At 34.3% G+C, this 72089-nt stretch overlaps 2 protein-coding genes and 2 non-coding genes across 6 annotated transcripts; 2 read left to right on the top strand and 2 right to left on the bottom strand.

Annotated features, from left to right (window-relative positions):
* Nucleotides 1-7087: 7087 nt before the first annotated feature.
* Nucleotides 7088-7194, top strand: LOC127251179 (small nucleolar RNA R71). Its single transcript, XR_007838852.1, has one exon. It is a non-coding gene; the product is annotated as a small nucleolar RNA R71 (small nucleolar RNA).
* An 8702-nt stretch (nucleotides 7195-15896) lies between these two features.
* On the top strand, nucleotides 15897-16004 carry LOC127251172 (small nucleolar RNA R71). The gene has a single exon (XR_007838845.1). It is a non-coding gene; the product is annotated as a small nucleolar RNA R71 (small nucleolar RNA).
* Nucleotides 16005-41170: 25166 nt separating this feature from the next.
* LOC127251108 (uncharacterized protein At5g01610-like) lies at nucleotides 41171-48741 on the bottom strand. 3 transcript variants are annotated; one of them, XM_051274691.1, is made up of 5 exons: nucleotides 48553-48741; nucleotides 48112-48219; nucleotides 47898-47997; nucleotides 42529-47522; nucleotides 41171-42218 (listed from the first exon to the last, which is right to left on the bottom strand). In XM_051274691.1, the coding sequence occupies exon 5, from the start codon at nucleotides 42070-42072 to the stop codon at nucleotides 41587-41589; it is 486 nt and encodes a 161-aa protein (XP_051130648.1). In that variant the 5' UTR covers nucleotides 42073-42218; nucleotides 42529-47522; nucleotides 47898-47997; nucleotides 48112-48219; nucleotides 48553-48741; the 3' UTR covers nucleotides 41171-41586. The 3 variants fall into 3 exon arrangements, with proteins under 3 accessions (XP_051130648.1, XP_051130646.1, XP_051130649.1); XM_051274689.1 differs by lacking the exon at nucleotides 48553-48741 and having other exon boundaries at nucleotides 48112-48437; XM_051274692.1 differs by lacking the exons at nucleotides 42529-47522; nucleotides 48553-48741 and having other exon boundaries at nucleotides 48112-48437.
* On the bottom strand, nucleotides 44548-52200 carry LOC127250922 (uncharacterized). Its single transcript, XM_051274400.1, has 5 exons — nucleotides 51919-52200; nucleotides 51783-51870; nucleotides 45178-45245; nucleotides 44905-45129; nucleotides 44548-44823 (listed from the first exon to the last, which is right to left on the bottom strand). The coding sequence occupies exons 1-5, from the start codon at nucleotides 52198-52200 to the stop codon at nucleotides 44548-44550; spliced, it is 939 nt and encodes a 312-aa protein (XP_051130357.1).
* Nucleotides 52201-72089: the final 19889 nt, after the last annotated feature.

The raw sequence follows: 72089 nt of genomic DNA, 5'->3' as shown, positions 1-72089 counted from the left end.
GCCGGATGAAACTTACTTTAAGAAGTTTCTGAATCTTTGATCTGAGGCATTAAGTCAGGACTCATACGCCTTGGAGGCTGCTTGTAGGGCTTAAAACCCTTTTTAATAGGCAACCGATGCTCTATCAAACTTCGCTCTAAACCAAGGATTTCTGAATAATCCCAAGCTAAACAATCAATATTGTTTCTTATAACATCGAGCATCAATTTTTGTTGCTCTTTAGACAAGTAACGACTTATCTTGATTATTTTTGGAACCAGGTCGGTTCCTAAGTTAAATTCCAGCAAAGGATCTTGTGTTGAAAAATCTGGCTCTATTTTCTCTAATAAATCAGGCCAACGAAAATGCTCATCTTCTTGGAAATGAACATTATGAGTCTTTTTGATTTTTTCTACTTTTTTTAAAAGCTGGTCTAAATAAACTGATTAATAAGTACACTACAATCTTGTAAATTTGAACCTTCCATAAAAGATATATTACAAAAAGTAGGTTTGGCTTCCTCAAGAGCCATACAGTAAAACTGTTCTTTTAAAAGAACATTGAGTTCTGGCTGATGAATTTAAAACCCTTCTTTGGGTATTCATTAGCCATAAAAAACTGGGACATTGAAAGTACATGACTGGACTAAAAAACTGATTCTTCAACTTGTCCTGATGCTCCAAACGGGTTGTCATTTGCTTTCATTTTGAAGACCTGATTGCCTTCCCAAAACATTAATTGTTGATGCAGTGTTGATGGCACACATTTAGATGCATGAATCCAGTCTCGTCCAAGTAGGATTGAGTATGTAGTATCCGCATCCACCACAAAGAAAACAGAAGAAATCTTTTTAGGACCGACCTCAATTGAGGCGACCATCATGCCTTCTGGTCTGGTCGGCTGCCCTGTAAAGCTGGTCATCTCAAAATCCACAGGAGATAAATCGTGAATTCCCTTCCCTAACTTCTTGAGAGTCTTTAATGGCATCACATTGAAGACGGCCCCGTTGTCTATAAAAGCCTTTGTGATTGGTTTCCCACAAATATGAGCATTAACGTATAAAGGCTTTAAATGAGACGCCGTGCCTTCTAGAATCGGAGGGAAGACTATTGGAGGAACCTCTGACTGAAAATTAGGATCTGAAATCTTTGCCCATTCCGGCTCTTCTATAAAATCATCCACCAGACTTGCCCACAAGGGTTCTTCTTCAATTCGGTTGATTTCTGTCATTCGGCAGGGAACTCGTGGCCCTAATCGATATTTGACTGATCTTGAATCAGTTCCCTAAACTTCATCCCTGGTATCAACTTCGGGTTGAACTGTCAGAGATTGCAAACGAAACTCCTCCAGAGATGGATTGATGTTAATCCTATCGCAATACTGACATCTGAAACCTTTTACCCTTTCATATGATACGCCTTTACCCATTTTTTGTATAAACCGACCTCCCTCGTTGCACTCAAAGACGCCTTGCACATACTTAGGTTGCCTTGAGGAGGAGACTTTTATGGACCGATCTCCCTCATTGCAATTAGCAGCACCTCGTATGCTGGTCGGTTGCTTTGACGAGGCGACCGCTATGGGCCGACCTCCACCCAAAGAATCTGTAGCGCCTTGTGCATCGTTCGGCTGCTCAAATGAGACGACCCTGATAGGCCGACCTACTTCAGTATATTTAGAAGCGTCTCGGATGTCGTTCAACTGCTTCGATGAAGAGAACTTATCCATGTATCTTGCAGCATACCTGCGCTTGGCATTTCGAGTCTGAGTATGATTCATACCTGGAAAACGAGGATCCACATCAATTGGTAAAGGTTTTTTATTTCGAGTCCATTTGCTTCCAACCGAACCTGTCCTTCTAGTCGGGTGGTCCCGAACCAAAGCTTGCTCCTTTAATTCCACATTAAAAGAACCATCTTGGTTATCCTATTTTTCAGCCACAGTTTTTTCATAGACCTTGAGTTTTTATTCTGGTCGGCCACTGTTTGATGAGCTCCCTTTCTCCGATCTAGAACTTGCTTGAATATTAACATTGCTGTGGTTACTTTTGGAAAAGGTTGTTGCTCTACACCCAAAGTGATATATTTAAGCCGACCTGCCTTAATAGCCTTCTGGATCTCATTTCGAAAATGAATGCATTGACTTGTATTATGTGTGAAAGAGTTATGCCACTTACAGTATGGCCTTCCTTTGATCTCTTCCTTAGTAGCCAACCTTTGCCCCTTTGGAATTCGAATCTGGCCGTCATTTAGCAAATTATCAAAAATTTCATCGGCCTTTGAATTGTCAAATGTCGGTTGCTCTTTTCCTTCAATTCCTGGCACTGGCTTTAACTTAGAGCACACATAAGGCTTTCCTGAAATGATTTCGGCCGCCATTTCTTCTGTTTGATCATAATCAAAGTTGTATGCTTCTGTTTCCATACTTGCCATATGCTGAACTTTATTACGCTTGAAATTCTGACCCCTTTCTCCAAAAAGAGACTCTAAACGTCCAGCCTTGGAAGCAAGACTTGCCAGATCTTCCACATCATGAGCAGTGAGCGTCTCTCTTAGGCGGCCATGCATATTTCTGACCACTAAATTGGTCATTTCTTTTTCATTGATTATAGTAGGACAACGTCTTTCATCAAGCACACCCTTTCAATAAACTGTGAGGCTGACTCTTCTGGATATTGCTTCAATTCCAATAAATCGGAAAGAGAAACAGTTGGTAACGGATTGAAGAATCTAGCATGGAACGCCATTTCCAACCCTTCTCAAGTTTGTATTTGCCCAGGTGGTAGGTTTACAAACCATGAGAAAGCTGTTCTGGTCAGAGATAATCCAAATAATTGTAGTTTATATAAAAGATTATTTCCAACTTCCCCTAACTATGCTGTAAAGCGACCCACATGCTCTATGGTGGATGATCCATCTTCCCTTGAAAATGCATGGAAATCAGGTGGTCGATAATTCCTTGGAAGTGGATAATCATTAATAATCCTTTTGGGGAACGACCTTTGATAAGCAGGGTGGTTGGCCATCTGAGGATTCAGGCCGAAATGCACTCTCAATACTTGAGCAATCTCTTCAGGATCCATACGAGGGTGTTGATGATCAGGGATGAAGATGGGATCTTGTATATGTGCTCCTTGCTTCTCCTCTCTGGCAATGTTTGGTTGCAGATTGTCAACTCTTGGTCCCAAAGGAACATTATTAGGGAAAGTTAGAGGAGTTTTCCCCCTATCTGTTCGGTTGAACGTTGTGGCGCTTGGAAGTGTGTTGTCTACGTATGATGGCCCTGTGAAATTCGCTTGCATTCTTGAGGGTGATACTCTTGGTGGCGTCTGAGTGGGTTGAAGAGTAACCCTTGATAAAGCTTGATCTAACATGTTCTTCATGAGATTTTGTTGCTTGCGCAACATGATGTTCTGTTGCTCGCGCAACATATTTTGCATCGCCGAAGTTTGCTGATTATTCAATTGTTGAATGTAAGACAACCAATCGGTAGGTGGTTGGGGGATCTCCCCTGGATTTGGCATAACGGGTGGTGAAACATTTTCTCTCACCGGTGCTGATGATGATTGAGGTTGTGAGCCTTCCATACTGATTTTTCTAATGATTTGGCCAGACCTCAGTCGTATGAAATTCTTTGTTGATGTAGGATCAGCAATCTTGCCTTTCTCCCACTTTGGTCGCCAATTTCTTGATGTATTTTTTCAACAATAAAAAAGTAAAATCCGAAAATAGGAAATTATCTTCGAATTTGATATATTTAGCGTCTGAGATTAGGAATCTCTAAACACTGTACGGTACAGAAAATAAACTGGAAAGTAAAATACTGGAAATTTAAATGATGATCCCCGAATCACTGACTTTGCTGTCGTTTGAAGATGATTGAAGATCCCTTGTCAGTTGCAAATCCCAATCCTTAAATACTCCTCAGAAACAGTGCTGGAAACCGTCGCCCGAACGGTTACAACGCCTCTTTTTTCAACCGTCTGCTAACTCTTCTTCTGCTGACACGTGCCCTCAGCCGACCAAACTATTACTCTCACTCACTCTCAACAGTATCCGACCTCCGCACCAACCGATTTGCCTATCCAACCGCGAATCTTCCGAGTTTTTGGACCGACCGCAGACCTTCTGCCTTGTTGGTCCGACCGCAAACCTTCCGACTTATTGGTCCAGCTGCAAACCTCCCGACTTGCAAACCACCCGACTTGTTGGTCCAGCCGCAAACCTCCCGACTTACAGACCACCCGACTTGTTGGCCTGACCACAGACCTTCCGACTTGCACATCGTCCGTCCCCCTGACCAACCGACTTGTAGACTGTCCGACTCGCAGACTTTCCGCCTTATGGACCATCCGACCTGCAGACCTTCTGACTGGCGGACCTTCCGACCTGCGGACTTTCCGACCCGCGGACCTTCCGACCTGTAACTGTCCGACCTGCGGATATTCTGACCTGCGGACCTTCCGACCTGCGGACCTTCCGACCTGCGGACTTTCCGACCCGCGGACCTTCCGACCTGTAAACTGTCCGACCCGCGGACCTTCCGATCTGTGGACTTTCTGACCTACGGACCTTTCCCTTAGAAATACGTCCAGTTCAACCAATTGTCTTAAAATACCCCTTAATTAGCCTAACAAACCCAATTGTTGGCCCACGTCTTCATCTAACTTGGGCTTTTTAACCTAATTATAAATTTCATACGTAACAATTTTATTTTGGGGATTTAGGGTGAAAATTGGGTAGAGGGAAGGAAGTGGCAGTGTGATAGGTAGTGTTTAGTAATGGTCATGACTAAATACTATCTCTTATTCTGGAAATTGGTTGGGTAAGAAAGGTTGGGTGAAAAAAAACAGCATGTGAGCTGCCAATTAGTCATGACAATGACTAAAAGTCAGCTCTTGGCCTGAACTTTTTTTCTTTTTTGGGTTTAAGAAAATTGACGCGCCTTCGCCAAGAGCCAATAATTATTTTCCAAAGGACCTGCACCATACCAAACAAAACCCTCAAAAGTGTTATTAGCAATTAAACAATAAAAATAAATAAAACTAAAGAAAGCAATTAAATGATTTGGGTTGTCTCCCAAAAAACGCTTTTCTTTATAGTCTTTAAGCTAGACTTCGTCTCGCATCAATTCTGAACATCAAAATCGGAAAAGGGTGCCAACTTTATAGGATCAAGTGAGGGTCCCTCGTGGTATAATTTGAAGCGATGTCTGTTGGCCACACTTTTTTTTCGGCTTAAAATTTTAATTCTCCTTATGACACTTTTTCGCTGCCAGCAATGGTGATCTCTTGGGAATCCATCTCAACTTTTCGACGATCATTTTTTTTTCTCTTACTTTCTCCAGTTGGTCTTTTCTTGAACTATTTTGTCAACACAGTTCTTCGTTTATTCTCATTACCAACTTCATATGTTTCCTGCACCACAGAATTAATAACATTAATTGCATATAACGATTCAAATTCAACAAGACATTTGATGGGATTAAAAATATTGAAATGAAATTCTTCTCCATCAAACTCCAAGCTGAGTGTGCCCTTTTTAATATCTATCTTTGTTCCTATAGTGCACATAAAAGGTCTTCCTAACAAAAGAGGCGGTGGATTAAAGCAATGTGCATCGTGCATATCCAAAATATAAAAATCAATATGAAAAATTAAGTCATTCACTTGAACTAGTACATCTTCTAGCATATCATCAAGATAAGCATTGGTTCGATCAGAAAGTTGAATAATAATTCTTGTTTCTTTTAGAGGCTCTAGACTTAAAGAGTCGTATATTGATCGGGCATGACATTAATAGCAGCTCCTAGATCTAGCATAGTCTTAGTTATCTCAGTTTTTCCAATCTTACAAGGGATAGAAAACATACCTGGATCACCTGTTTTAGGTGGTACCTTTCTTTTGAGAACAACATAAACGTTCTCACCCGCTATAATGTACTCATCCCCTCGCAATTTTCTCTTGTTGGTGCACAGTTCTTTCAAAAATTTTGCATACTTGGGGATTTGGTTGATAGCTTCAAGACCGGGATATTAAGTTCCACCTTCTTGAATATCTTCATCATCTCTTTGCGTTTGTTTGCTTTTTTTGGTTTCTTCAACCTGTCAGGAAAAGAAGCTCTTCAGTAAGAGGAACAGAGTTAGGAGGTACCTTTTCGTGAAGTTTAACTTCTTTTTCAATCTCTCTCTCAATCTAATCCTCATTTTGTTCATTTGAGATAGGAAGTGGACCTTCCAATTCCTTTCCGTTACGAAGGGTTATAGCACTCGTATTCTTTGGATTAGGCCGAGAAGGACATTCAACCATCGTATAACTGCAGATAGTGATGGCACTAACATTTGTTGGATTTGGCTCAGGCTGAGCGGGCCACTTTCCTCTTTCATGTAGTTGTCTTACCTCCTCTAACACTTGATTGATCTGACCTTGTAATTTGTCAACAATCGATCTCATCTTTTGTTGGAACTTTTTCGTCTTTTGTTGAAACTGCAGGGTAGCGGTAGCCATAGACTTCACCAAGTCTTCCAAAGACGGAGTAGAGTTGCTTGTGGGTGCTTCGGGCGGCTGTTTCTCATAGAAACGAGGTTGTTGTATCTGATGCGTAGCTCCAAATGGGTGATGAGCATTACTCTGCTGTGCGTTTCCATAGCGTAGGTTCGAATGATCTCTCCAGCCTGGATTATAGATGTTGGAGTACGGGTTGTACACTGGAGGTTCATTCACACCATAGTTTGCAGCGTTTACATCCATTGCATAGCCTTCTTGGAGGGCCGGGCATGCATCCGTAGGGTGGCCTGCACTTGTGCATATTCCACACGCTTTGACCTGGACACTCACGTTAGATTTTTCCACAACCATTTTCGAACAAAGCTCGTCAACTCAGAAAGTTGTTGCTGCATCGATTGGATAGAATGGTCGTTACTGTTTCCACTCGTGTAGCCAACATCCCTCAAACCAAGTTGCTGCGTGTTTTCAGCCATCCTTGCAATAAGATCCTAAGCTTGTGCTGGCGTTTTATTTACTAGAGCTCCACCACTTGCAGCATCGATGATGTTCCTGTCCAATAATGACAAACCATCATAAAAATATTGAATCAACAATTGATGGGGAATTTGATGTTGTGGACATTTAATGACAAGCTTATTAAATCGCTCCCAATATTCATGGAGCGTTTCACCTGATTGTTGTTTGATGCCACATATTTCCTTCCTCAGAATCGCAGCTCTGGAAGATAGTACTTCTCCAAAAATTTCTTCTTCATGTCATTCCATGTATCGATGCTTCCAGGTGGGAGATAGTAGAGCCAATTCTTTGCAGCATCTTTGAGCGAGGATGGGAAGGCTCTGAGTTTGATCAGTTCATTAGTAACACCTGGCGGTTTCATGCTAGAGCACATGTGCCACGTCGAACTCTTGCAAGTGTTTGTGAGGTTCTTTGCCTGCAAGTCCATGAAAAGAAGGTAGTAAATGAATTAAGCCAGATTTCAGTTCAAAAGCAATAGTGTTATTCAGAGTTGGAAAGTTAATGCATAAAGACTGCTGCGTCAAGTTGGGAGCGGCCAACTCCCTTAGAGTGCGGGTATCCTTAGCCATGATAGTATCTTGATCACTTTCAGAGTCGCTAGAGCTAGAGATTTTGAGGTGGTTTAAAGATTCTACCAGCTTCGTAACCTGAGCAGCTTTTCGTTGCTTGGCTTCCTTTCGTAGCTTTCGCTCAACCTTCTCGATCTCAAGATTAAATATCAGTTCACCTATACAAGAAGAACGGGGCATAAACAGAAGGATAAATGAAAATAACACAAAAGAGTAAAACAAAGTGCCAATCCTTGGCAACGGCGCCAAAAATTGACTTGTCGTGCGGTCAATCAAATATTTCACCTATTCCGTGATCACAATTTAATGTAATACAGGGAAAGGGATCGTCTCCACAGGGATTGTGTGATTCACTCTTTCGTATTCTAATGCAGTAAATAATTTAGGGGAATTTTCTTTTATTATCTAATGAAAATAAAACAAGAAAGCAATAAAATTAAGGGAGAACTAGCTATTAAGGGGATGTCTGGCTCAAGGGATGATGCAGTTATGGCACTTGTATTTTTATCATTAATTCAATGAAGTTAATTCTTATTAATGTATCAATAAATTGGTTATAGTTATCAACAAGCATTACCAAAAAAATGGCCATTTGTAGCGGCACCGCTACAAATGGCCATTTTTTTGGTACAAAAAGCTATTTGTAATGATTTTGTACCGAATTTTGGCCGGTGCATATACTCGAGTTACAAAAAGTCTCTGTACCGACTTTTTCCGCAACAAAAAATGGGTGGTCAACGCATTTATTGTAATAGTGTTTGTGACGCTATCATTGTACTTTCGATTTATTTGTAGCGGCTATTTACCGTTATAAAAGAATCGTTACAATAAACGCTTATCCACTTGTAACGGCTTTTGTTACGGTAGTAATTAGTTACAATAGTTGGTTTTCAGAAACCTAGTTAATATTTTTTATACCAGTAGTTGTAACGACCAATTTATTGTATCAAAAAAGGTTTCCTTATTTTTTCAATAATAACCTAAAAAAAATGGTTTCCGGACCGAAAAACCTGTACGATGTGAGAAAATACTGCCAAATGACATTACAAAATATAGAAATATTACGGCAATTCTGTATTACCATAAGTTGTAGCGAGTACGCACTGTGTAGAAACATAAATATTTCGCAATATAGCCTAACATATATGGCAAAGCGTAGCAACAAATACACAAAATGTAGCAGAGACAGCAAGTTCAACCAACATAAAGGACTCAATTAACATCAATCTACAAACAAACGTCAATCATCATAGAATCACGTGCCATGCTGCAACGCCCCATGCACCGTCAAAGTGGCCGTACACCGTAGTTACGGGCGACGAACAAGCTGCCAACATTGTGCAAAATTATATGAGAATTTATTTGTGAGATGGTTAAGTTGTAATCTAATAGAAAATCTTTTAAATGTGGTTGTGTACATCTTTAAATGTCCAGTCGATTGGCTCGGCGCGGACAACCTCACCGAGTGTTTGCAGCTCCTAATTACGATCAATGTATCAACACATTATAAAAGTTCACAATATAATTAACATTTTTGTTATTACTAATCAATATCAACTGTATTTACATCACAAGACTGCACTTCTTTAAAATCATAATTAAATTCATGAATTACAAGAGTCTTAGCACAACATAAAACATCATTTTTGTCCTCAAAATCAGTCTTTTTATTTTAAAAGCATATTGAAATTTAGTAGCAGAACAGACACAAGAATCACTTTCAGAATCCATATCAACAATTTCAGAATTATCAAATTGTATACTTTCATATTCAATACTAATAAGCTGCTTGTCAGAACAAAAATCAAAATTAAAGTGTTCATTTTCTCCCTTTTTTATCTCAACTTTATCATGCTCCACCTTATTTTGAGTATTATAACAATCAGTGTTTGTTTCACTAAAATCAGAAACAGCAGATTCAGATTTTTCAACTTCCAAACATGCCATTTCACATTCATTGAATGTCACATTATTACTAAAAATAGTTTTAAATCCGGGTCCAGAACAAAGCTGCAATCTATACCCCATAACACCATAACCTAAAAAAACACAATTTTCAGTTTTCAAATCAAAACCATCAGTGCAAACATGTATTAAAGCAGAACACCCAAATACACGAACATTAGAAATGTCGACTCTTCTACCCAACCATTTACTTTCGGGACATACACCTTTAAAATGGATAGAGGGTGATCTATTTATCAAATATGTTGCTGTAACTACAGCTTCACCCCAAAATATTTCGGGTAAGCCGGATGAAGTCAAAAGACTTCTAACCCTTTCCAAAAGAGTCCGGCTCATCCTCTCGGCTACCCCACTAAATTGGGGTGCCATGGGGATTGTTTTGATCATTTTAATACTATTTTGCACACAAAAGTTATCAAACAAGGTGTTACAAAAATTTAAACCATTTTCAGTTTGAAGACATTTAATTTTTCTGCCCATTTCAGTTTCAATTTGAATTTTCCAATCCTTAAAAAATCCAAAAACTTTAGATTTATTTTTCATTAAGAAAACCCAAGTTTTTCTTGAAAAATCATGAACAATGGTTAAAAAATATCTAGAACCACCAAAAGTAGACTCACAAGAGGGACCTCACAAATCACAATGTATATATTCCAAGATATATTTAGAGCATTCACGTTTTTCAACATGGGTAAGGGAAAATGGACTTTAGTTTGTTTATTATCAACACAATTTTCACAATATTGCACAACTGAAAACATATCATTGCCAAAATATCCAGATTTTTGCAATATTTCTAAACCCCTATTGCTTACATGACCTAACCTTTTATGCCACAAAAATATTTTATTTTCAGAAATAGAATTAATGGAACAAGCAGGCATAATCATAGGATCAGCTTGGGTCATATAGAAATTATTTTTCATTTCAGCTTTAAAAACAACTAAAGATCCTTTTATAATTTTCATAATACCAGCCCCCCATTTACCCTCAAGTCCTAATTCGGCTAAGGATGCACAAGACAACATATTACTTGACAATTCCGGAACATGTCTCACATTATTCAATTTCAATACAAAACCAGAACTAAATTTCAAATTTATGCTACCAATTCCAAGCACATTGCACACACGATTATCAGCCATAACAACAGTGCAATTTTCTAACATTTTGTATTCACAGAAAATTGATCTTAATAGAGTCATGTGATAAGAACAAGCCGAATCAATCAACCATTCATTTTCTAACATAGGTAAACAATTAAACCTAACAGCAAATATATCCCCTAACTTTCCCTCAAGAACTTTCATATTGGCTAACACAATCACTTGCTAAAACAACTTCGAAAAACAGTTTGTTTTGAAAGATTTTTGGAAAAACAGTTTGTTAAAAAACAAACACAATCAAACCAAAAACAAACAAACACAGAAAGCTGCACACAATAGGCAGGGGATTTAGAATTTACCCTCGAAGCACAGCAACAATTTTTCCTACAAAAAACAACAAGGAAGAATACAGAAAACCTCTTTCTCTTTCGAGATGAGGGGTTAGCCAATGAAAAATGGACCACTTAATGTATTCACGGGATATAAAGCACAAGAAAGAATGGTACAATTACAATGAGAAAATACAACAACTCAACTTAACTGATTTTAAGAAAAACAGTTTTGATTTTAGCAATTCTCAATCAAACTAGCTATGATTTTCTCAAATATAACCAAAACAGTGGCGGTTCCAAACAATTTCAAAACCAAGAACAATGGTTGTTTTACAATTCTTAAAAGATTTTAACAAACTTTCAAAATAATTGAAAAATCTTTTAAATCTAAAACCAACCAAACACAATACAATCAGAAATAAGGCAAAACAACAGCTATTCTCCAATCTATTTTCACAACCAAGACTTGACCAAAATAGATTTGACACTTAGGCAAGTAACACACAAATCAGTTACTACACAACCCAAAAAGATAGCAAACAACACAAGTAGAACTAAAAATAGTTACTACTTCAAAAATAGAGGGATAAGCTATTCATTACCCATTCCTAGCTCCGCAACAGTTATTTGACTGTCTTTAGGATCCTTTTTTGTTGCCAACCTGTTACATCTCTTAAACTGCACACTCAATACACGAATTAGTATGATTTGGATGGCACAATAAATGACTATACTAACCAACAACTTATTCAACCAAGAATGTCACATGTAAGACAGACTTATACCAGAAACACAACTTTCAGTTTCACTTTTAGGCCAATGTGATCAAGATTATAGTATTCAAGTTCTGAACCCTCAAAGTAACAATCACTCAACTTTCAGATTGTATTTCAAAACTACAGGATTGAATAAATCACAACATCAATCCCACTATAATCAAACAAAAATGAAACATATCACATTCAAACAAGTTTCGCAAGTAACAATCTTGTTTCAAAAAACATATTTTAGCAAAACTTTGTAACCGATGGCAGTTTAACATCAAACAGTTCAAGGTTTCGCACAAACAAAGAACAATCAACCTAGATTAAGAATTAGGGGAAAAAGAGTTTCAGTCCTTTTAACAAAACAGAGAACAACTCACGATTTTCAAGATTTGGGAAAAAACAGAGGACAAATCACGATTTCATTTCTTTAACAAACAGAAAACAAAACGAGATTTATCAATTTCGAAAAACAGTGACTTAGCCACCTAAATGCTCTGATACCACTTGTTATTACTAATCCAAGATCCAATAGGCTATATTCTCTCGAAATCAAATCAACATCGAAGAAAACTTAAAGAAAACTTCGATTTATTACGGAAGCAACAGTTCGGACTCAGTTTACCCTAATATCAAACCAACCGACACCGAACACACATCCAAGACCCAACCACAAATGACACGCCACGGAAACGCAACAAACACGCTAAACCGAAAGCCAATCTAAGGAAACATTGCCGAAATTAAAGCCTAAAGAACATCGCAGACAAGTTACACCGCGAACCAACAATAAGGCACAAATCGAGCAATCAAACCGTAGAAAACACCAAGGGGAAGGCGCGCATCGAAGGAGAAGAAGAACTCCCAACTCGCCGGACAGATTCACCGGAGAAGGCAGGCGCGACGACGAAGGAATCGCCTAGGGCACGAGAGAAGAATCGAGAGAAAGGTTTTGTTCTGTATTGTTCTCTGAATGAATGAATTAAGGGCTGGATCGGTTTAAGGGCTGCTTTATATATATATATATATGAAGCAGACCCGGTTCAGACTGGTTCAGCCCGGTTCAAAGCCATAAACCGACGGGTCTCTCAGAGATTGGGTCGGGTAGTGGGTTGCCGGGTCCGAGCTTCAATTTTGGGCGGGTCGGTTGTGTGCATTCTAGGCCTCAATAATCACATTATATATTAATTTGTATAAGTAAATAATTATTTTAATTTTAATTTGTATATATTAATATATAAGTATTATATATGTATTATTTATGACATACATATATATGTAGATGATATATTATTTTAGATTATTTAGATTTATTTTGAAATTTTATTATTTTTAAATAAATAATTATTTTAATTTTAGTTTGTATATATTAATATATAAGTATTATGTCTGTATTATATATGACATATATATATGTAAATATGATATATTATTTTAGATTATTTTAGATTTATTTTGAAATTTTATTATTTTTAAATAAATAATTATTTTTATTTTAATTTGTATATATTAATATATAAGTATTATGTATGTATTATATATGACATATATATATGTAAATATGATATATTATTTTAGATTATTTTAGATTTATTTTGAAATTTAAAATAAAATTATTGCAGTTGTAATGGAAATATACCGCAGCAAAAGAAAAGGTGTTGACCATACCAAAAATACCATTTGTTATGGTAATATCTGCTACAAAAAATAGCTTTTGTTGCAAAAAAATTGTAGCGACTAAGATTTCGCTACAAATGGCCATTTTTTTTGTAGTAAAGCTCTGACAACCAATTTTTCCTTACAATGTAGATAATTAAGGTACGACCGTTAACTACCCCTAATTAAGAAAATAAACCTAGGTGCGCCCATAAGAAATATTGCCTAATCGTATTCTAATCTAGAAAAACCCAATTCAAAAAAATTACTACCTAAGAGGGGCAATTAGATTTGATTGTCTAACCCCCGGGAAGGAACTATTCAACCCGGTTGTCACATATTCAAGTGTTAATACAATTACGGATATCCTACCTGAATTGACTTTAGATTATCAAATCAATTCAAATATCGGTACCAAAATATTCAATCAATCTAACAATCACAAACGTTATTATCAGAATTAGACAAATATTAATAATCAAAAAGAATTTTTATAAAGTAAATTAAGAATCTCCAAAACAAAAGAACCAAAACATTATCACCCGTCAAACCAGAAAAGTATATACTCCATAATCAAATAACAAAAAACAAAAGAGAAAGATAAAGTCATAGTGAGATTGAAAAATCTGCTTTGTCGATTAGCTCTTGCACGATCTATAAGTCCATCAGTCTTTTGCTCATGTGCGTGTCTGGTTGTTCTCTCCTTGTGTCTGCGTGTGATCCTCCTTTTTTATTTAATTTTTGCCCTAATTATTTTGTAGTTGGGCTTTTGGGCCTTTAATTAAATTTTAATGTTAGGAGGGTATAGTTAGTCATGGTGCAAATTTGAATTTTTCTTTACTTTTTTTGCCAATACGCCAAATTTGATATTTGTTATCTGCACATAGCAAATAAACAATACGTATATAAATTAGGTAGAATCCAATCAAACTCCAAGCTGAGTGTGCCCTTTTTAACATCTTTGTTCCTGCAGTACACATAAAAGGTCTTCCTAACAAAAGAGGGGTGGATTAAAACAATGTGCATCGTGCATATCAAGAATATAAAAATCAACAGGAAAAATTAATTCATTCACTTGAACTAATACATCTTCTATCATACCATCGGGATAAGCATGCGTTCGATCAGCAAGTTGAATAATAATTCCTGTTTCTTTTAGAGGCCCTAGATTTAAAATGTCGTATATTGATTGAGGCATGACATTAATAACAGCTCCTAGATCTAACATAGCCTTAGTTATCTCAGGTTTTCCAATCTTACAAGGGATAGAAAACATACCTCGATCACCTGTTTTAGGTGGTACCTTTCTTTTGATAACAGCAAAAACGTTCTCACCCGCTATAATGTGCTTGTCTCCTCGCAATTTCCTTTTGTTAGTGCACAGTTCTTTCAAAAACTTTGCGTACTTGAGGATTTGGTTGATAGCCTCCAGGAGCGGGATATTAAGTTCCACCTTCTTGAAGATTTCCATCATCTCTTTTCGTTTGTTCGCCTTTTGTGGTTTCTTTAACCTGTTAGGAAAAGGAGCTGATTTAGTTTCAGTAGGAGGAACAGAGTTAGGAGGTACCTTTTCGTGAAGTTCGGCCTCTTCTTCAATCTCCATCTCAATCTTATCCTCATTCTGTTCCTTCAAGATAGGAGGTGGACCTTCCAATTCCATTCCGCTATGAAGGGTTATAGCACTCGTATTCCTTGGATTACGCCGGGAGGAACATTCAATGATCGTATCACTGCAGATAGTGATGGCGCTGACATTTGCTGGATTTGGCTCAGGCTGAGCAGACCACTTTCCTCTTTCACGTAGCTGTTTCACCTCCTCTGACACTTGATTGATCTGACCTTGTAATTTGTCGATAGTTGACTTCATCTCTTGCTGGAATTGCAGGGTACTGGTAGCCATAGACTTCACCAAGTCTTCCAAAGATGGACTAGAGTTGCTTATGAGTGTTTGGGGCGGCTGTTTCTCATAGAAACGAGGTTGTTGCATCTGTTGCATAGCTCCGAATGGTTGATGAGCATCACCCTGTTGTACGTTTCCATAATGCAGGTTCGAATGATCTCTCCAGCCTGGATTGTAAGTGTTGGAGTATGGATTGTACACTGAAGGTCTATTAATACCGTAGTTTGCAGTGTTCACATCCACTGCACATTCTTCTTGGAGGGTCGGACATGCATCTGTAGGGTGTCCTGCACTCGTGCATATTCCACACGCCTTGACCTGGACACTCGGGTTGGATTTTTCCATGACCATCTTGCGAACAAAGCTCGTCAACTCAGAAAGTTGTTGCTGCATCGATTGGATGGCATGGTCGTTGTTGTTTCCGCTCATATGTCCAACATCTCTTGAACCAAATTGCTGCGTGTTTTCAGCCATCCTCGCAATAAGATCCCAAGCTTGTGCCGGCGTCTTATTTACTAAAGCTCCACCACTTGCAGCATCGATAATGTTCCTGTCCATCAACGACAAACCATCATAAAAGTATTGAATCAATAATTGAGGGGGAATTTGATGTTGTGGACATTTAATGATAAGCTTATTGAATCGCTCCCCAATATTCATGGAACGTTTCACCTGATTGTTGCTTGATGCCACATATCTCCTTCCTCAGGATCGCAGCTCTAGAAGCTGGAAAGTACTTCTCCAACAATTTCTTCTTCATGTTGTTCCACGTGTCGATGCTTCCAGGTGGGAGATAGTAGAGTCAATCCTTTGCAACATCTTTGAGTGAGAATGGGAAGGCTCTGAGTTTGATCTGTTCATCAGTAACACCTGGTGGTTTCATCCTTGAGCACACCACTCTAACTCTTGCAAGTGTTTGTGAGGTTCTTCACCTGCAAGTCCATGAAAAGAAGGCAGTAACTGGATTAAGCCAGATTTCAGTTAAAAAACAACAGTGTTATTCGGAGTTGGAAAGTTAATGCATAAGGGCTGCTGCGCCAAGTTGGGAACAACCAACTCCCTTAGAGTGCGGGTATCCTCAACCATGACAGTCTCTTGATCACTTTCAGAGTCGCTAGAGCTAGAGATTTTGAGGTGGTTTAAAGATTCTGCCAGCTTCGCAACCTGAGCAGCTTTTCGTTGCTTGGCTTCCTTTCGTAGCTTTCGCTCAACCTTCTCGATCTCAAGATTAAATATCAGGTCACCTGTACGAGAAGAACGGGGCATAAACAATAGGATAAATTAAAATAACACAAAGAGTAAAACAAAGCGCCAATCTCCGGAAACGGCGCCAAAAATTGACCTGTCGCGCAGTCAATCAAATATTTCACCTAATCCGTTATCACAATTTAATGTAATACAGGGGAAGGGATCGTCTCCACAGAGATTGTGTGATTCACTCTTTCGTATTCTAATGCAGAAAATAAAAGGGGATTTTTCTTTTATTATCTAATTAAAATAAAATAACAAAGCAATTAAATTAAAGGGGAACTGACTATCAAGGAGATGTCTGGCTCAAGGGATGATGCAGTTATGGCATTTGTGTTTTATCATAAATTCAATAAAGTTAATTCTTATTAAAGTATCAATAAATTGGTTATAGTTATCAACAAGCTCTGACAACCAATTTTTCCTTACAGTGTAGGTAATTAAGGTACGACCGTTAACTACCCCTAATTAAGCAAATAAACCTAGGTGCGCCCATAAGAATATTGCCTAACCGCATTCCAATCTAGAAAAACCCAATTCAAAATAATTACTACCTAAGAGGAGCAATTAGATTTGATTGTCTAACCCCCGGGAAGGAACTATTCAACCAGGTTGTCACCTATTCAAGTGTGAATACAATTACGGATATCCTACCTAAAATGACTTTAGATTATCCGACTAATTTAAATATCGGTACCAAAATATTCAATCAATCTAACAATCACAAACGCTATTCTCAGAATTAGACAAATATTGATAATCAAAAAGAACTTTTATAAAGAAAATCAATAATCTCCAAAACAAAAGAACCAAAACATTATCACCCCTTAAAGCAGAAAAGTATCTACTCCATAATCAAATAACAAAGAACAAAAGAGAAAGATAAAGTCATAGCGGGAGGGGGAATCTTCTCTGTCGATTTGCTCCTGCGCGATCTATCAATCTGTCAGTCTCCTGCTCCTGTGCGTTTTTGCCCTAGCCGTTCTCTCTTGCCAAATAGGCGTGTCTTTTTCCTTTTTATTTGATTTTTGCCCTAATTATTTTGTAGATGGACTTTTGGGCCTTTAATTAATTTTATTTCTTTTTTCTGCCAATTATACCAAATTTAATTTTTGTCCACTGCACACAGCAAATAAACAATTCGCATATAAATTAGGTAGAATCCAATCAAAATCACCGAAATATCGCATATGATATGAATATAAAATGCATGCGATTTCTAATTATCAGCTATAAACTGAGATAAAAACATATCGCTGTCATCATCATTACGCTGACTGTCAATTCCATCTTCACTTTCATCAATAGCCTTATCCAACAAATTCAAATCACTATCATGAATAAGTGGAGATTCATTTTCTCTGACCCATTCATCTAAAATATCATTTTCATCAAAAATATGATTCAAATCAATCGGGTCGTAGAAATCGTCTATGTCTGTCCTTTGCATAAAATTTTTCACCCGAAGACGCATGTTGTAGTGGACATAGAGTAGCTTATGCAGTTTCTCAATAGCTAATCTATTCCGAAGTTTAGTATGGATCAAAGACCACATACTCCAATTGCGCTCACAACCAGATTATGTGCATGTTTGACTCAAAACTTTTAATGCAATTTTCCGTAAATTAAGGGTTTCATCACTATACATATTTCACCAGTCAGCTATTAAAAATGGTAAAAAAAAATTAATAATAATGCACCATATTATAACATGTTAAAAAAACATAAGTGAATGATAAACTTTATAATGCATACCTGGTAAAGATGTAGCTACAGCTCTAATAGCAAGTGCACTTCCAAATTCTCCAATTTTGTTAACAAATGTATTTATCTATGAACAATATAATGTAAAATTATTAGAAATCAATATATATATATATATATGTTTCTATAACAATGCACAAACATATATATATGTTTCTTGAAAGCTCAAAAAATTATTTGAAATATTAGTTCTAAGTTTCACACATTTTACCTCATTCATAGCCTTTACTTGTATATCCAAATCTGGCTCGAGTCTTTTAATAACTTCTTTTACTCCTTTTCGAATCTCTGATGAATCAAATTCACAAATGCCAGAGTATTGAAGACCAGGATTTAAAAAATAAGCTGCATCAAATATATATAGAATTAAAAAATAAAATAAATGATTACTACAATGTAAAAAAAACAAAACAATTACCTGCAGCATGCAAATCTTGATGCAATTGGTTATACCATCTTTCATCGATAATATCCCAATATTGTTGAAAATCTTTCACAGTGGTTTTAATTGCCCTATCCATTTCCTCGTAAATGATAGGTAGTGTAGGTTTTTTATCTTGATCAGCTACTTTTAAAACCTTCACCAAAGGTTCCATGACCCCACAAACTCGGCGTACCCGTTTCCAAAATCTTTCATTCAGAATCATGTATGATATATCTCCAGCTTCATGTCTTCTTCTCAAAGTATTATTGTACTCAACCCATTCTCTAGAAGTACACATTTTTTTCAAGTCAGTTGCGTATCTCAGAAGACTTTCCATTGCAACAAACTCGATTGCAAATCTTGTTATGCCTGGTCGCAACAGGTCTCGACCATTCGTATATATTTTCATCAAATTGACCACTTTATCACTGTTGTATATAAATCTTGTAATTCTTCTGGCTTCTTTTATCATATCCTTCACCGACAATATATCTCCGATGTCTTATAACATCAAATCAATGCAATGCGCAACGCATGGAGACCAAAAAATGTGTTTCCTTTTCCTCATCGGTTTTTTCCCAGCAGCCTTCATACTTGCTTCACTATCAGTTACGATTTGTACAATATTGTCAACCCCTACTGAATCCACAACCTTGTCCATTAGGGTGTAGACAAAGTCTGAAGTCTTTACCTTATTCGTACAGTCGAACGAACTGTGATATATCATATCTCTGTCACAGTACACCATAAAATTTATGATTGGATGTTTTGTGTGAGTACTCCAACCATTGCACATAATTGTACATCCATGTGTTTTCCATTTCTGCTTTAAAGAATCAACATATTGTACAACTTCTTGCATCTCCTCGTTCAAATATTCACTCCCAATTTGCTTACCAGTAGGCCCTTTAACTCCAGGTCCAGCGGATGCAATCGTGTCAATCATTGTTTGATAGTAAGGACCACTATCGGCAGCGTGAAATGGTATAGCATTAAAATGAAAAAATTTCAAAATTGCTCTACCCACCTTTTTCGCATTATCTTTTGAAAACATACTTTTCAAAGACTTATTCTTCGATTGAAACATGTATGGATCAAGCTTTTTTTTATGCAAACCTTCTGTCTTTCTCGTAGAGCTTTCGAAAAAATTTCTTTTAGCTCCTTTTGTATTCGAACCGCTTCCTCCTACAAAGATAAAATAAAAATATGATTATATATAGTTGTTATTTCAAAATAAATATACTAATATTAAATGTATTTTTTTTTTATAAAATTCAATAAATATACCTGCTTTAAAATTCAAGCTTCGTATATCTCCGGATACAGAATGTCTATGCTGCTGCTGTATAAATTCCATATTTCTGCTTTCAGCCATTGCTCTTTTTAATTGTTTTCTTTCAAGAGCATCTACCTCATCTTCATTTATTTCAAAAATTTCATCTTCCTCCTCATCAGAATCATCTTCCAAAGGAAGTAACTTTTTTTCTACACAATACCAACAATTTTTCTTCAATAGCCGAAATTTTTTCTCAAATCCTTCTACCACATCAAAGATTGCTAAAACCCACATTCTCAACACTGTAAATACCCAAAACTTACCTTGTCCACCACCAGGAATTCGGAGTAGAAACCAGTATTTTTCGTCACCCGCCAAAGCCACCAGCTGAGAGAAGAGAGAAAGTAGGAGTATTTTTTCGTCACTCGTCGCCACCAGGAAGCAGAGAAGGGAGAAAGTAGGTAAAGAATGAATGAGAATTGAATTTTGGATAAGATTTGTATATATTTAAAAAACCCTATCCGATATTTCGGTTGAACCGGAACGGTCCCGGATCGGCCGAGTCGGACCGGACTCGGCCGATCCGGCGAACCATGCATCCACTCTAGTGCATAAATGGAAGCACTACACGAGTCGAAACGATTCCTTGCAACAGAAATCCTAAACCAAAAATCAAACCCCCTTGCAACACAAATCCCAAACCCAAAATCAAACCCTAATCACATCTACAGCATCTAAAAATTCATCCGCCTCTCAAATCTTACCAGTGGTTGTGATTAAATTCGATGAAAACAAATTTTGCAGAAAACCTGAAAATACAAAAATCTCATAAGTCTGCGAAGGAACATTCACCGACGCCCACGAGATGAGGAAGATGGAAATCGACGGTGGTGAACAATGGTTGACAATAGCGGATTTGCAGGCTGTAACTGCGACGAGGGAATGAGAGTAGCAGGAGGTGGCAACGATAAGGGTAAAGTAGGAAGTCATCCGTACTTATCCTTATTTATAAATATACTACTGTTTGTGTGCGCGCTAAGCTATTTTTTGTGATTTATTTTTTTCTAATATTAATATGTTGTATTAATTGATTAGCCTGTGCATATTTTTCGTTTTTAAATTTTTTAAGAGAAAAGATAATATAAATATATTTTAGGGAGAAAAAGTATAAAAAAACGTTTACCGACTTAGTCTTATAAAAGAAGAAAATGAGAGAAAAAGAGAAAAAATAATACCCCCGTTATACAAATGTGTGCTCATTTGATCCGATACATGTTTTAATAAAAGTGAGTAATAATAATTATTTTTTTCTTTTTATAGTAAAAAAAAGTACAAAAGTGTAATAATTTTTTACTTAAAAAAGGAAACAAGAATATTTTTTTATGACAATCCAAAAAAGAATGTGAGTATAGATTTGAATGACGGAATGAGTATAAATATATTTTGGAGAGAAAAGAAAAAAAATCGAATGAATCTTATGAGAGGGGAACAGAATAAGAGAAAGAGAAAAAAGATAATATACATACTTCCTCCGTCCCTTAACCATCTATCAATTTTTCCATTTTGGTCCATCCCAAAATAAAGTATTTATTTCTTTTTTTTAGTAATTGTATTATCTACCTAACATCAAAAATACCTTTCCAATTTACACTATATTATACAAATGTCATTACCTTTATATCATACAATACTAATAAAGTTAATTTAGTCTTTTTACCTTTATTTCTACTATTTCTAATATAATACTAATATTTCTAAAACTCTATGCAAAAAGTAAATAGATATATAAATATGGGACGGAAGGAGTATATTTTAGGGACAAAAAGAGAAAAAAAAAAAGAAGAAAAGAAAATGTTCGACTGAATTAGTCTTATGAGAGAGAAAGAGAATGAGAGAAAGAGAGAAAAGATAATATGAATATGTTTTAGCGAGAAAAAAAGAAAAAAAAAAAAGAAGGTTGACCGAATTAGTCTTATGAGAGAGGAAGAGAATGAGAGAAAGAGAGAAGAAATATATTTTAGAGAGAAAATGAGAAAAAAAAAAAAAAAGTGCTGGTCGAATTAGTCTTACGAGAGAGAGAGAGAATTAGACAACAGAAAAGAGAAGAACTGAAAAAAAAAAAAAAAAAAAAAAAAAAGTAGTTGATCGAATTGGCCGGATGGAAAGAGAGAAAAAAATAAAATGAATTATATAAATTTTTTTTTTTCATAACTATACAACCAATCAATTTTAAAAATTTTATTTTTCTTTTCTCAAAATATTTTTTTATATTATACCTTTTTTGGTTTAATTTTTGTTGTATCATTAAAAAAAATTATTCTCTATAAAATAATATATTGATATATTTCAAATATCTAATTAAATTTTAAAATTACATTAGCCCATCCGTTACAATTACCTTCTTCATTACATCTCTCATTACGTTCTCAATTTTTATTATAACAAGATGTGTTATCTTTATTAGGAAATACGGTTAATATTCATTTACCCCCTCCGTCCCATATCTATCTATGAATTTGTTTTTCGCACGAAATTTTAGAAATATTAGTATTATATTGTGATGTATTAGAAATAAAGGTAAAAAGACTAAACTAACCTTATTAGTATTGTATAATAGAAATATAATGATATTTGTGTAATATATTGTAAATTGGAAGGGTATTTGTGATGTTAGTTAAATAGTACAATTACTAAAATGAAAATAGATATTTTGTTATTGGACGGATCAAAATAGAAAAATGAAATGATTGCTAAAGGACGGAGGGAGTATTATGTTTATCAAAAACTCATTACCTCTCTAAAAATAATAAATAAATAATTGTTCAATTAATTATAACTTAAAATTTAAAATCTTAAAATTTAAATTTATCATTAATTTATTTATAAAAATATAAATTCAAATTTATTTCAAAAGATTACGATCGACCTACATATTTTTCAAAAAAAAAATTATATATATCCAATTTTAACATTTAAAGTTTTTATATTCAATCTCTTTTCAACTAGTTCTTTAACAAAACTATCGGAAACGAAAAATTATTCCGGCAATATATTAATCCGACTTTATTTTCAATCATTTAGATTTTTAAATGCCACTAATTTTATAAATTCAAATAATTTTAATATTTCATAATATAAAAATTTATATAATATTATTATAGTTTATATAAATTAATATTTTAAAGATAAAATATAATATTAAATAATAATAATTATTTATATATTATTAGATACTAAAAATTATATAAAATAAATAATTATGACGAGTTTTAAAAAATTGTAAAATAATAGGTAAAAATAATGATGCTATAACGGGTGTTAAAATAAAAAATTTGAATGTTGATATATGTATATGATGTAAAGGAGAATGATAAAAAAAAAAAATGCAACAAAGAGATTGACGGTAACATATGTTCTTATATGAATATGAATATATAAATTTAAATAAATAAAAAATATAGATATAGATATTTTGAAACAAAAAGGACCAAATTAGTCGGATGGAATAAGAGTAAGAAAGAGAATAAATTATATAAATATAATTTTTTTATAATTGTACAACCAACCAATTTTAAATAATTTATTTATTTTTTATATTATACTTTTTTTAGTTTTTTTGTGTATTATTAAAAAAAATTATTCCCCTAAAAAATTATATATATTGATATATTTTAAATTTCTAATTAAATTGTAAAAATTATATTATATGAATATGAAAATATAAATTTATATAAATAAAGAATATAAATAGAGATATAAGCAAAACAAAAGTGGCAAATCGAATTGGTTGGATGGAAAGTGAAGAAAAGAAAGAGAATGGATTATATAAATATATTTTAAAGTGAAAATTAGAAAAAAGAAAAGAAGTGTTGCCGAATTAGAAAGAGAATGAGAGAAGACAGAAAAAGAAATAAAAAAAATAAAAGTAACAGGTCATATTGGTCGGATGGAAGAAAAAGTGAAAGAAAAAAAATGAATTATATAAATATATTTTTTTATAACTGTGCAACCAATCAATTTTAAAAATTCTATTTTTCTATTTTCAAAATTTTTTGTAATTATACTTTTTTTGTTGATTTTTTCCTATATTATTAAAAAACTTATTTTTACAAAATGATATATTAATATATTTTTAATTTCTAATTAAATTTTAAAATTATATTATATGAATATGAATATATAAATTCAAATTAATAAAGAATATAAATATAGATATTTATAAGCTTGCTGCAGGTTTCGGTCAACAGAAGAAATAGAAAAACAATTTGATCAACGATTTCAGCATCAAAATCGTTCAACGAAATGTCTTCCATAATATTGGATTTTTTTGATACAATTAGATCCACCCCAGTATAAGACACACACGCAAACTTAATTATACAACCCGCTTTAGACCTTGGCCCTGGCCACGACCCGCACCCGCCAACCCGTGACCCGCCTAAGCCTGAACCGCTTACTCACACTCTTGGCCTGACCCGTTTCCACTTACCTGACCTGTGCCCGCGATCCGTGCCCGTGATCCGCTTAGGATCTGCATCTTTTGCTAGACGCGATCTTGGCCGTCCATTATAGGTCTTTGATCCTGGCCGTTCGTTCCTACTTGCCTTGAGTCTATATACATAGAGAGAGAGGGCGCAGCCCTCACAACACTCTCTCGCTCTAACTTTCCCACTCTCTAGCCTCTCTCTCTCTCAACCTCTCTGTTTACCCTTTCGGGTGACTTTTTCCGGCAATTCACGGCGGTTTTTGGCGGTGTCTTCCTCCTGTAACTTGTGGAGTACCTGTGGCGCGGTGTTTTACCCCTTGGTTTGTTGTTCATAGCTACAAAGGGCTCGTTCAACCTTTAGGTGTTTGTATTTTTTTTGTTTCGCCTTGTATATTCTTGAAGAGGTTCATTTTGTGTGAGTCGTGTTGGTTTCAGGCCGGTTAAAAGTGTGTAGTCGCTAGTTAGGTGGATTTGTGTGATGATTTACTGTTTTGAGTGGTTAGGGGCTGAGCCTTACCAAAACAAGTCTAATATTTCTGTTTTAGCTCGATTTCGTTAATAAAACTTTAGATCTTTTTCGTATATTTCTGTTACAAGTGGTATCAGAGCTATTTGGTGTTTTTTGTTTTCGAAATCGAGTTATATTTTCTGTTTTGAGGTTTTCTGGTTGTAAGTCTTTAGATCTATAAAAGGATCTGGTTGAATCGAATTTTTTTTGGTGTTTCGATTCTTTTCCTAGTAGATCTATTGGATACCGGCCAAAATCTCACTCGATCTGTGCTTTTTAGCCTTGTTCGTGTGCGATCTATGTTGAATGTGACTTAATCGCTACAAATCTGTGTAGTTTGGTTAAGTTTGAGTCCAATTTTGGTTAGTTTTTTACAAAACCATTTTACTTTTAATAAACGAGTTTTTTTATTTCAAACCTCCTTTAAATAAAATGTGTAAATCGGGTAAAGTGCCTCTGTTTTTTGTATAGATCTATTCACTGGGAGTCAAAATCTAAAAGGTTTTGTAAATCTTAAAAAGTTGGTAAATATTTTTTTTTAAGATCTTTATATTTTTCAAACTAAAATCTCGTTTGAAATCTTCAAATCTTTAAGCATTTTTTGTTTGTGTTAGTTTTTTGAGTCGGCATTGTTAATATTCAATCTGTTTCGGGGATTCTAACAATTTGTTAGAAGAGAAACATTTTTTTGTGTTTGTTTTCTGTTTTTTGAGAAATTATTTTTTGGCTAACCCCTATTTTCTACAAAAGAGAATAGGTTTGTTTTATGTGAATTTCCTACTGTTTTGTAGGAATATAAATTGTTGTTGCTGTGCTACAAGGGTAACCCCTTAAACTCACATTATTTACTGTTTTTGTGCTTGTTTTAAATTCTGCATTTAATTCTTGCACCCAAAAATAAATTGTAAAAGCTATTGTAAAACCAAGGTTACTAAACTCCGATCCTCACTTTATGAGTGATTCTCGAGTACCTCAGTTGAATAGTCACGAATGTATGTTGTAATAGTTAGGTGATATTTTTCCTTTGATTGCCTAATTGCTTGTTGTGATTATCTGTTGTGTATGATAATCTGTGTTTTGTTTTGTTTCGTGTGATTTACTGCAATATAGTCTGTTTTTGTGTGAAAATTAAAATAAATAATTTTCTGGAATTTTAAAACAGGACTGGTCTTTTGAAGTTAAAATCTGTTTTTATTAAAAACAGTAAAATGGCTTGTAACTGTAGTTTTAATAGTATGTCTTTTGATGGAAAAATGGATTTTGCAATTTGGAAACAAAAAATGAGAAGCATGTTAGTCACTCAAAGAATAATAAGAGCAATTGAGCCAGATCATGTAGCTCGAGTTCTTCTAGAGAGAAGGGCTGAGTTAGATGAAATGACTTATTCTATTATAATACTCAATTTAGTAGATCACGTAATTAGAAAAGTAGGTAAACAAGAATCTACTTTGGAATTATGGAATAAATTGGATGAACTATACACTCAAACTTCACTTCCTAGTAGGTTATATCTGTTAGAAAAAAATTTTAGTTTTAAACTTGATTTGTCAAAATCAATTGATGAAAATTTGGACAGTTTATCAAAATTAATACAAGATATAAAACTTACTGGTGATAAAAAAATATTGATGATTATAGTGCTATAGTGTTGTTAAATGTCATAACTAACTCATACATGGATGTAAAATCTGCTATTAAATATGAGCGTGATTTTGTGACATTAAATGTAGTCATTAATGGGTTAAAATCTAAAGAATTAGACTTACAAATTCATAAGTCCAATAAGGGTGAAGTCATGTATACTAGAGGTAGGTCTTCTTTTAGATCAAATAAAAAGGGTAATTCTGGAAATAGTAATAATAGTAATAAAAACCAGAATAATAGAAATAAATATAGATCTAAAAATAGAGGAAATAATTGATCTAGAACTCCAAATAAAGGGGATAAAAGATGTTATAATTGTGGTAATCCTAACCATTTTATACGTGAGTGTCCTAAAAGAAAGAATAATAACACGATAAACAGTAATAATAATAATGGTAGCCAACAACATGTTAATGAGTTAGCCAATATGACATTACTTGATCGAAATTGTGGTGATGTATTTACTGTTACTGTCGACTGTTTGAATGTTAATAATGTGTGTATGAATGAATGGCTTATTGATTTTGGATGCACTTACCATATGACTCCATTAAAATCGATTTTTTGTGAATACAAAATATTAGAAAATTGCACTGTTTCCATGGCTGATAATAGTGTATCTAATGTGCTTGGAATTGGTAGTGTAAATTTGAAATTTAACACTGGTTTTGTGCTAAAATTAAATAATGTATCTAATGTGTATCTAATGTGCTTGGAATTGGTAGTGTAAATTTGAAATTTAACACTGGTTTTGTGCTAAAATTAAATAATGTAACTCTTGTTCCTGGTTTATCAAATAATCTGCTTTCTTGTGCTGTTTTATCAGATTTAGAATTAGAGGGAAAATGGAGAAATGATTGTATGAAAATTACTAAGGGATCTTTAGTTGTGTTTAAAGCTGTAAAACGTAATAATATGTACGTTACTTGTGTTGAACCAATGAATATACCTGTAAACACAATAAATTCTGTTAAAGAGAATAGTGATTTGTGGCATAAGAGATTAGGACACTTAAGTAATAAAGGATTAGAAATTTACATAAAAATGGTTCCTTAGGAAATGTAAAATTTAATCCAATGTCTTTTTGTGATAATTGTGTGTATGGTAAACACCATAGGGTTCAATTTCCCCATCCCCCTACTGAAAAACGTGAATTATCTAAATCTGTGTTTGATTATTTACACGTTGATGTGTGGGGCCAAACTAGTAAGCCCACATATGGTGGATTTAGATATTTTTTATCCATTATTGATGATTTTTCTAGAAAAATATGGGTATTTCTTATGAAGAATAAATCTTATGTGTTTGATATTTTCAAAAATTGGAAAATGAAAATTGAAAATCAAACTGGAAAGAAAATTAAATATCTTAGAACAGATAATGATTAGAATTTTTCAACTCCTGGTTTGATGTTTTTTGTCAAGAAAATTATATAAATAGACATAGGACTGTCCCCTATACACCCCAGCAAAATGGGGTGGCTGAGAGGATGAACCGGACTCTCTTGGAGAGAGTTCGAAGCCTTTTGGCTTCATCCGGTTTGTCTAAAAAATTATGGGGGGGAAGTTGTTATGACAGTAAGTTATATAGTCAATTGATCACCCTTTATTCCTTTTAATGGTGCTTGTCCTGAATTTAAGTGGACTGGTAGAAAAATTGATTTTTCAAATATTCGGGTGTTTGGGTCTTCTGCTTTTATACGTGTTAATAATGACAAAGTAGACCCTAGGGCTGAAAAATGTGTTTTCTTGGGTTATCTGGAAGGAGTTCAGGGTTATAGATTATGGTTAAGGTCTAGACCTAGTTTTAAAACTGTTATTAGTAGAGATGTTGTTTTCAAAGAAAATGAGATGCCCGGTTTAAATATTTAAAAATCTGTTTTGGATAAATCTGAGATTAATATTGAAAATCTAGATTCTAGGAATATTCCAAATGAGGTGGAGTATAATATTGTTAGTATAGGTGAGGCAGAAAATATAGAAAATGATGCTGAAATTTGTGTAGGATCTGCTGTGAGAGAGGAACTGTTATTAAAAATGATAATAGCGTTTCTGAAAATCAAAATGAATCTGATTTTGATAATAATAGTCAAAATGAATCTTATTTGATAACAGTAATCAAAATGAGTTAGAAAATTACCAATTGATTAGAGATAGGGGTAGAAGAATCCCTAGGTTGCCTACTAGACTTGGTGATTTTGATTTGTCTTCTTTGGATTTTAGTGTATTTGAGAATTTAGATGGTAATGAACCTAAGACATTTAGGGAGGCCATAAAATGCTGAACATAAAAATCTGTGGCTAAAAGCAATGAAAGAATAAATTGATTAATTATATGATAATAAAACTTGGTGTTTGACCCCTAAACCTCCTAATTGTTCTCTTGTTGATTGTAAATAGATTTATAAAGTTAAACAAAAAGATAATGGAATTATATTTAAGGCTAGATTAGTAGCTAAGGGTTTTACCCAAAAGGAAGGAATATATTATAATGAAATTTTTGTCCATGTTGTCAAATTTACCACTGTTAGAGTCATGTTAGCTCTAGTTGCATTTTATGATTGGGAGATAAAACAATTGGATGTTAAAATAGCTTTTTGCATGGAGAATCAAATGATAAGATTATATGAAACAACCTGAAGGTTTTGTTGATAAAAACAAAATGAATCATATTTGTTTGTTAAATAAATCTTTGTATGGTTTAAAACAGTCACCTAGACAATGGAATATTAAATTTGATAATCGTATGAAAAATTTTGATTTTATTAAAAGAAAATTTGATTATTGTTTGTATTTTAAGACTGTTAAAAACCAACCTGTTTTATTCTCATTTATTTTGATGATATGTTGATTATTAGTCTATGTTTAAAGCTTATTGATCACGTGACTAAGTGTTTATGTGATAATTTTGACATGAAACTGTTGGGTGATGCCAAAATGATTTTAGGCATGTGTATCACTAGGGATAGAAAGAATCCTAGACTGTTTTTGAATCAGTTTACTTATATTTCGAAAATTCTTAAGAAGTTTTCTATGAGTGATGCTAAATCTGTTTCTGTTCCTATGACTTCTAATTGTTTGTTAGGTAGGGATCAATGTCCTAAGTCAGAATCTGATTTTGAGTATATGAAACATGTGTCATATTCTAATGTTATAGGTTCCATAATGTACTTAATGGTTAGCACTAGGCCAGATTTAGTTTATGATATTAGTTGTTTAAGTAGGTATATGTCGAACCCTGGTTTAGAACATTGACATGCATTGAAATGGGTTTTTAGATACTTAGTTGGTACAATAAATGTTGGTCTTGTGTTTGGAAAACATACTGAAAATGTTAAATTAGAGGGTTTTGTGGATTCAAATTATGCAAATGATAGAGATAGTAGGAAAAGTACAACTCTTATGTTTTTACTTTGTGTGGAATTTGCATAAGTTGGAAATCTCAATTGCAACACATGGTAGCACTATCCACTACAGAATCTGAATATGTTGCAATAACTGAAGCTTTAAAAGAAGCATTATGGTTAAAAGGATTAATCAGTGAATTAGGTTATTTACAACATGTTGTTACTATTTTTTCGGATATCCAGTTAGGAATCCAGTTATGTAAAAACCCTATATTTCATGATAGAATCAAACATATTGACGTGCGTTTTCATTTTACGTGATATTGTATCTAAAGGAATTTTAAAATTAGAAAAAATTCTATTTGAATATAATCCATCTAATATGGGTACTAAAGTTTTCCCTGCAAATAAATTTGTATCTTGTATGAAATATATACATTGTGATACCTTTGATTAGCCTTATACTACTTAGAGTAGTAGGTAGGCTAAGTTAATGTTTGTTTTTTTTTTTAACATTATGTCTCTTCTTGCATGCAGACAAATATATGGGCGATGATGTACCCTAGCCACTCAAACAAAAAATTAGGTGGAGGATTTGTTGAATTTTTTGATCTAATTAGATCCACCCCAATATAAGACACACACACTTAATTATGCAGCCCACTTTGAACCCTGGCCCTGGCCGTGACCCGCACCCACCAACCCTTGACCCGCCTAAGCCTGAACCGCTTACTCACACTCTTGGCCTGACCCGTTTCCACTACTTGACCCTAGTCCGCGACCCGTGCCCGTGATCCACTTAGGATCCGCGTCTTTTGCTAGATGCGATCTTGGCCGTCCATTATAGGTCTTTGATCCTGGCCACTTATTCCTACTTGCCTTAAGTATATATCATATAGAGAGAGGGCGCAGCCCTCACAACACTCTCTCACACTCTCTCGCTCTAACTTTCCCACTCTTTAGCCTCTCTTTCTCTCGACCTCTCTGTTAACCCTTTCCGGTGACTTTTTCCGGCGGTTTACGGCGGTTTTCGGTGGCGCCTTCCTCCTGTAACTTGTGGAGTACCTGTAGCGCGGTGTTTTACCCCATGGTTTGTCGTTCGTAGCCGCAAAGGGCTTGTTCAACCTTTAGGCGTTTGTATTTTTGTTTTGTTTCGCCTTGTATATTCTTGAAGGGGTTCATTTTGTGTGAGTTGTGCTGGTTTCGGGCCGGTTAAAAGTGTGTAGTCGCTAGTTAGGTGGATTTGTGTGTCGATTTACTGTTTTGAGTAGTTAGGGGCTGACCCTAATCAAAGCAAGTCTAATATTTCTGTTTTAGCTTGATTTCGTTAATAAAACTTTAGATCTTTTTCGTATATTTCTATTACACATAACTCAAGAATTATATGGCGTAGGAGAAGGGCAGACAAATATTTTTGTGAATGTGAATTTCCAAATTAAATTCCATCTTATTGAACTTCATCATACACATTATGTGTTGTGCTTCTATTCCGTATTACCACTATGGTTCACAACTTCACATTGCTTTTCAGCATTCATTTTCCTATTGACCAAACTAATAATCTCTGTATGAAATCCCCACAGTTATTTTCAACATTGGAAGGGCTAATTCTGTCATATTGAAATATCCATCTCAATTAAGGTTTATAAGCATTACAACCAAAAGCCATTAATTCTGCTTGTTCACCGATTCTATTGCTTCGAATCACCAAATCGGCCAAAGCTCATGATTCGGTGGAAGAGGAAGAGGAGAAACAGAGAGGAATTCGGTGAGAGGAGGAAAAGATAGAGAGAAAAGGGTTTTGAGCCAAACGACCATTTAGAAGGAAAAACACACAGTGGGCCTAAACGACAAAGAGGAAATTAGAATTCCCACTCACTCAATTCGGTGAAAAAGTACATAAGTGGAAAACCAATACTCACACCCAAATTACAGTTTGACCCCAACAACAATTAAAATAACGAATTCAGAAAGACATCTTAATAAAACATCTTAGATTTATCTACTTATTCATAACTTTAAATATTTTTATTTTAAAATATGTCAGTCAAAATGATATTATGTATAAGACTTTTTATTACAATAGAGTATTCTATCATAACAAAAATTTTAAAAATCAATTGATTAATTTTAAAAATTCATCATTGAGCAAGCTAGTAGCTCATTTGAATAACCAGATAGCCCATCTTATATGTAACAAACTATATTTGTAAGTTTAAAATTTGATATGGTTTTGTTTAAATCGCATGAAAGTGAATGTATTGAGAAATTTATAGTTGATATTACATGATAATGAAATCATTAATCTAACTCGAAAAAGAATAAGGCATGTATTTTACTTTTAGCTAGTTGTCAGTCAAAACAATGTACTGGTAGTCTTATATTGATTGCTATGTGTGGTCTTTTTGTATATCACTGTTATTTGCAATGTACGGTAGTGCTTGGCGATGAGACCATCTTACATACGTATATTGATGTACCATTACACTTTGCAATAACAGTAGTTAGTCGGATAATCGATTGACCTGTGTCGCAGGATTTTTCAGGGATTATATTTGGTTATATATAGCCCTATCTAATCATTATTGTGCAGGTTTTGGTCCACTCATTAGATTGATCATTAGTGGGGTCTACCGGTAGTTTAGAATCATTGGCCAACTCCAAACGCGATCCTGAATAAGCGTGCGAGACGGAGTAGATTTTTCGGATTCCTTTCCGGTGATTCTTGGGGTGCACAAATTCTACTATTATACACGGGATAAATCTCTGAATAGGTCTATCTTCGCTACCACGAGCGCTGGATAGTTCTATGGTTAATGGCGATACATGTCGGCTATTCATATGATTGATTGACATACTTATATTATTTGTACCTTGTTGGTTATACCTTTGATGTTGCGGTTAGATGCCTATCTGATTGTATTAGAATTTTTATATTATTTCTTGAGAGGCATTCCCGCTAATTGTTTTGCCTTGTCTCGTACTACTAATGATATTCATAGGCATTTTGGATGATGCCAATTGTTGATGGGTGGCTTTACTTGCTACCAATATTAAATAATGTAACATTTATATTGAAAGAATAATAAAAGTTTTATGAAATGCAAAATGTCACATATTGATCGAAGATTTTTGGAGTGTTTTTAAAAATATCTTTTAAGATACAAAAAAAATTGATATATGTATAAAATAAAAATAGTGTAGTGCGTGTTCGTGTAGTAACTCCAAAAACTTCGTCAAAAATAAAAAATCTCTTTAACCGGTTAGTGTCCAGGTCGAACTCAGGGAATATGCGAATATCCTATATTTAATTAGAAAAAGTGCAATGAGTTAATGCAATCGAAGAAACTGAAAAGGTAAATTGCAGAAATTAAATCTAATTAAAAAATGATAAAATATACGTATCTCAAAAAAAATGAAGCGAGGCGTTTGTGTCTGACTTTTGCGTTCCTTAATGGCTAGATTTCCATGAATGAAATGAGCGGGATGACGATGGCGTAATAGCAAAAAATATATGTATAATTGCGGGGCGGCACGGAGAAATGAGCGTGATCGTATTTGCTCGCTTAAGCCGATTCTCGACTCGGTTGGTACTTGACCTTAGGGGATTTACAACGAGGCTTCAGCAACACCCCGCGAAGAACATTATAAGCAAGAAACTCTACTGTCACTAGAGATTTCTGTGACCCAATAGACCACCGCCTATGCCCCATGAATTATTTTTACAACCGTTCCGCTAGTGGCTCTACCCCTCTGATACCTCTCTTTAATCGGAATCGAATTCTAAACAGGTCGACAAGGCTCCCACGTACTTAGCTACATTGAACTACCCGAAATCTGCTTTTGGCACGAAACAGGGCTGAAGTAGTCGATTTTTCTATCGCCCTTCCGCAACCTTGTCGAAATCCAACTTGAACAATTCAAATCGAACATGGAATTTTTTGGTGAAGGTGAGGTGGAGAAATATGATAGGAATTTTACTAACTAAAATAATATGCAGGAATTAAAAGAAAAAGGGGAAGAGAAAATCAGTTTGGTCACGACACAAAATCGAAAATCTCGTATTATTAAACTAGATAAAAATATGGGAGAAAAAAAATTGAGAAAAAATGGAGTGTATGGAATTTTTATTATTGTGTATATATGGTGTATATATGTGTATATATGGTGTATATTTAGAGGGGATATTTATAGGGGAAAAAGCTTCTAGAAGCTTGGCAGTTACAACCGCCAATAAATAACTACTTCTAAAAATAAAACTACTAACTACCTCTAAAATAACCATAAATAACTAACTCTGAAAATAGCTACTAATATAACTACTAATAACTACCTATATTCTAGAAGGTTTTAGAATAAAAATTACACAAAAATAGCCAAATTGGCTAAAAAGTAGTGCAGGAATTAAATATGGGAGCTGAGAGAGAGCAGAAATAAATGCAGAGCTGAGGAGTCCGGGCATTAAATGCAGCGGAATTCTGTGCAGGAATTATTGTGGCGGCGAAGTAAATGCATTGCTGCTAGCGGCAATAAATGCAGCGAGAATTAATGCAGCCGCCGCTTCGCTCACTTCCACGTATGGCCTTCCGCTCCCGCTCACATTTCCGTGTCAGCCGCCGCTTGCCTTCCGTGCCAGCCGCCATCGCTTTGCTCACTTCAATGCCAAAGTTTCTGTGCAGCCGTCGCTTGTTTCCGTCCAACCGTCATCGCTTCGCTCACTTCAATGTCAAAGTTTCCGTGCTCATAAATACAGCCGCCACTCGCCTTCCGCGCTCGCTTGCCCTCCGCGCTCGCGCACTTCTATGCAGCCGTCGCTTGTCTTCCGTGCCAACCGTTGCTCGCCTTCCGTGTCAGTCGTCGCTTGTCTTCCGTGCTCGGTTGACTTTGACTTTTGCGCGTTGACTTTCTGGCGTTGACCGTTGATTTTTGTTGACTTTCACGCCAGTGACTGTTTTTTCGCTTCTGAAGCCATTTTTTCACTTTTTAAGGCTAGTTTTGGACTCTCATATCAGTTTTCAAACATTATTTCACATATATAAATAATGAACATCTTATAAATATTTCTTTAAATAAATAATACTTATTAAATAAAATTAATTTAGTTAAAATTAAAATACTTAAATAGCACATAAATAATGCCAAAAAATATAATTCAAGAAACATATTAATTAATTTAATTTAAACACCAAAATAATTATAAATTAAACTTAAAAACTAATAAATTAATATTATACAAATAAGATGAAATGAATACAATTATTAGAATAAATTAACATAAATAATATCAAAATTCGACATAAACAAATAAATAAATAAATAAATATAAGCTATGAAATATGGCAAAATCAAGAGTTATCACATATATATATATATATTGGAATCAAATATCCTTTGTTGTATGATGGAGTTTTTCTTTCTTTGCTCCTTAAATCTTTAAACCGAATAAATATAACGGAGAAAGAAAATAACACAGGTAACACCAAATTTATAAATATGCATGAGTTAAATTGTATTTATTTGTGTAATTTTGTTCTACTTACTCAGCTATTTGCTGATGTTAAATCTACATTTTGTAGGTAATATGAGTAAAAATGACCCATCCTACGCATCACGATGGGATTTATTCGGGGTTTAGAGTACCTAATTAATTATTTATTATTATTTTACTTATAATGGCTGAATCATTTTAATTGCGAGTAGAAACACTGTCATGTTTTTCATTTTAATGCACTTACTAAAAAAGGGATATTTTTTTATACATGTTGGATTTATATTTATATTATATAAGTCTTAGCATCACATTAGGCGGGCCGGCTCAGTAAAACCGACTCCTTAGTTTGATGTGACAGTAATATTCCATTTTGAGCCGATCAGAATATTACATTTAGAATTTTAAAATTTTAGAAATAATAAAAATCTAGTATATGATGTGATTAAACATTTCTTTCCTTGGTGCATTAGAATTAAAAAATTATATTTGAACTTGGGTCACTGGTGTCGACAGTGCCTCCAGAGCAGACATCACTTAGCAGCAATGGTTGTAAAATAAATTCTTTTGTATCTTCAGAAAGTAGTTGATTATTGGCATCACATTTCTTACCTTCTAAAACATGCATTGATAATTTATCTTTTTTTGTATCTTGAGAAAGTAGTTGATTATTGGCATGACCATTTAAATCATTTTTCTTATTTAATTTTTGTGTTTCGTTCACAATACCAAGTAATAACTTCAAAAAAGTTACTTCGCTGTATGGACTTTGAGACTTCATCATGTCCATGAAAAAGCTAAATCATATCCCAAAAGATAACTAATTGTATCAACAACTTCATTCAACCGAGTGCGATAAGCAATTTTTGTTTCACCATTTTTTTGTGCAAACACATTATTCACACTGTGCTTTTGGCCTTTAATTTTTTCCAGAGCATTTCACTTATTTGTTTGAGTTAGAGAAATATAATTTGAGAAATAACACTACCAGAAATTCCTTCATTTGCCTCGGAATTAACTTCAGAATCAATTCCAGACTATCAAAAATACATATAATAAATATTAAGTTGATTAAATTTTTTTGCTTCGGAATTTCCGAAACTATTTAAAAATCCGAACCTATATTACATATACAATTTATTATATTGATTAATCTCGGAAATTCCGAATCTATTTTGATTAATCTCGGAAATTCCGAACCTATTTTGATTAGTCTCGGAAATTCTGAGACTTTTACTATTTTCGGAAATTCCAAACCGATTTCGATTAGTCTCGGAACTTCTGAACTTATTGTCATTACCTTCGGAACTTTCGAGACTATTATAGTCTCGGAAATTTCAAACATTTATTAGCCTCGGGACTTCCGAATCTATTGTAATTAGTCTCGGAACTTCCAAACTTTCATTAGTCTTGAAAATTTTGAACCTTTATTAGTTTCATAACTTCCGAATCTATTTTAATTTGTTTCAAAATTTTCCGAAGCTATCAAATAATTTAAATTTACCCGCCACTACAAATGAATTAATTTTGATTTTATTTTAATATATATTAATATTTTTTTATTGTGTAAAACTATATGAATAATAATTGATGAAATTGTTACATTATAAAAATATTTTAAATAATAAATATAATAAGGAGTAAAATTATAAGTAAAATACATTTTCGTCTCTTTTATTCATTAAAGTGTCAATTTTATTTTAAATAGTTTCAGAAAATAAAAATATAAAATTTCCTGCCTAAATTATCTTACCTAATTTAAAAAATTTCATTATTAAAATTAATTACTACCTACCTAACATAATAAATATTTTTCTAACTTATACTATATTACACAAATATCATTACTTTTATATTACACAATACTAATAAGGGCATTTTTGTCTTTTTTTTATTATAACCCAATATAATACTAATATTCAAAAATTTACGTGCAAAAAGTAAATTGCAATCTTTCTACGGGACGGAGGGAGTATTAAAGTTTAAAACCTAAACTACCTTACCCTAAGTTTATAAAATTTCAATATTAAAATTGTTTCTTTAAAATAAAATTCAAAAGTTAAAAACCCTAAAATAATTCAAATATTAAAGTTTTCCACGTAAACTACTTTACCCTAACTATATAAACTTCCAATATTAAAATTATTTTTATAAAATAAAATTCAAAAGTTAAAAACCCTATAAAATTCAAATATTAAATTTTCCCGCCTAAACTACCTTACCTAATTTTATAAAATTTCAATGTTAAAAAGTTATTTCTATAAAATAAAATTCAAATTTTAAAAAATAAAATAAAATTCTAATATAAAATTTCCCTCTTAACCTACCATACTCTAATTTTTAAAAATTTCAATATTAATTTCTTTTTAAAAAAAATTACAAAACTTAAAAAATTAAAAAAAAAATTCAAATATAAATTTCCCTACTAAACTACACTTTCTTATTTTTTAAAAATTCAAATATTAATTTTTTAAAGAAAATATAAAAATCATAGTTAAATTTTTAAATAAACTTTGGGGGTTTGGATTTTGAGTTGGGATTTGAATAGTAAAAATTTTGAATTTGAATAGTTATATGATGTGATATAAATAGGTATTGATATGATATTTTGAATGTAAAATTAATTTTTAGTATAATATAAAAAATAAAAAAAAAGTATTTGATTTGATGTTTTTGAGGGAAAAAAATTGGATAAATAATAGAATTTTGTTAAAATTCTACAAACGAAACACACCCTTAAAATACGCCATCTCTTCCTACATTAATTTCTCTCTTCATATATTTTCTTCATTTATTCCTCCTCCCTCTTCTTCTTCTTCTTCCACTTGCTCTCTCTCAATCTCCTCCTCTCCTCCTCCCCTCCACCTACCACTCACCGGCGGAATCAATGGGCGCGGCGGCGACGTCGACGGCGAGCGGCGGAGAGCGGCGGCAGCAGCAGCTGAGGCAAGCCCTTCTATTTCTTTTTCTTTTTCTCCGGCAGGCGGCGGCAGTGCAGGCGCATCTTCTCCGGCGACGGCGGAAGAGCCCTCCTCTTTCTTTTTCTTCATCTCCGGCAGGCGACTGCAGCGGGGCTGGTGGCGGCACGGGAGCTTCTTCTCCGAAATGGCGGTGGCAGGCCGTGGTCCTATTTTTTCCTTTATTCTTCGGCACGCGGTGACGGAGGCACTGAAATTTTTTTTATATATATATTTTTTTATAAGAAATTTGAAATTTGCTTCGGAAGTTTCCGATGCTATTGGTATAATATATATATATTTTTAAACAGAAAATTTTTTAAGTTTGCTTCGGAATTTCCGAAGCTATCTACTCTCAGAATTTCTGAACCAATTCCAAAGCATCTTCCTCCGAAAATTCTGAGACTATCCGAATTAGGCCAAAAAATTCCCAGACTATACAAACAACCGCAATAAAATCAGTTACGGGACAGTTTTCGAGACTATATCCGAGACTAATGGGAAATAGGTTTGAAAATCATTCATTTTCTGAATCAATTTTCCGAGGCAAAATAAATATTTTTTGGTAGTGTAAATTATTTTCATTTCTCTCATTTCCCTCTAAAAATGAATATTGATCCAATATTTTTATTTTTATTTTTTAATTTGTTTTACTATTTGATTTTTATAATTTTTAAAATCACATTATCTAAATTTTACAAAATATTACATTTAATTTATCATTCAAGTATTTAATTTATATATATTTTTTTAAAAAAAATTATACTAAAATATAATATTACAAAATATTGTATTTAATTTATTATTTAAACAAAAAAATCACCAAAAATATTTCTTAATAAATCTCACTCGTTAAAATTCTCTTTGACCCGATTAATAATTTATTATTGATCGATCTATTGTATGTTTACATTTTTCAACCTGAGTTATATATTTAACTAAACAAAAGAATTAATTTTCATTCTCTATTAAATTTCTTTATTTGTAATTCTATTCTCTATTCAATTTAGTTTTGCTGTAAATCTATTCTTTATTTTTATTTCTCTACAATTATATTCTATATACCAAATACCCCTTAATTCGTGAATTATTTCCACACCTTCATGTTCTTTAAATTTTTTAACAATCCTTTTCAAATATCTAATTTCTTTTTTATTGGAGATTGTATAATAACAACTTGGTCGCGGCCACCTCTCACCCTCCGTATATATATATATATGTAGGTTAAATAAAACAAATTCAATGGTTGAGATTAAAATCCAAAATCGGATGGCTCAAGAAAGGATGCGGATAAAAAACCTGGTCTACAGAGCATATCATGGATCAGAGGCATGGGTCGTGAGTTGGATCACGGGTTTGGGCTTGGTTTTCATGGGCTGTAGTAATGGGCATGTTTGTGCCCTATTTTGAAGTGGATCCAATAGACTTAAAAGATTCAACAAGAACAATAGTAAAAATCTATTAAACTTGATTAATTTAGTTATAGTTTGGAATTGATTTAAAATGAGATATTGTGTTTGAATTTTTATTTAAATAGTATTTTGATGTAATATTTTATAAAAGAAGTAACATATTTTTATTAAAAATCATGCGATATGAATAATTGTTGATTTGAATTTGAACCGGTAAAAGAACAAGTTTCAAGTTAAATAAATAATTTGAGGTTTATATTTTTATTTTTGTAAAATAAGTTGTGTTCTCTTAAGGGGTGTGTTTGTTTGGAGGTTTGGATTTTGGACTGAGATTTGAATAGTAAAAATTTTGAATTTGAATAGTTGTATGATGTGACATAAATAGGTGTTGATGTGATATTTTGAATGTAAAATTGATTTTTAGTATAATATAAAAAATGAAAAATAGGTGTTTGATTTGATGTTTTCGGGAAAAAAAATTGGATGAATAGTTGGATCTAAATCCAATTCTCCAAACAAACACAGTGTTTTTTTTTTTAAAAAAATATTGTTAGTTATTGAAATTGTGATATTATTTTGGTGGAATAATTTTTTTATTATTTTTTAAATATTTTGTGTTATTGAAATTGTGATATTATTTTGGTGGAATAATTTTTTTTATTATTTTTTAAATATTTTGTGATAAAAAACTACTATAATTTTATTGAAAAATATGAATAAAAAATTTTCTATTGAGAACTATGTACAAATAGAAGAGCAATAGGCCCTGTTTAGTTATTCTGCCTACTATTTTCATTTAAAAAAAATATTATTTCTGTCATTTTTTAATATTTATAGTTATTTCTTGTGTATAGATTAAGTAAAATTAGTATTTTAATAATAGCCAGTAGATATAATAGTATAAAGATCAAATTATTCTTATTGGGACAGAGAATTTATAAATCTTTAAATTGAACGGATCAAAATAAAAATATATAAATGTTAGAGGACGAAAGTAATATTATATTTGACTTATTATTTAAATCAAATGAAAGTAAATAAACACGTCATTTTTTACATTAAAACACCTTTGGAGAAATGATATCCAACTCCAAGTCCTACAAACCAAGCATTCAATCCAGTGAATCCACACTTATATAAATTTAAATTAATTAGTACAATAAAGAAATTCACGACTAAATAAAAACCATGTAGATATATATGTGGATAGATATTTAGGCTATGTTCTTCTAAATTTCAACTTTCTTCCTTTTTTAAAAAATTATTGTGGAAAAATATTGAAATAGCACAAATAACAACATTTTATGGATTGAGTGAGGAAAGCCTACACTCTCAAGTTCTTCATTCATATCAACCGGTATACAAGAAGGCGTAATAGATATGTAACGCCACAGATCACAAAGGATCACAATTGAAAGAGTTCATCACATGAATCAACTTAGGAGAAACGCTGCTTCACTTCGGACGCTACAGACTGTTTCAAAGCTTAATACAAATATCAAAATGTTAGAACATAAAATTGAAATTCTCTATTTCAATCATAATCTTTTTTTTTTTTTTTTTTTTTCAAGAGGAAACTTTTATACACCAAGATTCATGATTTATCTACATCTGATAGAATGGCAGTAGGGGAGTAGTATGGTCGAAAGGCATGGCAGTAGGGGAGTAGTACGGTCGAAAGGCATTGTATTAAGACATATATGAGTTTTGTAGTCCTAGAGTTTTTCTACGGCTATCCCGGCTCAGAGAACCTCGTAGGCGTCTCTGCTGCAGGATTTCTTCATCCCAGCAGTGAAATGAATCTTCGATTTATCTGATGTGATGCACGTGACCTTAGCCCAAACAATCACCTTCGTCTTGATTCTGTCTATGTCGGCCAGCTTGCCTTTCTCGAGATAACTGGATACAGTGGTGGAAAACCTCAGTATGGATGAGTCTCTGTATCCCACTTCACAAATTGATGGGATGTACACGATGAGATTTCCTGTCTCCTCATTGAACTCGTAATTTGTGGCGTCGTGTGGGAAAATCCCGATTGCCAGGTCGTACTCCTTCAGGAGATCAGGCAACGGCTTTTGCATTTTTCCTTTCAACTTGTTAACCAACCATTTGGCTCCTCCTTCAATACTGTTGGATAATAAACTGATATCGTTGCCGACGGAGTTCAATTCCCTGTTGGCCTTCTGACCAATCCAGTACGATCCCATCTTGTTCAATATCTGATCCATTTACGGAATAAATTCACAGAGTATCAGCTAGATCTCGCCTGTTCTTCGATCTCATCTAGTGAAACCACAACGCCAACAACGAAAGCCCTAGAGAAGAGGGATCTCCGCGAACCTTCGGGGCTTTGCAGTCATTTCTTTTTTCGTAACTAAGTCAATAAAAATAACAACATGACCGAGCATGACTGTGAATAAAAACAGATACATCAATAAAATATAAAAATATATATCAGATATAACGGGTCATGGATGTACCCGGAGAGAATTTGGCTCTGATACCATGTTAGAATATGGAATTGAAATTCTCTATTTCAATCGTAATAATACATACATATTTATAGTTATAGTGATATACAAATCTTTTAAATAAGATAAGAATCCTACAAATAATTACCATAAATATAATATATTGTTTCTAAATATATTTTAACACAAACTAAGCAAGAGATGGAACTATACAATCTTACTCAAACATCAGTAGACATCGATGATGTGCTCAACCATCAGTAGACATCGATGATGTGGTGTCCTTTAATACTTGTATACCGGAAAGCATCAAACCGACGAGTAACGAGTAGACCTACATATTCGAATCTGCTACGGAAAATATAAAGAAAAAATAAATGAAGAAGAGGGGTGAAAGACAGAAGATGGATGGAGGAGAGAACTCTGGTGTAGAGACCAGGGAAGAGAGAGAGAGATGTGGCAGGGGTGAAGTGATCCAATTGATCACACAACGTTGCTCTAGATGAGCATATATATATATATATAGATAGTAATGGGATGAACCTAATAACCATCAGCAAGGCCCATCGATTGGATTGATACCTGTTCTTTTTAACACCCTCTCTCCCTCAATCGAAGGGCCATGGTCAACAACTTGAAAAATATCAATCAAGTTGTTAAGTTTACATAATCAAGAAATCGACTCACCAACTAGAACCCTTATAAGCAGATCAGCACATTCAGCAAATTTTGTTGAAACAATTCATTTAATCACAAAATCTCTTACCATATGGCAGTCAACGTCAATGTGTTTAGTCCGTTTATGAAACACAGGATTAGTAGAAATTTGCAAGGCAGCAGTATTATCACAATATAGAGAAACAAGAACAGCATGATTAATACCCAAATCATTCAGTATTCCGAGAATCCAAGCGATCTCAGCACAAGTTTGTGCCATTGCCTGTATTCAATTTCAGCTGAGGATCTCGATACAGTGGACTGCTTTTTGCTTTTGTATGACACCAAGGAGTTCCCAAAAAAAATACAGAAACCTATAACAGATTTTCTGGTAATAGGACAAGCAGCCCATTCAGAATCACAAAAGGCTTTAAGAATGAGTTCACCATGATTAGAGAACATTAACCCTTGACCTCGGCTACCCTTCAGGTATTTGAGTACCTTTAGAGCAGCATTAAAATGAGACTTCTTTGGCTTGTGCATAAACTGGCTCATATTTTGGACAAAAAAAGCAATATCAGGTCGTGTCATAGTAATATAGATTTTCATGACAATCAATTGTTGATAAGCAGTGGGATTTTCAAGCAGAGAATCACCCTCACTCACTTCATTAGTGCATTTTAGGTGTTTTTCCATAGGAACTTAAGCAGGCTTGCATCCTAAAACCCCAAGCTCAGAGAGTAATTCAATAGTATATTTTCTTTGAGAGAATGCAAGGCCATCGTCACATTGTATGGCATCTATACCCATAAAGTAATGGATATTTTTCAAATCTTTAATTTTGAACATTTTATCAAGAAATTCCTTAAATTCATTTAATGACTGTTCATAGTGAGTTTTAGGTGTTTTTCCATAGGAACTGAAGCAAGCTTGCATCCTAAAACCCCAAACTCAAAGATTAATTCAATAGTATATTTTCTTTGAGAGAACACAAGACCATCATCACATTGTAAGGCTTCTATACCCATAAAGTAATGTATATTTTCCAAATCTTTAATTTTGAACCTTTTATCAAGAAATTCCTTAAATTCATTTTATTTTTTCAACATCATTTCCAGTCACTAATATATCATCAATATACACAAGGACAAAGATTGTTAGATCATTGAAAACTCTAGTAAACAAAGAATAATCATGTAAGGACTGTTCAAAACCAAACTCAAGCATAACAGATTTTAGTTTTTCATTCCATTGCTTAGGAGCTTGTTTAACCCATATAAAGACTTCTTCAAAAGACAAACTTTATTTTTAAACAAATTAAGGTAGTCTTCAAGAGGCTTCATATGAACAACTTCAGCAAGATCCCCATGAATAAAGGCATTATTAACATTGAGCTGAAAAATTTCCCAGCTACGAATAACAACTAATGACAGAATAAACCTTACAGTAACCATTTTGACTACAGGGGAAAATGTCTCATGGAAGTCTAAGCCCTCCCGCTGACTAAGCCCTTTGGTGACAAATCGAGCTTGTAGCGCTCTACTGTTCCATCAAAGTTATATTCACCTTAAAGACCTATTTACATCCTATAGATTTTCTATCAGAGGGAAGATCAGCAAGAACCCAAGTCTGATAATCTATGAGAGCTTTCATTTCCAAGTCCATGGTAGTCTTCCAATTAGGATCAACCATGGCTTCTTGGACAGTTTGTGGTTCAAGATGTTTTTCAAGATTAGCTAAGAGACAAACTGTACTTGAGGACACAACTTTAGGGATGTGATACACCTTTTCAATAGGGTACTTAACAGACACTTGACCTAAGGAGACTTCATAGTCACGCAGGTATATAGGCTACCGAACAACACGTGAAGATTTTCGAGTGTTTTCAGATGTAGCCTCAGGCCTGCTATTTTGGGGAACATTTTCCATCACTGAGATGAGATTAGTGTAGGAATCCGTGTTTATGTCACCGGTGGTAGTTAGTTGTGAATCCAAACCAAGTGATTGGATCATGTCTAACTGCATCTCCTCACGATTATCTTCAAAAATAGGTAAGAAATCATCATAGGTAGCATTGTAGGGTCCAAAATTAGGACTATGTGTCTGTCTAGGAGCATTTGTCCGTTCAGACTTGAAAGGAAAAGTCTCCTCACATAACTGAACATCACATGAAAGAAAAACATAGTGGGTTTCAAGATCCAGAACCTTATATCCCTTCTTTCCTTCAGCATATCCTAGAAAATAACATTTTATTGCCCGAGGATGAAACTTATCTGAATTGTTTAACACAGTGGCATAACACAAGCACCCAAAGACTCTAAGGCCACAAAGACCAGATGGAGAATTATGAACATGCTCAAAGGGGCTATTGCCATTTAAGAAGGGAGTATGTAGTAGCCTTGATGCTTCCAATAAAGATTCTCTAACACTACGTGTAGCAAGTCATGCCGAGGTCGATCCACAAGGACTGCGAAGTTTAATTCCTAATTTTGTCACACATTCAAGTATTTGGGGATGAATTAGCAATTCACTAAAATAATTAAAATAAGCGATGAAAAATAAAATTTAGATTTAAAGAGATTAAACTTCTAGCCCAAGGAGTGAATAAGAAACCAGATTAAAGATTCGATAATTAATTTTAGATAATCTTGTTATTCAACTGACAAATTGGGTATAGGCATTAGATACGATCATAACACCCAATTTCTCCTTACTTTATTGGCGGCAATTGTACGACTGATTAACCGCATCCCTAATAAAAGAAATAATCTAGGTACAACCATAAATTAATATCTCCAATTGAAAATAGCATGAGAAAAACCTAAATCAAATATTTAATCAATTACGAAAAGATTAAATTATTTGATCATGTGATTCCTAGGCTAAGCTTGTTAACCTATTTACCACTTTATAAAACACATACACAATTACGGATATAAATGTTCAATTGGCACAAAATTGCTAAACCAATCTAAGATCCGACCACGATAAAAGATTAAATAAAAAAAAAATGCAAGCATGAATCACAAAAATCACACAAATATCAATTTACTTAAATGAGATTCAAATTAAATCAAAACACAATCTCACAAATCCCAATCCAAAATCTACATTCAACCTTGGACTAACTAGGAATTTAGCTACTCATACTTATAAATAAATAAATAAAACATTAAACTTGATGTGCTTCCTCTTTAAACGGCCTTCTCAATCCTCCACTTAAACTATGAAAAGTGAGTATGAATTGTGATACAACATCCAATGCTTTGACCCCCATTTTATAGATGACCGGGTCCTCAATCACTCCCTTAATTGCTCGTTATTAATCATAATGCCAACAATCAAGCTTTAATTTCCGTAATCCACCTATTTCTTTAGCATAAGAGCTTAATTCAAGTATTTCCAAAATTATTTGATCGAAAATATGGCATGGACGTGAATCGCTCAATTCCCTTGCACAAATCAATACATGCCTAAATGAGTATGAATCTATCCAAAACATTGATTAAATCTTATAATTTATCTCTAGAAAATATATAACAATATATATTTATCAATTCCCCCACACCCAAACCATGCTTGCCCTAAAGCATAAACCAAACAAGCACACGAAAGAACTTAATGCAATCATAATCTCCACAACAAATTCATATTATCGTTACCTCAATGAAACTCAAAACATACCAAGCGCAACATAACCTCACTAGGAATAAAGTGTATACACTCAACACTCAAATGTATATGGATTAACAAGTCACTGGAGTCGCATCGTAAAAATGATTATCCAATAGGCTTGCATATTGTCACATCTCTTAATTCTTCGAATTCTAATGCAAATAATCAAAGGGTCTTTAAATAAGGTTGTAACGGGACTTTAGGTTGGGGTAGGATATAGGATATTATTTTTTGGCTAAGTAAGTAAAAAAGAAAATATTCCAGGCTCATTTTGTAATTATATAGACTCTGTGTAAAATTTCTCATTCCTCATTTATTCCTTCATTATCATGCATACTCAAAACTTTATTCTTGCAATTTACGTAAGAAGAATGCTCACCAAGATAACCCGTATTACACCCAACTCAACCGACAAGTTAACATCAAAATGCCCATTCCCACTATAATGCGATGAAAATTTGTGCCATTTTTTTTTTTTACTTTTCTCTCATAAGCAATAAACAACAATAAATAGACATAACTTTCCATTCCCTTGGAGACTTTAAAATCATATTCATTTATTTCAAAAATTTCATCTTCTTCCTCGTCAGAATCATCTTCCAAACGAATGGAATTGTGCAATGCTTCTAATTTTTTTTTATTTGCTGCTCGCATACTTTTCCCTTGGATCAAGTGTTGTTTTAGTAACTCTCTTATTTCTTTTGGAACTCTCGTACATGCTTCAACTTAACCAGTAACATGTGCTATATGTTGTTTCATCTTAGTAATCCCACCGTGAATAATTTTTCCACAATAATTGCATTTTGCTTGTTTTCTATCGTTGCTTATAGGAGTAGCATGATTCCAACCATATGCGGTGCCATTTTACACAAACTCTGCAATTGAATAATAAAATTGTTAAAATATTTATAAGTAGTAATTTATTAGTTAATTGGACAAATTATACATATTATTTTATTAATAAATCAAATTTATACAAAAATTTAACTTAAATAACTAATTCGTATAACTTAGACATAGAATATATATTTATTAAATTTATATATAAAAACAAAATTAATTTTAATAAAACTTACTTTATATAGATTAAATAAAATTAAATACAATCCAAAATAATTAAATTTATCAATTAAATAAATAAATCAATCAAAATAATTCAACATTAAATTTAATCCAAAAATTAAGAATCAAAATTATATATTAACTATATTTAAAAAAACGTAAATTAATTAAAGTAATAATATAATTACCGTACTATCTTTCTTCCACCGGTCCTTCCACCGGTCCTTCCACGGTGTTCTTCCACCCCTGCGTTCTTCCTCCCCAAAAATTCACGAAGTAACTTTTTTTCTACACAATACCAACAATTTTTCTTCAATTGCAGAAATTTTTTCTCAAATCCTTCTACCACATCGAAGATTGCTAAAACCCACATTCTCAACACTGTAAATATTCAAAACTTACCTTGTCCACCACCAGGAATTGAGAGTAGAAACCAGTATTTTTCGTCACCCGCCAAAGCCACCAGTTGAGAGAAGAGAGAAAGTAGGAGTATTTTTTCGTCACTCGTCGCTGCCAGGAAGGAGAGAAGGGAGGAAGTAGGCAAAGAATGAATAAGAATTGAATTTTGGATAAGATTTGTATATATTTAAAAAACCCTATCCGATATTTCGGTTGAACCGGAACGGTCCCGGATCGGCCGAGTCGGACCGGACTCGGCCGATCCGGCGAACCATGCATCCACTCCAGTGCATAAATGGAAGCACTACACGAGTAGAAACGATTCCTTGCAACAGAAATCCTAAACCAAAAATCAAACCCCCTTGCAATACAAATCCCAAACCCAAAATCAAACCCTAATCACATCTACAGCATCTAAAAATTCATCCACCTCTCAAATCTTACCAGTGGTTGTGATTAACTTCGATGAAAACAAATTTTGCAGAAAACCTGAAAATACAAAAATCTCATAAGTTTGCGAAGGAACATTCACCGACGCCCACGAGATGAGGAAGACGGAAATCGACGGTGGTAAACAATGGTTGACAATAGCGGATTTGCAGGCTGTAACTGCGACGAGGGAATGAGAGTAGCAGGAGGTGGCAACGATAAGGGTAAAGTAGAGAGTCATCCGTACTGATCCTTATTTATAAATATACTACTAAATATACTACTGTTTGTGTGTGTGCTAAGCCATTTTTTGTGATTTATTTTTTTCTATATTAATACGTGGTATTCATTGATTAGCCTGTGCATATTTTTTGTTTTTAAATTTTTTAAGAGAAAAGATAATATAAATATATTTTAGAGAGAAAAAGTATAAAAAAAATGTTTACCGACTTAGTCTTATGAAAGAAGAAGAAAATCAGAGAAAAAGAGAAAAAATAATACCCCGTTATGCAAATGTGTGCTCATTTGATCCAATACATGTTTTAATAAAAATGAGTAATAATAATAATTTTTTCTTTTTATAGTAAAAAAAAGTACAAAAGTGTAATAATTTTTTACTTAAAAAAGAAAACAAGAATATTTTTTTTTTTATGACAATCCAAAAAAGAATGTGAGTATAGATTTGAATGACGGAGGGAGTATAAATATATTTTGGAGAGAAAAGAAAAAAAATCGAATGAATCTTATGAGAGGGGAACAGAATAAGAGAAAGAGAGAAAAGATAATATACATACTTCCTCCGTCCCTTAACCATCTATCCATTTTTCCATTTTGGTCCATTCCAAAATAAAGTATTTATTTCCTTTTTTAGTAATTGTATTATCTACCTAACATCACAAATACTTTTCCAATTTACAATATATTATACAAATGTCATTATCTTTATATCATACAATACTAATAAAGTTAATTTAGTCTTTTTACCTTTATTTCTACTATATTCTAATATAATACTAATATTTCTAAAACTCTATGCAAAAAATAAATAGATATATAAATATGGGACGGAGTGAATATATTTTAGGGACAAAAAGAGAAAAAAAAAAAAAAAAGAAAAGAAAATGTTCGACTGAATTAGTCTTATGAGAGAAAGAGAGAAAATATAATATGAATATGTTTTAGCGAGAAAAAAAGAAGAAAAAAGAAAAAAAAAAAAAAAGGTTGACCGAATTAGTCTTGTTAGAGAGGAAGAGAATGAGAGAAAAAGAAAAGAAATATATTTTAGAGAGAAAATGAGAAAAAAAAGTGCTAGTCGAATTAGTCTTATGAGAGAGAGAGAATTAGAGAACAAAAAAGAGAAGAAATGAAAAAAAAAAAGTAGCTGATCGAATTGACCAGATGGAAAGAAAGAAAAAAATAGAATGAATTATATAAATAATTTTTTTTCATAACTATACAACCAATCAATTTTAAAAATTTTAATTTTCTTTTCTTAAATTTTTTTTTTATATTATACATTTTTTGGTTTAATTTTTTGTTGTATCATTAAAAAAATTATTCTCTAGAAAATAATATATATTGATATATTTCAAATATCTAATTAAATTTTAAAATTACATTAGCCCATCCGTTACAATTATCTTCTCCATTACATCTCTCATTACGTTCTCAATTTTTATTATAACAAGATGTGTTATCTTTATTAGGAAACAGGGTTAATATTCATTTACCCCATCCGTCCCATATCTATCTATGAATTTGTTTTTTGCATGAAATTTTAGAAATATTAGTATTATATTGTGATGTATTAGAAATAAGGTAAAAAGACTAAACTAACCTTATTAGTATTGTATGATAGAAAGATAATGATATACATATTGTAAATTGGAAGGGTATTTGTGATGTTAGTTAAATAGTACAATTACTAAAATGGAAATAGATATTTTGTTATGAGACGGATCAAAATGGAAAAATGAATAGATTGCTAAAGGACGGAGGGAGTATTATCTTTATCAAAAACTCATTACCTCTGTAAAAATAATAAATAAATAATTATTTAATTAATTATAACTTAAAATTTTAAATCTTAAAATTTTAAATTTATCATTAATTTATTTATAAAATAAAAATTCAAATTTATTTCAAAAGATTACGATCGACCTACATATTTTTTTTTTTTTAAAAAAAATTATATATCCAATTTCAACATTTAAAATTTTTATATTCAATCTCTTTTCAATTAGTTCTTTAACAAAACTATCAGAAACGAAAAATTATTCTGGCAATATATTAATCCGACTTTATTTTCAATCATTTAGATTTTTAAATGCCACTAATTTTATAAATTCAAATAATTTTAATATTTCATAATATAAAAATTTATATAATATTATTATAGTTTATATAAATTAATATTTTAAAGATAAAATATAATATTAAATAATAAAAATTATTTATATATTATTAGACACTAAAAATTATATAAAAATAAATAATTATGACGAGTTTTATAAAATTGTAAAATAATAGGTAAATAATGATGCTATAACGGGTGTTAAAATAAAAAAATTTGAATGTTGATATATGTATATGATGTAAAGGAGAATGATAAAAAAAAAAATAATGCAACAAAGAGATTGACGGTAACATATGTTCTTATATGAATATGACTATATAAATTTAAATAATAAAAAATATAGATATAGATATTTTGAAACAAAAAGGACGTGATTGACCAAATTGGTCGGATGGAATGAGAGAAAGAAAGAGAATAAATTATATAAATATAATTTTTTTTATAATTGTGCAACCAACCAATTTTAAATAATTCATTTATTTTTTTCAAAATATTTTTTTTATATTATACTTTTTTTAATTTTTTTGTGTATTATTAAAAAAATTATTCCCCTAAAAAAATTATATATTGATATATTATAATAACAAAAGGTTCAATCCATCTGGAACGTAATTTACCGAGAAAAAACTTGAGCTTAGAATTATAAAGAAGCACTTTCTGACCGACATAAAAATTTTTCCTTAATATTCCTTGGTCATGAAAGGCTTTCATCTTTGCTTTGTACGTCAAGGCGCTCTCATATGCCTCATTCCGAATCTCTTCCAATTCCTGCAACTGTAACTTTCTATGTGTTCCCGCTTCGTCAATAATCATGTTGCATGTTTTTACTGCCCAAAAAGCACGGTGGTCAAATTCAACAGGAAGATGACACGGCTTACCGAATACTAACCTATATGCGACATTCCGATAGGCGTCTTGTAAGCAGTGCGGTAAGCCCATAATGCATCCAGGAGGCGGAGACTCCAGTCTTTCCTATCCTATCGAACAATATTTTTAAGAATAGACTTAATTTCTCGATTCGACACCTCCGCTTGACCATTTGTCTGAGGATGGTATGAGGTCGAAACTTTGTGCAACACGCCATACTTCATGAAGAGAGCGTCGATGGTCTTGCTGCAAAAATGGGTTCCCCTATCACTCACCATAGCCCTAGGCATTCCAAACCAGATGAATATGGTGGACTTAATAAAATCTGCAACCACTTTAGAATCGTTAGTCCAGGTGGCTTTTGCTTCCACCCATTTCGAAACATAATCAACGGCGACAATAATATATGAAAATCCATGGGAAATGGGAAATTGACCCATAAAGTCGATACCCCATACGTAAAAAATTTTAACAAATAACATTGGTACCTGAGGCATCTCGGCTCGAGAGGAAAGATTACCTACACGTTGGCAATTGTCGCTTGACGTGCAAAAGGTGTGGGCATCCTTGAACAATGTTGGCCAATAGAACCCGCTATCCAAACTTTCATTGTCGTTCGTTGGGAACCAAAGTGTCCAACAATTAAGGGTATGGGATAATCGAAGAATGGATTGGTGCTCACCTTCTTGCACACATCTTCACAAAATTTGATCCGAGCAACGCTTCCACAGGTAAGAGTCATCCCATATGTAGTACTTTGCGTCGCTTTTGAGTTTTTCCCTCATAGCTTTTGGCCAACCTGCGGGAAACACTTTAGTTACTATATAATTAACTAAATCGGCATACCATGGAATACAATGTTCAACTTGAAGGAGCAACTGTTCATCCGGGGTGTCTTCTTTAGTGGTAAATCGTCATTGTTGGCACAAGGGAGACGACTCAAATGATCGCGACAAGGTTCTCCGATCCCTTTTTGTCCTGAATCTCCAAATCGAATTCCTCAAAAGGTAGCTCCCAATTAGGGGGCCGCACGATTGGCGGAGATGACAAAGACTCATTAATTGTGTCGAATGCTTTCTTGCACGCTTCAGTGAAATCAAACACTGCTCCTTTTTGTAGTAGCTCAAATAATGGGCATGCTATTTTTGAAAAGTCCTTGATGAACCTCCGGTAGAAACCAACATAACCCAAAAAGGAACGTACCTCTCGAACGCAAGTAGGATATGGTAACATGGAAATTAGATCGACCTTCGCTTTGTCCACCTCGATGCCTCGTGATGATACAACATGGCCCAAAACTACTCCTTGTTCTACCATAAACTGATATTTCTCCCAGTTGAGTACTAAATTCACTTCACATCTTTCCAAAATCAAAGATAGGTTAGCAAGACAACTATCGAAGCTATCCCCATAAACACTAAAATTTTCCATGAATAATTCAATAATTTTCTCAACATATTCAGAAAAAATACTTAACATGCACCTTTGAAATATCGTCGGGGCATTGCAAAGACCAAATGGCATTCGTCTATAGGCAAACACTCCGAATGGGCATGTGAATGATGTTTTCTCTTGATCTTCCGGGACGATAGCAATTTGAAAATATCCTGAAAAACCATCTAGAAAACAATAGTGAGCTCGACCAGCTAATCTTTCAATCATTTGGTCAATATATGGGAGAGGAAAATGATCTTTCTTTGTCACGGCATTAAGCTTACGGTAATCGATGCATTGCCGCCAACCATTTTGCTTTCTTACCGGGACTAACTCACCATTTTGATTTGTCTCCACGGTTATCCCGGACTTCTTAGGAACAACTTGGATTGGACTTATCCAAGGACTATCGGCAATGGGAAATATGATTCCTGCATCCCGGAGTTTGAGGACCTCCTTCTTAACAACTTCCGTCATGATTGGATTCAACTTTCTTTGTCCCTGCCTCACCGGCTTTGCGCTTTCCTCAAGTGTGATCTTATGCGTGCAAAACAAGGGGCTTATACCTTTGATATCAGCTATTGTCCATCATATCTCTTGTTTGTGTTATGTTAGCACTTGAATCAATTTTTCCTCTTGTTCCATCGTCAACTTTGACGAAATGATCACTAGAAGGGTCTCATTTTCCCCCAGATGAGCATACTTCAAATGGCTCGGCAGCAGTTTTAATTCCAACTCCCGTGGCTGCACAATCGAAGGCAATAAATGTATATTAGTATCGGGTAAGAATATAGGAGCTTGGGCATACCTGTGTTAAACTAAAGTTGTAGCTTCTAAGGCTTGCATCACTTCCAATAAATCTGGACTCAATCCTCAAGTAAGCATGCTTTGAACCTCCAAGTGTTTCGTGAGTACCACTTCGAGTGCATCGTCACCCCTAAACTCAAAAGCATCCTGCACTTCAAGGTCAATAACATCTAACGAGAAAATAGAGTGAGGATCCAAGGGATATTTAATCGCATCAAAAATTTTGAATTCAATTTTTTCCCCATCAAATCCCATAATCAAAATTCCATTCTTTACATCAATCTTAGTACCACTTCATAAAAGGTCTTCCTAAAAGGATGTTCATCATGCATTTCTAAGACATAGAAATCAACTGGGAAAATTAATTCATTGACTTGGACAAGGACATCCTCTATAATTCCTTCGGGATATGCATGCGTCCTATTAGCAAGTTGAATAATAATCCCGATTTTCTTTAGCGGTGCAAGATTCAAATAGTTATAGATTGATTTTGGCATGAAATTAATTGTTGCACATAAATCTAACATAGCATGCTTGACTTTTAGTTGCCCTATTTTACATAGGATTGTGAACATACCCGGGTCTCCGCACTTCGGTGGAATCTTTCTTTAGAGGAGGGCCGACACATTTTCGCTTGTGATGATGCATTCATCGCCCTTCAACTTCCGCTTGTTAGTGCACAATTCCTTTAAGAACTTCGCGTACTTGAGAATTTAGTGGATTGCATCCAACAATGGTATATTAAGCTCGACTTTCCGAAATATCTCCAAAACTTCATTCTCCCTTTTTGGCTTTTTCGGCTTTGCCAACCTGGAAGGAAAAGGGGCAAGATTAGTATTCAATTTGGTGATAGTCTCATCAATTAACTCTTTTTTGTTTGCATCCTCCTTCTCGATTTCTTTCTCGATTGTGCTTTCATTTTTATCCTTCGGAATGATTGGTTTCGGAGCTCCCACCGTCTTTCCGGTTCGTAAAGTCATGGCGCTAACATTCTTGGGATTACTTTCCGGTTGTGATGGCCATTTCCCCGTCTCCCTTTCCTTAACATGACGAAGATCCGCCACTATTAGCTCCACATGAGATTCAAGATTTTAAATGCTCGCCCTTGTATCTTGCTGGAATTGGATTGTGTTGGCGGCCATGGTCTTCATCATTTTCTCCAGTTACGTATTGGATTTTGCAAACGGTGGTGGTGGTTGGACAAATTTTTGCGGAGGTGCTTGTGGCAGGAACCCTTGATGGTGCGAACTTCCATACCTGAGATTCGGATGATCCTTCCACCCTGGGCTGTAGGTGTTTGAATAGGGATCATATTGTGGGCGCCTTGGTTGGTTGAAACCGACTGCCTTCACATCGGCATGACTGTCCTCATGCAAGGTAGCTTATGCATCGGTGTGATGCTCCGGGCTCGTGCAAATTCCACACGCTTTCAAATGGCGTGTGTTTCCTGCAGCCAATTGATGAACAACTTTTGGAAGTTCAAAAATTTGTTGTCGAAGAGAATCGTTACCTTCCGAATATTTGAATCCTCTTGTTCCGAATTGTTACGAATTCTCTGCCATCCTTGCGATCAACTCCCATGCAGATTTCGGGGTTTTATCCGCCAGTGCCCCTTGGCTAGCGGCATCAATGTTATTCCGGTCTCGCATGCCTAGTCCTTCATAAAAGTGTTGGAGCAAAAGTTGGTTAGTAATTTGGTGTTGCGGGCATCGCGCACAAAGCCTATTGAACCTCTCTAGGTATTCATGCAACATCTCTCCTTGTTGTTGCTTGATTCCGTAAATTTCCTTGCATAATGTCGCCGCCCGCGATGCCCAAAAATACTTCTCAAAAAATTTCTTTTTCATGTCCCTCCAAGTAGTCACGCTTCCCTCCGGTAGAAAAAATAGCCATTCCTTCGCCGCATCCTTCAATGAGAAAGGGAATGCCCGTAGCTTTACTTGCTCTTCTGTAACCATTGGTGGTTTCATACTCGAGCAAACCACATCGAATTCCTGCAGATGTTTATGTGGTTCTTCTCCTGCAAGGCCATGAAACGAGGGCAAAAAGTGTATTAGTCCGGATCGTAATTCGAAACTAGCATTGCCTTCAATTTCCGGCAAAATAATGCATAGAGGTTATAAATATAAATTAGGCGCAGCCAACTCTCTGAGCGTGCCGGTATCCTCTTCCGCCATATCGGGCTATTGCTTGATCAATTCGCTCAGTTGAGAACTCGACGCTTTTTCAAATTCCAGCTTTCTTTTTGCTTTCTTTCGTAATGTCCTCACCAATCTCTCGATTTCTGCTTCGTATATTCAATTTCCTATACGAGAAGAGCGGGGCATAAACTATTGAAATATATAATATATAATAATAAAACTAAATGACAAAAAAAAAATTAAAACAAACGCCAGTCCTCGGCAACAGCGCCAAAAAATGGTAGCCTCAATGCATCCAATAAAGATTCTCCAACACCACGTGTAGCAAGTGATGCCGAGGTCGATCCAAAGATACTGCAAAGTTTAATTCCTGATTTTGTCACACATTCAAGTATTTGGGGATGGATTAGAAATTCACTAAAATAATTAAAATAAGCGATGGAAAATAAAATTTAGATTTCAAAGAGATTAAATTTCTAGCCCAATGAGTGAATAAGAAACCGGATTAAAGATTCGATCATTGATTTTAAATAATCTTGTTATTCAATTGATAAATTGGTTATAGGCATTAGATACGATCATAACACCCAATTTCTCCTTACTTTATTGGCGGCAATGGTACGACCAATTAACCGCATCCCTAATCAAAGAAATAATCTAGGTATGACCATAAATTAACTTCTCCAATTGAAAATAGCATGACAAAATCCAATTCAAATATTTAATCAATTACGAAAAGATTAAATTATTTGATCATGTGGTTCCTAGGCTAAGCTTGTTAACCTATTTACCACTTTATGAAACACATACACAATTACGGATGTAAATGTTCAATTGACACGCAATTACTAAACCAATCTAAGATCCGGCCACAAAAAAAAGATTAAATAAAACAATTGCAGGCATGAATAACAGAAATCACACAAATATCAATTTACTTAAATGAGATTCAAATTAAATCAAAACACAATTTAAAAAATCCCAATCCAAAATCTACATTCAACCTTGGACTAGATTAGAAATTTGGCTACTCATACTTATAAATAAATAAATAAAACAGTAAACTTGATGTGCTTCCTCTCTAAACACCCTTCTTAATCCTCCACTTAAACTATGAAAAGTGAGTATGAATTGTGATACCACATCCAATGCCTTGGCCCCCCTTTTATAGATGACCGGGTCCTCAATCACTCCCTTTCTTGCTCTTTATTAATCATGATGCCAACAATCAAGCTTTAATTCCCGTAATCCACCTCTTTCCATAGCATGAGAGAGCTTAACTCAAGTCTTTCCAAAATAATTTGATCGAAAATATGGCATTGACGTGAATCGCTCAATTCCCTTGCACAAATCAATATATGCCAAAAATGAGTATGAATCTATCCAAAACATTGATTAAATCTTATAATTTATCTCTAGAAAATATATAACAATATATATTCATCAGTAGGGGTCTTGTTGATTAAGTGGACAACAACAAGAATAGTATTTGCCCAAAGTTGAATAGGACAGTTACTTTGAAACATGAGAGCTCTAGCAACATTATGAATATGTCTGTGCTTGCGTTCAAGAACCCTATTTTGTTGAGGAGTATAAGCGCATGATGTTTGGTAAACTGTTCCAAATGACTCAAATAAGTTTGAAACAGAGTTATTAACAAATTTTGTCCCATTATCAGATCTAAAGACTTTCACACTTTTATTAAACTGATTTTTAGTAGGAGCAAAAAAAAAAAATCTTAAGGCAGCTAAACACATCAGATTTGGAAAACAACATAAACACCCAGATCGCTCTAGATAAGTCATCAAAAAGTGTGAGGAAATATCTAAAGCCATCTCTAGATTATGTTGTGTATAGTCCATACACATCTGCGTGCACCAAATCAAAACAAACTTGTTGATCTATGATGGCTAGCAGGAAATGAGTTCCTAATTTGTTTTGCTAAGTGATAGGTGTTACAACAAACTAGCTTTGGAAGACACCTTGAGGCTGGATTTGACATTCTTTAGAACATCAGGTGAATGGTGGCCTAGGCGAAATTGCCATAGGAAATTGACATGGTATCGGGTGATCCGAACCCGAATATCGGTGGACCAATCCCGACCCGTACCCGATCAAAGACATTACTTTGTTTAGAGGTTGTGAGCCGTTGATTTTTAAATTAGATGTATGGCCCATATTAGATTAAGACTTCTTAGCATATATTCCTTATATTCTACTTGTAAAACATTCATTACATTCATTTTTCAGAGAAAGTAACTACCACTTTGAAGAAGTTTCCTTCTTTTCGGAGAGATTCCAACCATCCATTGGAGTGATTCCAATCAACCGAGAGGATTAATTCTTTAGCCTTCGGAATGCAGCTTCGTGAGAGATGGAAGAAGCATTCACAAGCCTCAAACAGTTCGTGTGGATTCATGAAGGTGTTTGCTCGAGAGGAGTATTCGTCGATTGATTCCAAATTATCCGCCGGTTCGTTTATTCGATTTCGTAGTTGATTTTTCTCTTGAATTGAGATTAGATGTCATGGATTTGGAGGGTGTTTGGGAAACAACTTTTTGAAGAGCTTTCAGCTTATTGAACAGCTTTTAGCTGTTTGACCAGTCAAAAAGCTAATTTAGGTATTTGATAAATTAGCTTTTTAAAAGAGTTTTTTGGACCCAAAAAGCTAATTTACGAAAAGTTGATCAACCCAGCGTTTTGAAAGAACTTTTTCATTTTAATTTTGATTATTCCTTATTTACCCTTAAAACTTAATTATTTATCTTATATATATAAATATATTTTTATAGCAGTATTTATTAATTATGTTTAATATACCCAATTTATTAGATTATATTTTTATTTTTGTAAATGTAAAATAATTACTATTATTAATTATTATATATAAATTATTTTATTTGTAAAATATGTAAATTTTTAAAACTAAATCAAATAGAAAAAACAAAGGTTATTAATTTATTTATATATATTAAAACAATAATTAACATAATAAAAATATATATACGAAATATTTATTATTTTATATTTTACAGAATTTCAATAAAAATTTATTATTTTTTAGTAAGAATAATTTTCTTAGATCTAAATAATAAAAATAAAAATAAATATTTTATAATATTTTTATAAATTTCAATAATTAATAATAAAAATTCTCAAAAGTTTCAAACCAAAATGAACAAAAATAAATATTTTAAAAGATAACATATCAATGTCCTTAATAGTCATTTTATGTATAAACAGCTAATGTGAAATAGTTGTTTTACCAAACACTTTAATACAAACCGCTAATTGAATCAGCTAGTTAAACCATCTAATTGAGTCAGCTAACAGCTAACAGCTAATTGAATCAGCTAACAGCTAATTGAATCAGCTAACAGCTAACAACAATCAGCTAATTGTCAAACGCACCCTTGATCCTATCCATGTCATAAAAATTTGGTATCAGAGCGGTTATCGTACTTGCTTCGAGTTATTCTCAATGTGTTCGATCATATGTCTCAATGCCTTTTTTGATCAAATCTTTTTTATCCAATCCGTTTATCCAAGCTGTTTTTTATATCATATTTTGTTTGGAAATCTATAAATTCGAGTCCGTGATGAAGATTTGTTGAATTTTTTTTTTTATTGGAAATAGTTGATAATTGTTGGAAATGAATGCTAGTTCAAATCCATTGCTAGTTGTCAAATGTGAGTAGTGTTTTTGAATTTGATCTTAAAAATACAATTAGTAGTAATTTTTGGCGGCACTAGCAAGCCTTGTTCGTAGTTTTCTAAGTGTTCTTAGGCCTTGATTAATCAATATAGTTGAATTAGAGTCTAATCGCATCAAGGTGATCAAGGAATTGAGTGATTTGGGAGTGAATCGAGTGAAATTTGACGGAGGAGAGGGCTATTCAAACAATTTTATTTTATTTTAAAAGTATATGGATCCAAAAATGGTTGTAGTTCTGGGAAATAAGCATAACGATTTAAAATACACACAAAGTACGCCAGTTATCTATTCTTAGTGAGTCATTTGAGTGGAAAACGAAACTAACTGTATCAATTGGGAATAAACCCATTTTCCATTGACTCATTTGTAATCCTAAACAAAATAACAACAAAGCAAGTATGACACAGCTATTCGAAAACAATCATACCATTTGGTTGTTCGCACTGGGAAAATAAACGGAAGACAACAATGACATGACGCAGCATAGGAACCACGACTACACAGTTCGATTATGAGGAAAAGATGTCGATCTCGAGCAAATTGAATAAATCTTCATAGCAAGGGCCCTCAAAAAAGACAATGTAAACGATTAGATCTCCGCAGGGCTGGGTAAGCACATACCTCAATATAATTGAACCGGCAAAGCCTAGCAGGCAGCTCGTCAAGAGGAGCGGCGACAATCCCCGGGCAGAAATGGGGACGACATACGACCTTTAGTTTGGGGGGCAACGGAGAAGTAGGCAACCTCAACGAGTGAGAAGGTGGTGCAATACTTTAGCAGGCTGGACGCAGGTGGACGGAATGTTTGGGGGAAGGAAGGAGCTGCGACACAGGACAAGGAAAGGACAAGGAAGGAGCGGAGACAAGAAGCTGCGACAGAGGACAGGTTTGCAAGAAAATGGGGTGGAGCAAGCGGGTGAAAGAAAATTTGGACAAGGATAAAATAGAAAATTCAGGTGTCAAAACACTACCATCCGTATATATTAGTAATAATATATAGTAGTAATAGGTTGAACCCAATAACCATCAGCAAGACCTATCGATTGGATTGATATTTGTTCGTTTTAGTAATTATACTCTCTCCGTCCACCGCCTATTTATCTATTTACTTTTTGCACGTAGATTTTAGTATATTAGTATTATATTGATATGTGGTATAATTGATATACATAAAGACTATTATACCCCTTAACATTTTATAGTATTAAATGGTGTTATATAATATCATTTGTGTAATATTATATAAAGGGTGGGGTAATTTTATATTTTAATAAAAGCTACATTTACTAAAAAAAAATGGATAAACTTGCGATAAACAGACTAAAATGGTAAAATAGATAAATTGACTATGGAAAGAGGAAGTACAATATTCATGATTTAATGGAAACATACGGGGAGTATTATTTTATTTTAAGAACATAACCTCAAATTCATTATTTAAATCAAAATAAAAAAACAAATCACCCATTAAACAATGGGCATATAAATTGTCTCTCATATATATATATAAATATAAGTAATTACGTGTACTAATTGATAATTAAGTATATTAATGGGAGTGAGAAATGATAAATGATAAATGATGATCATGAATATGGACTATGAGCCGCCACCATTAATGATGACGTCGACTCTGTTACTGTTAGTACATTACTATTACGAGTTGAAGACTCCGGCTCCGGCGATCTTTTTCTTCTTTGCCTGCAGCTTCGAGCTTCGGCCATTAATGAAGCTCTGGCGGTGGCAGCGGTGGGGAGGGAAGAGTCGAAGGCGGCGCAGTCGATCCAATCGCGGAGGAAAATATCCTGGGCCCACCTGTCGGGTATCCAAACCCGACCCGACATCTCAGTCCGGTGCCTCTTGAGCTTTTCCCGACTGCTCAACGCCTCATAATTATCGTTCTCCTCCTCCACGCTTCCTTGGCTCTTAATTGCCGTCGGTGCAGCTGCTTTGTCGCCTCCTATATCGTTGTTACAGGTGTCTTCCTTTTCCGCGGAAGAAGAAGAGGAATTGGTGGATCTGGTTCGATGGACGACGTCAACAACCGATCTGCTTGGATGAATCTGCGGAATGCTGCCGGTAACAGTGGCTGGAGCTTCTTGTTGGTCGTCGGCGGCAGTGGCGGTGTTGTTGATTGGCATATCAGAATTGAATTGAAGGTGCGGTGGAGATGCAGTATTGCAGATATATATATATATATATATAGGATCGGTCGGAATTATTGTCAGGGTTTAGAGAGAGAGAGAGGAAGGAGAATGAATGAGATATGTGCATATGTATGTATAATATGTGTGGAGAATAATTAGGGCACGAAGTGAATGAATGGGAGATCGGTAGCTTTCCACGTACCTTCCACAACAATACACTAACGTATGTGTTGGTGTATTTATTTTACAAATTTATTTTTTATTTTTACTATTCATTATTATTATTATTATTATTATTACTCTCTCCGTCCCATTGGAAGGGTAGCATTTACTTTTTGCACGTAGATTTTTTAATATTAGTATTATATTGAATTGTAGTGAAAAAGACAAAAATACCGTATTAGTATGGTGTAATATAAAAGTAATGGCATTTGTGTGATATATTGTAAGTTGAAAGGGTATTTATTATATTAGGTAGATAGTACAATTACTAAATTAGGAAATGGTAACCTTGTTTTGGGATAGACGTAAATAAAAAATGGTAATATTTCAATGGGACGGAGGGAGTATTATTATTATTATTATTATTCATTGTAAATGTTAATATTAATTATTTTTATTGACAAAAAAATTGTGTTAATTTGATAAAGCACAAAAAACTTTAATAAAAAATTATCAGTAGAGTAAAAAAATTTGTGTTGATTTAGTTAATCAAAAAATTTTATAAATTATATTTGATTGAGATTAAATTAAAACCCGATTTTATTCTCTAAATGAATTATTTGATTCTCTTTAGAATTGATATGGTCTTCAACCTTATTTGAATGCCTTTATTAAGATGTTTAGTAACTGGACGAATTATTTGACTAAGAGGTTTCGTACATTCGACATCATTGCACGTTTTGACGAAGTGCGTTGTATGTTACTTTGAACTGCCTCTATCGTTAAATTGTTGAAATTTTGGGGGTTGATAATTTGTTGGCATTTTGAAGCCAATCCTTGCGGTATAAGGTTTTTGATAAATATGTGTTAGCTTTTAACTTTCTTCGAATTTCCTTTTGGGTGCTCATTTGATGGACTTATCAAGTTGATACATGGATAAAAGATTTAAACGATGTTTGGAGTGTGTTTGACTCTACCATCTTTTCTTTGCTGCGATGTTGAATTTTTAGTGCTTCTTCTTTTTCCTGAATGTCAAGGAAAATTGTTGCTTTTCGATGGTATGACCAGCTTATCCAACTTGGTGAGAAACTTTGTGATGAGGACATCTTGTTCTTGCATATGCTGAGATAACCTTTCAATTACTTTGGTCAACACTGCAAGTTTGATCATCCATATTTGAAGTGTTAGTGATCTTTACTTGAGTGAATTTTGACACAGTTAAATGATTTGAAGTTCACCGAGAAATGGTGGCGAAAGTGTCTTTGAAACTTTCATCTTCTTCGAAGAACAAGCTTTGATCCGCAACTTTTGAAGTAGTATCTTGAACGAATAAAAGTGCTTTCTTGACTTTCTTTCTTGTTGTTATGTCAATATTTGCTAAAGGACTTGAACACTTTAATGCAATTGGAGCAATATTTCTATGGAAGCGACAAATTGAGAATTAGTTTTGGCACAATGTTAGAAATCATAATTTCGTAAAAATTCATAGAGCGTTGAAATCTTGATGAAAAAAAAAAACTGAAATATAGAGACGTCCTATTGGCCGTTTCAGGAATCTGTAAACAAAAAAAAATTGTATTAATTTAATAAATATAAAATTTGTACAAATTATATTAAAATTGAATTGAATTAAAGCGAGTCTTATTCTCTAAATGGATCATTTGATTATCTTTTCGAGTTGATTTGATCTTTAATTTTGATTTGAATGAATTCTTTGAAGACTTTTGGAGATTGGATCTTCAATTCGATTTTTTTGAAAGGTTTGAAAGAATTTGATCTCCATGAATGCCAACTTAATCCTCAATTTTGGTCTTGATGTCTTTTTTGATGGATTTGGCAATTTGATCTTTGTAAATGTAGATTTAGTGCTCTACAACATTTTTGTTGACGCGCCCCTTTAACTTTTGAATAAAAAAAAAAGGTCTGGATTGATGATTGGTTGAAGAAAATCTTGAAGCTTTGGCATGATTTTGGTGGACTTTTCTTTGGCTTTGACATATTCTTCAACGGATTTTGGTGGTTTGATCTTTTCACCGGCTTGAACACATCCAATAATGTTAGTTTATCGATTTTTCAACCAATATTGAAACATTTATCCAAATTAGTTACTATCGACGTAAAACGCTTTAAAGAACACAAAAAATATTGCAAATGAAGTCTAGAGAGCATTACCATTTGCTTGAATCTGCAAATTGACTTTGATGTGATGAGTGGTTTGGCTATGATCCTTATTTATAAGGGATAAGTGATCGCCATTTTCTTTCGAATAAGATCACATGGCACATTTGGGTCACTCGACAAATATATTTATTATCTTTCCTTTTTTATCAAATACTACTCCCATTTTGAAGATATTTGATTATATCCCTTTATTTCTTGTCGAAATCTTTGTATTGTTTCATTTTTTCGTTATATTTTCATTAATGAAATTTCTTTATCGACGATATCAATTTATTTTATTGTCAAATTTATTATGGTTCTATTTATGTACGTATATTTGTAAAATATCTGTCATTTTGAACAAATTTATACATTAATGATTTATATTTATTGTACAAAAAAAAAACATATGTTCATAATTAACTATCATAGTTTTACTTTATTGTGATTTTTATATTACGCCGGAGGAATTATGTGCAATAGAGAATAAGAAATTTCATTGGAGAATAAAAAATAGAAAATTTTGTTATTGAGATTTCTTAATTGTCTCATTAGGCTAACAAAATAGGTACTATAGTTCAATAAGTGCATTTTAAAAGATAATACACAAGTTTAAAATGAATAGAAATATTCTCTTATAATCATTCATGACACTGCAGTCCCTCCTCACCCTTTTAAAGAGAGTCTTGGTCTCAGATAGAAGTTCAGAAAAGTAATTTAGAATTTCTTCAAAAACTCCCAAGTTGTTTCAACTTTTGGAATTTGAGTATATTGCACCAAAAGTTGAGTAGTTGGTAAAGAACCCTTTTTAACCAAGCATCGGGCAAGAATTTTAAAAGACTTTAATATGACCTTATCATTTCTATCAAATTCTCAAGGAAGAAGTCAATGCAAGGTTCTACATGTTTCTTGAGTAGAGAGACATGAAAGATTGTATAGATTATGGAATATGGAGGTAACTGAAGCTTGTAGGTGACAGGACCCACTCGTGCAATCATCTGAAACGAGCTACGAAATTTAGGACTAAGTTTCCATACCTGGTTGGAATGAATTGAAATTTTCATGTATGATTTTTTATTTTGAAATACACCCAATCTCCAACTTGAAAACCCCTGTTCACTTCTATTCTAGTTAGCAAAAAACTCCATTCTAGATTGTGCAGCCACCAAAGCCTGCTTTAGGAGTTGTTGAAGTTTTTGTTTGTCAAGTACCAATTCCTCTACACTTTCCACTATAGTATAGGGGATGGGGCCAACACGCCAAGAAGTTTGATGAAATCTATACACGGCGTGAAAAGGATAAGTGCCAAAGAAGTATGGTAGAAAGTGTTGTACCATAATTCAGCCATAGGGAGCTAAGAAGTCCATTGTTTACAATTAGGATAACACAAACACCTAAAGTAAGACTCCAAACACTGATTAACTCTTTTTCTTTACCTATCAGATTTTGGGTAATAGGGAGTGCTGAAACATTGGTAAATTCTCAAACTGCGAATAGTTGTTGCCAGAACTGACTAGTGAAAATCTTGTCCCTATATTGACATGGATAGGATCAAATCCATGACACCTAATCTCAATTCAAGAGAAGAATCAACTACGAAATCGAATAAACGAACCGGCGATAATTTAGAATCAATCGATGAATACTTCTCTCGAACAAACACCTTCATGAATCCACACGAATTGTTTGAGGCTTCTGAATGCTTCTTCCATCTCTCACGTAAGCTGCATTCCGAAAGCTCAAAAATTAACCCTCTCGGTTGATTGGAATCACTCCAATGGATGGTTGGAATCTCTCCGAAAAGAAGGAAACTTCTTCAAAGTGATAGTTACTTTCTCTAAAAAATGTATGAAATGAATGTTTTACAAGTGGAATATAAGGAATATATACTAAGAAGGCCTAATCTAATCTTGGTCATACATCTAATCAAAAAATCAACGGCTCACAACTTCTAAACAAAGTAATATCTTTGATCGGGTACGGGTCGCAATTGGTCCGCCGATATTCGGGTTCAGGTCACCCGATACCATATCATCCTTTCCCCTTTCGGCTGCCTTGTCTTCAAGGCTAGGCTCCACCACAATAGAAATATCATCTGTATGATCAAATAGACTCAAGTTGACAACATTAAAGGTCGCATTCATGCCAAACTCTTCCGGAAGTGCAATGCAGTAGGCATTGTCGTTAATGCGCTCCAATACACGATATGGTCCAGCTCCATGAGGGGAAGTTTCCCACGCCGCAGCCCCGGGAAACGTTCTTTACGCAAGTGCACCCACGCCCAATCGCCGGGTTCAAATATCATACGCTTCCTTCCTCGATTAGCATATCGTGCATATGTCGCGGCCGCCTTGTCAATATTCTCCCGAACTTTGGCATGCAACTCCTTAATTGATATAGCACGATCCCTACCACTAAAATTCAAATGCTCACTACTAGGTAGTGGCAGTAAATCCGTAGGAGTTAAGGGGTTAAAACCATAAACAACCTCAAATAGAGACAAATGAGTAGTAGAGCTAGCATGTCTATTATAAGAAAATTCAACATGGGGAATGCATTCATCCCATGTCCGCCCACTACCATTTACCATAGCACGTAACAAATTACCTAACGTGTGATTCACAGCTTCCGTTTGGCCATCCGTTTGGAGGTGACATGTGGTAGAGAAAAGTAAGCGCGTCCTAATTTTATGCCAAAGACTCTTCCATAAATAGGATAAAAACTTCACATCCCGATCCGAAACAATGTTTTTTGGAACCCCATACAATCTCACAATCTCCCAGAAGAACAACTTCGCTACATGACTCGCATCCGTTGTCTTCGCACAATGTATAGAGTGCGCCATTTTGGAAAACCTGTCAACCATTACAAAAATTGAATCTTTAGCACATGGTGTCCAAGGTAAACCAAGAATAAAATCCATAGAAAATGTCCAACCAAGGTCCCTCCTAAATGGGGAGCGGAGTATACATACCATGTGGCTTCAAAGTACTCTTTGTCACTCTCCAAGCAAGAAACTTAGCCACAAAAGAATCAACATGTTTACGTATATATGGCCAATAAAAATAAACACTAAGAACATCAAAAGTAGCATGTCTTCCAAAATGTCCAAGCATATGACTACGATGACTCTCCTCAATCAAAACATCCCTAATGCTACATATGGGAATGCACAGCTTATCACCACGAAACAAATAGCCATCATGCATATAATAATCATCAAAACCATGTTTTTCACATCTCCTAAATATATCACCAAAATCTACATCATGCTCATACAACTCACGGATATGGGAAAATCCAACCAAATATGCACGAGTATGATTAAGTAAAACTCACCTCGGAGAGAGTGGATCAACAACTACGTTCTTCTTCCCTTGTTTATACTTAATAACATATGGAAATTGTTCAATAAAGCTTAACCACCGAGCATGACGCTTACTGAGTTATTGTTGCCCATGCAAATGCTTAAGGGTCTCATGATCCATGTGAATTACAAACTCCTTCGGCAGCAAATAATGTTGCCAAACTCTCAAGGCTTGCACAACCGCATATAATTCCTTGTCGTGTGTCGAATAGTTAAGAGCTGCCCCATGGAACTTCTCACTATAGTATGCAATTAGGCGTCCTTCTTGCAACAACACAGCTCCTATGCCAACTCCACTAGCATCACATTATACTTCAAAAGCCCGCTCAAAGTTTGGTAATGCCAAAACTGGAGCATGTATCAAGCTGTCTCGAAGCTTCTCAAAAGCAGCCATATGACTTGCCTCCCACTTAAACGGAACATTCTTCTTCAAAACGGAGGTTAGTGGGCTGCTATCATACTAAAATGTGGGACAAAACGCCTAAAGAATCCGCACATTCCAAGAAATCTCCGAACTTCAGCCACACTAGTGCATTTTTCCCATTCTTGAATCACCGCAACCTTAGCTTCATCAACCTTAAGACCATCTTCACCTACAACAAAACCAAGGAAAGTTTTTTTATTAGTGCAGAATATGCATTTCTTTAATGTACCATGAAATTTAGCATTTCTTAATGCATCAAAAACTTGCCTAACATGCCCAAGATGATCTTCCAAACACATACAATAAAAAAGTATGTCATCAAAGTATACCATAACAAACTTTCCAATAAATTCTCTCAACACATGGTTCATAAATCGCATGAAAGTGTTGGGCGCATTTTTCAACCTGAATGGCATGACTAGCCACTCGTGTAATCCAAACTTGGTTTTAAAAGTTGTTTTCCACTCATCTCCCGGCTGCATACGGATTTGGTGGTAGCCATTTTTTAAATCAATCTTTGTGAACACCTATGCTCCATGTAATTCGTCAAGCATATCATCCAATCGAGGGATTGGATTCCGGTATTTTATGGTAATCGCATTGACAGCCCTAAAATCTACACACATACGCCATGAGTTATCCTTTTTAGGAACAAGAAGAACAGAGACAACACTAGGAGATAAAGACTCTCGAACCCATCCCTTATCAAGAAGCCCTTGGACGTGTCTCCGAATTTCTTCACTTTCTTTCGGATTATACCTATAAGCTGGCCTATTAGGAACTGATGCACCCGGTACAAAATTAATACGATGTTCGATGCCTCGCAACGGTGGTTATCCAGGCAGTATTTCATCCAGAAAGACATCCTCAAACTCCTTAAGCAAGTCTACAAAATGAGGAGACAAGTGAGTAAATGAATCAAAATCTATCACAACTATATATTTTAGTAAAAGAATATAAAAGTAACTTCCCTTTTCTTGGCTACTGTTTTGGAGAATTTCCTTGTTGAACTCTTTGAGACTAAACAATATTTTGTCGTCGTCTCCCCTAGAAGATTTCGCCGAAACTGTAGTGGCAGTCCCTTTTTGTTTCACCACATCACACATAGATCTACGCAAGTATTCAGCAACACGGCGTATGGCCTCGGGTGGTAGGGAAGAAATTTTCAGCTTCTTACCATCCTTAGAAAAGGATACTTGATTATTATACCCATTGTACAAGACACGCCGATCAAATTTCCAAGGACGTCCCAAGAGAAGATGACATGCGGTCATGGGACACACGTCACAAAACACATCATCGCTCAATCCACCAATGGAAAACGTCACTCTTGCTTGCTTATCCACACGAACAGCTCATTCATCACTCATCTAATGTAAACTGTATGGCTTCGGATGAGCGGTAGTATTTAAACACAAATTCTCTACCATATACGAACTAACAACATTAGTGCAACTGCCTGAATCAACTATCATGGATATGGTATGCCCTTCTACCTTGCAATGACAATGGAACAAATTTTCTCATTGTTCGTCTTCCCTACGGTTTGTATCTTCACGTGACAGAGATTTCAAGGCTCGCATCACCACTAAACTTAAAGTATCCTCATCACAAACTTCCTCAACAATATCATCATTATCTTCAACAATTACTACGTCATTACCATCGTCATCATCTACAAAACCCCATTTGCCATTCTCTAAAATCATAACAATCCGCATATTGGGACATTGGCTTGCATAGTGCCCTTGCCCATGGCACTTATAACACGTCACAATCTTCTCTTTCCTATACCCCAACTTCTTTCCCTTGAACCTTACAGCAGCATCATCCTTTTTGTATACTATTTTCTCCTTGTCTTTATCCACATTTTTATCAAAAGGCTTTGTGGAAACTACTCTCTTAGAACCGGTGGAAGAGACGAACGAAGTTATAGAGCTGGTTGAAAACTTCCTTTGATAGGAATGCCCGGTTGATGTTGGTCTCTTGAGCTGCTCCTCCCATTTGATTACCAAATCCACAGCTTCCTGAAGAGAACAAAAATTGTGCAGCTCAACCGTATCGGCTATCTCACACCTCAAACCCTTAATGAATCGAGTCTCTGTCAAGGATTCACTCTCATCAATGTCCAACCTCATCATCAAAATTTCCAGCTCGTTAAAATACTCTTCTACCGACTTCAAACCTTGCACCAAGGATTGCAACTTAATATTCATATCCCGCTCATAACTATCCGGCACAAAGCGTTTCTTCATGATCTCCTTCAGTCGCGTCCAAGTATCAATTGGATTTCTTCGATGTTGCTCCCTATAACGTCTCTCCTTCTCCCACCAAGTCAAGTCATAATCTCTGAACTCACAGATTGCCATGCGGAATTTCTTGCCTTCCGAATAATTGTGACAGTCGAACGCCATATCACACTTGGTTACCCAATCAAGGAACTCCTCTGCCCCGCCTAATCCTCCGAAAGTGGACAGGGTAATCTTAATGGTCGAGAGATCGTCATCCAACCCACTGCTCCGATGATGAGTTTGATCATTGAACAAGTAATCCGAACTGTTGCTATGGGGTGAGACCGACCTCATCGAAGGGCTCAAATCGCGATGATGTGAAGATTCATCCGTGGCTTATTTTTCCCGAACAGCAGTTGCTACTCCAGAAGGAATCCCTGTTCGAGCATTCTCCAAAGATGACAGTCTATGATTGATATCATCCAACTTTTTATTCATAGTATACTCTACATGATCCCAAGTCGCGTTTTTTGCATGGACAATGTTTTCTCCATATTAGCTTCCAATTGCTGCATATTAGACTCCAATAGTTCCTTCATTTGTTCAAAAGAAGCCATCCTACACTCAAAAGACAAACTATATACATATATTGAAATGTTAGTATCCTCACTTTCCCTCACAACACTCAGAAGGAAAAAATCAGAAATAACCACGATCATGAAAGGGAAGAAACGAGTGCAATTACCTCAAAACAGAACGTAGGAATCTTTCAAATGCAATACTCAAGAGAACCATGAAATACAGACGCATCAACAAGGGGAACAAAACTAGAAGTTTCAACCCCAAACTATAAGCGCAGAATATCAAATAAAGGTCGATACAAATTCTTTTCCTTAATTAAGCAACTAGTCGAAATCAAAATCCTAACGCACCAAGTGAATAAGAATCATCAACAACCTCTCAACACACTCAAGAGACAAACCCAGTGAAACAACTCCCACAACACGGACTAGGAACCCTCAAAATACAACATGACTACTACAAGAATATTAATCGATGCATTGTAATAGAATACTAAGGATTGCTGCTCATTCTTTTTTTCTTGTTTCTGTTTTCTTTTATATAAATATATATTTTTTTATGCTCTAGGCTTTTACTTGATGTTTAGAGCATGCCTTTTTCAAAATTGGAATGTCATCTTAGCTCTTTCAATGCAATTTTGCCTCACCTTTTAACAAAACAGAGAACAGTGCATAACAGTCAACTTCAAACGCAATTTTAGAGGGCTATTCACGTCCAAATGTCATGATTCCAAAACTGAAAATCGAATTCAAGGAGTTATGTAATAGCACAAACAAGAATCACTCAGAAACTCCCAGCCAACCAAGAGAAGTTAATAAAACAAACCGACTGCTCAAAACAGAAAATAGAAAGTTCAACCTCAAAACTTTGTACTGACCGATCTCTGTATTCCAGGAATTTTTTGACGATTTTGAGATCGAAGCACTTCAAAGAAGATCTCACTGTATAGAAAATTTGATGCCGATTCCGAAACCTCCTCACCATCTAGAATCGGAGTTCGTATGCAAAAGTTACGGCCAAAATACGATCTACCAACAAAACTCACAAATTTCACTCGATTCACTCCCAAATCACTCAATTCCTTGATCACCTTGATGTGATTAGACTCTAATTCAACTATATTGATTAAGGCCTAAGAAAGCTTAGAAAACTACGAACA

The sequence above is a fragment of the Andrographis paniculata genome, unplaced genomic scaffold, assembly GCF_009805555.1.
Source record: "Andrographis paniculata isolate CXL003 unplaced genomic scaffold, ASM980555v1 Contig38END, whole genome shotgun sequence".
NCBI classification, from domain to species: Eukaryota; Viridiplantae; Streptophyta; class Magnoliopsida; order Lamiales; family Acanthaceae; genus Andrographis; species Andrographis paniculata.
This window is presented reverse-complemented; position numbering and strand designations above follow the sequence as displayed.

Excerpts from the sequence above, each read along its gene's own strand:
- LOC127251108 (XM_051274691.1), bottom strand. The coding sequence starts at position 42,072 with ATGGATCAGATATTGAACAAGATGGGATCGTACTGGATTGGTCAGAAG.
- LOC127250922 (XM_051274400.1), bottom strand. The coding sequence starts at position 52,200 with ATGGGTCAATTTCCCATTTCCCATGGATTTTCATATATTATTGTCGCC. Across the intron at positions 51,871-51,918 it reads AGACAAATGGTCAAGCGGAG|GATAGGAAAGACTGGAGTCT; the intron begins GTGTCGAATCGA and ends ATTGTTCGATAG. Across the intron at positions 45,246-51,782 it reads TATCGGAATGTCGCATATAG|ATAAGTTTCATCCTCGGGCA; the intron begins GTTAGTATTCGG and ends TAAACAATTCAG.